The sequence below is a fragment of the Medicago sativa genome, chromosome 7, assembly GCF_051527215.1.
Source record: "Medicago sativa cultivar Bolivia chromosome 7, Bolivia_mono, whole genome shotgun sequence".
In the NCBI taxonomy this organism is placed as follows: Eukaryota; Viridiplantae; Streptophyta; class Magnoliopsida; order Fabales; family Fabaceae; genus Medicago; species Medicago sativa.
The window spans coordinates 69,076,362-69,130,932 of record NC_140755.1 but is presented as its reverse complement, the minus strand read 5'-3'; the positions used below and the strand labels follow the sequence as shown (position 1 = coordinate 69,130,932).

Here is a 54,571-nt window from a genome sequence, read left to right as displayed (position 1 = left end):
AGCAAAAAAAATCAACTTTATATTCATTCAATAAATGATGTAATTGATATTGAATAAATACATCATTTATTTAATGAACCTAGAACTTTAAATTAAGATCTAACGGTTCATGGTAAATCATGTCTAAACTATAAAATTGGAATGATTAATCTAGTCCTGGTATGATTTAGATTGGTAATTACATTGATTGCTTTAATACAAGAAATCCAAATCCTATACCATTTTGGATTGTGACAACTTTTCATGTGAAAGTTAAATAGCAAAAGTTATTGATTAAATTTGCACTTGCTCAAAATTAATCTTTTAATTTCAATCAAATAAACACCGTACCGTACTAAAACGAAAAGTAAAAAAAAAACACGTACAAAGACGGATTATAAAAAAATCTACAGACGTTGTCTTACATAAAAATATAAAAGGAGGAGAACAACCGCCTATGCCAATACTTAGCCTTGGAGAAAAGTAAAGAACCGACTTGTATTTTAGGGCTGTTAGAACTTAGAATTGGTAACATGCTTGAAGATTCATTTTTGTAAAACAATGTGCTTTAGAATCTTTTTTTTTTATATATAATACTACAAAGATTCATACTATGAATATGTCACCTGAGTTTGATTTCGTAAGCCTCGGACCAACAAAGTCCACTCATTATTTGAGTCAAAAAAAATAAAAAAAAAGGTCCTCACATTATTTTCATGTGTCACCGCCAATGAATAAGTAGAATCTAGAAACAATGAATAAAGAAAGTAAATAAAATGTTAACAATAATAATAAAAAGAGTGTTACTTTTCCCACCCTATGGCCTTCTCGCGCGCCCTGCAAAAATTCCAAAAATACCCCTTGTCCGGATTATGTTTTCCGGACCATATTGTTAGTGTTTCCGGATTATAAAATCCGAACAAAGACGATATGAATATTTTGTGTCTTTCTTTGATGTCAAGGGTCTCTGTTGACCGTTATATGAACCCCACACAAGCTGAAATGCTATTGTAGGGTTCATAGTAACGGTCAACAATGACCATGACACCTCAAACACTCCTACAAAACTTAAAAAATTTGAAGAGAATGGCAGAAAAGAGGTGAAGAGAGTTCCGGAAATTATAATCCGAACAAAGACGAAATTAATATTTTGTGTCTTTCTTTGATGTCAAGGGTCTCTGTTGACCGTTATATGAACCCCACACAAGCTGAAATGCTATTGCAGGGTTCGTAGGAACGGTCAACAATGACCATGACACCACCGACACTCCTACAATACTTAAAAAATTTGAAGAAAATGGAAGGAAAGAGGTGAAGTGAAGAATGAATGTATTTGTTGAAGATGGAAGCCTATTTATAGCCTTAAACAAGTCCTAGGTCATTAATACAGTCAATGAAAACGTGTTAGTAGTTGTAACCGTCCAACCACTAATTGATGACACTCTTTCAAAAGAAGTCAAGCAATTTTTCAAAAGAAGTCAATGCTGAAGCATTCCAGATTATACATTCCGGAATGTCCTTAGCCCTACAAAGAAGTGCAAACGTTCCCCTCGTTCACCATAAGAGCATCATAATCGCACTAATCCAGAAAATATATTCTGAAATTCAAAGGTGCATTCCGGATTGTATATTCCGGAACGCCTCAGTGCCATGGCCGGTGGTCTGCACCACACGCATTTGTCGGTGGTCAAGTCAAAAAAACGTGTTTTACCATGTTTTTTGACTGCGTTAATGGTTTCCCAACCATTTTTCACCCACCCCTCCCTATAAATACCCTTCCAAACCCCACCATTTCTCACACCATCCCTCTCCTCCTCTTCTTCCTTCTACAACCATGGTTTTCCATCGTTGGCCTTTCATAGATAAGGGCCTCGTTGAAAACTTTCAGGGCTTGTATGAACGGTCAATGAGGATGGAACCGCGCTGCAACGAAGGGCGGTTCATCTGAGGGTCATGTGGGTCAGTGTGGTTATATTGCAACACGCCTGTATATATATTATTTTTAAGGAAAACACAACTAGAATATTCATTTATTGCAATTTTGAAATCTGAAGTTTAATTAAATGTAACCTTTTTTTCCTATACGTGGTTAAATATTGGAGTAAAAATGAATTTTGATTAAAATAGTAAGGATAAAAGTGGAAGAAAAAACAATAAGCTATAAGCTCAAACGCTACTTGAAATAGCGTCTGAAAAATAAGTTATAAGCTCGTGAGATTCACTATAAGCTCCTGACAAGATGACGTTTACCAAACGGAGTTTTTTTGGATATACGAACTTATAAACTATCTGCTATAAGCTATAAGTTAATTTGTTAGCCTTACCGATAAGACCCATAATAGATGCACTGCACTTTCTACCAGAAGTTATAGTTGACATAATCCCTTGGATTCTTTAATGTTCAATTTTTATGTTATGCTGCAATGCATCACCTTCCAATTCTTTGTAGTCACACAATCATATATTCGATCATTATTATAAGCAAAAAAAATCAACTTTATATTCATTCAATAAATGATGTAATTGATATTGAATAAATACATCATTTATTTAATGAACCTAGAACTTTAAATTAAGATCTAACGGTTCATGGTAAATCATGTCTAAACTATAAAATTGGAATGATTAATCTAGTCCTGGTATGATTTAGATTGGTAATTACATTGATTGCTTTAATACAAGAAATCCAAATCCTATACCATTTTGGATTGTGACAACTTTTCATGTGAAAGTTAAATAGCAAAAGTTATTGATTAAATTTGCACTTGCTCAAAATTAATCTTTTAATTTCAATCAAATAAACACCGTACCGTACTAAAACGAAAAGTAAAAAAAAAACACGTACAAAGACGGATTATAAAAAAATCTACAGACGTTGTCTTACATAAAAATATAAAAGGAGGAGAACAACCGCCTATGCCAATACTTAGCCTTGGAGAAAAGTAAAGAACCGACTTGTATTTTAGGGCTGTTAGAACTTAGAATTGGTAACATGCTTGAAGATTCATTTTTGTAAAACAATGTGCTTTAGAATCTTTTTTTTTTATATATAATACTACAAAGATTCATACTATGAATATGTCACCTGAGTTTGATTTCGTAAGCCTCGGACCAACAAAGTCCACTCATTATTTGAGTCAAAAAAAATAAAAAAAAGGTCCTCACATTATTTTCATGTGTCACCGCCAATGAATAAGTAGAATCTAGAAACAATGAATAAAGAAAGTAAATAAAATGTTAACAATAATAATAAAAAGAGTGTTACTTTTCCCACCCTATGGCCTTCTCGCGCGCCCTGCAAAAATTCCAAAAATACCCCTTGTCCGGATTATGTTTTCCGGACCATATTGTTAGTGTTTCCGGATTATAAAATCCGAACAAAGACGATATGAATATTTTGTGTCTTTCTTTGATGTCAAGGGTCTCTGTTGACCGTTATATGAACCCCACACAAGCTGAAATGCTATTGCAGGGTTCATAGTAACGGTCAACAATGACCATGACACCTCAAACACTCCTACAAAACTTAAAAAATTTGAAGAGAATGGCAGAAAAGAGGTGAAGAGAGTTCCGGAAATTATAATCCGAACAAAGACGAAATTAATATTTTGTGTCTTTCTTTGATGTCAAGGGTCTCTGTTGACCGTTATATGAACCCCACACAAGCTGAAATGCTATTGCAGGGTTCGTAGGAACGGTCAACAATGACCATGACACCACCGACACTCCTACAATACTTAAAAAATTTGAAGAAAATGGAAGGAAAGAGGTGAAGTGAAGAATGAATGTATTTGTTGAAGATGGAAGCCTATTTATAGCCTTAAACAAGTCCTAGGTCATTAATACAGTCAATGAAAACGTGTTAGTAGTTGTAACCGTCCAACCACTAATTGATGGCACTCTTTCAAAAGAAGCCAAGCAATTTTTCAAAAGAAGTCAATGCTGAAGCATTCCAGATTATACATTCCGGAATGTCCTTAGCCCTACAAAGAAGTGCAAACGTTCCCCTCGTTCACCATAAGAGCATCATAATCGCACTAATCCAGAAAATATATTCTGAAATTCAAAGGTGCATTCCGGATTGTATATTCCGGAACGCCTCAGTGCCATGGCCGGTGGTCTGCACCACACGCATTTGTCGGTGGTCAAGTCAAAAAAACGTGTTTTACCACGTTTTTTGACTGCGTTAATGGTTTCCCAACCATTTTTCACCCACCCCTCCCTATAAATACCCTTCCAAACCCCACCATTTCTCACACCATCCCTCTCCTCCTCTTCTTCCTTCTACAACCATGGTTTTCCATCGTTGGCCTTTCATAGATAAGGGCCTCGTTGAAAACTTTCAGGGCTTGTATGAACGGTCAATGAGGATGGAACCGCGCTGCAACGAAGGGCGGTTCATCTGAGGGTCATGTGGGTCAGTGTGGTTATTAGCTTCGCCTGTCGGGGCGTAAGTCTGAGCACCCCCCACCTCCCTCAGGGGCATTGGTTTCTTCTTCCCGCCCTCATCTTCCCCCCTCCTCCGGTTTTCCTCCAATAGCCAAGCTACTGCTATGTCCTATCACATAGCAGTGGTTAGGCTCTTAGGAGATTAGAATTAGGCTCTCAGGAGATTAGAAATAGATTTAGGATGTTATGTAATAAGCTTAAAAAGCTTGAAGATTATTGTAATGTATTGTTCATATATTAATAAAATGAGTTGTTTTTATGTTTGTGAACTTTGACTAGGGTTTATCCACTTGTGAGATTGAGGATCAGGGCTTTTATTGTGGAACCAGCAACCCTCAAAGTCGATTCAAAAGTGGTCAAACATGAGAAAACATGTTCTAACAATCAATATATTTTTATACAATTTGTGTTTGAACTTTTGGGTTCTTAGCGTCAAAGATGTGGATCTTCTACCAAGAGTTCAAATGGGCATGGAGATCATGATTGTATTTCCTAGGTTTATGGATATAGTTTTTAACATGATTGCTTTCGTCATTCAAAAAATGTTAGCAGTGCAGCCGTTGCAATTTGTCTTTCATTTATGTGTAAGTTTTCTATTTATAATCCTAGTTCAATATATAAGATTTGATTAGAATTTTTTTTATTCTTTTGTCTTTTTATGTGATTTTATTTTGAAGAGAAAAACAAAGGTTTTAATTCAATCTCCTAAAATAAAGTTTTTAATTCTTTTTTTTTCTTTCAATTAAAAAATTGTAACATTGTTTTAGTATGTTTCCTGTTTTTATTTATTTCTAAAAAATAAATTTTTAGTTTCTGCAGTATCTGTATAAATATTTAAAAATTGAAGAAAAAACTGGGTATAAAATTAAATAATATCTTTATAGTTAAAAAAATTAAACAGGTTATTAAAAACATTAAAGAGCATTTAGATGAGATGACACGGGTCTCTTCTAAATTAACCAAAGTTCTGGGTTTAAATCTCATATTTAGCATACAACAGTGTTATCTATATGATATAAATTTACGATCTGTTTCATCGCCCTTTATGAAAATGATTTCCTTTTGCTTTGGTGTTGACATGTGTCGCTGTTTCTCATGGTTTAGAATTTCAAGCAAGTGTCGACATGTGGCACCCTTCTATTCTTTTATTCTCAAGCCTTTGAATTATTATAACTTTCCCTATTATTTTTTGTAATTAATTTTTGTTACCATGTATATCAATTTGATACCCTATCTAAGGATTTGTAATATAATTTTCCTCTGTTTAGTTTCGTCGTAGTAGTAGTAATAGTAATAATAATAATAATAATAATAATAATAATAATAATAATAATAATAATAATAATAATAATAATAATAATAATAATAATAATAATAATAATAATAATAATAATAATAATAGTTTTATTACAACAAATAATGGTATCAATAATGACAAAAATGTATTTTTTTAATAATATAATCATGCCCAAAAATAAAATTGGTTACAATGTCAATACTCATTGTTTATTGTTAAGAATGATAATCTATTTTTTTCTTTACAATATATGCACACAAAAAAAAAATTTTGGACGAACGAGTATTGCAAGGCTTTTAATTGCTGGTTTAATTTAGGAGTTTAAATTGCCATATATGTTGCACGTAATTGATGAAAGGAAACATGTATTGCATGGTACTAATAGGTTAGCGGCAGACTTATGATTGGTAAGCTTTAACAAAACAAATAAAAATTAATGTATTTTGTTTAATAGCTAAGATATGCGCTCAAATTTCTTTTAAAAAAAAGGATATCAGTTCAAATTAAATATTGTTATTTTACGAAATTGTCCTGAAAAATCAACTATAAATTAGACATGTTGGTCAACAGCTTATTCACATCACAACTCCAATTATGCAGTTGTCTTTCTTTCTATTTCGTTTCTTTTTCTTTGCGTCATCTTCGTATCTCTCTCTATAATCAAATGTCTCCAAAGATCGACTTTGTTTATGATATATCCCATTTGAAAGAAAGTTGGAATATCAGGGTACAAGTTGTCCGGTTTTGGTTTGCGAGAGATATGAACAAGGACAAACTTCCTTACTCCTTGGAGATGGTTCTAATGAGCAATAAGGTTGTTTGACCTCGATTTTTTTTATTTTTATATTTTTATATCTGCTTTTATATTAGATCGTTTTTTTGTTCGTCTGTTTGTTTGTTTTTATATATTTTTTTGATCAATATAAATGATACCCGATCCTAATATCTCTCATTCACATCAAGAAACTTGGAGTATCAATGGTCAAATCATGTGGTTGATTTATTTAGTTATTTTTTCCGTTTAAAATTATAGCATTAGTCTAATTTCTTTGTCCGATGTCTCCTCTCATTTTTTGTATTCTGAGACGCGTTCGTGAAGACAAAAAAAATCAATGTACGAATTCTTAATAAGATACAAAATCTTGATCATTTAATGAGATCTTTTTTTTAGGGAATTAACGAGTTCCCTTATTTAGTGTAATACCACATTAGGTAATTAATGTTTCATGCCATATATAGTTACGGTATATAATTTTTCATCTACATCATTGAATTTTTTTGAATCTATAATTCAATGTACGTATCCTCATTTCAATGTGATATAGGCAATTAGCTATAATTTTACATGTACGAATCCTATAATTTTTCGTTTACATGCCCTATATAACTATATAATTATATATCATAATGTGTAGCCTTTCAAAAAAAAAATCATAATGTGTAGTATTTATTTATAATATTGTTTATTATTTGTTTGTATTAATTTGTCTCTCTAATTGCTAATTAAGTAGATATCAAATTGAATGACTTCCTCTAAATGAAATAAGACCGGAATATCTTTAACGTAAAAACTCGACTTCGGCCATTACCTCTTTAAACATATAATTTTAAACCGTTGAACCGTTTAGTTACAACAAAAATCTCTTCATTTGGAGTTTATATTTCAAAAAGCATGAATTTGAAATAAAATACCTCAAGTCTAAAATATATAATCATTTATTTGTCCACATGCTATTTATAAAAAATATAAAATACCTCAAGTCTAAAATTTCAATTTTGTTGATAACTGGTTATATTAATTTTATACATTTTTTAGTTACGAAATCTATTATAGAATATTCGTTTTATACTGAAATGCATAAAAAAAATATAAAACACATGTAGTAGTAAATGTGACAAATAAGTATGATAAAGTTTGTGTTAATATCAATTAATTCACAATTTCTCAAAATAGTCGAATATCTCATATGATTATGATAGAGTAAAACGTTTTAAATGTCATAAACTAAGAAGATTCTAAATCCCCTTTTGATTAGTCTTATTAAGTACCCCATCCATCTCAAGTTATGAGTCTTTTTGGAGAAGATGTGAATTCTTCGTATCACATTCATTTTGGGGTGTCTCTAATATGAACCAAAAAAATAATTTGAACATTAACCTTTAAAATTTTAGTAAAAAAATAAATTTTATAATAATCAAAATTGAAGAATAAAAAATAATAATATATCAAACTTAACTAATAATAAAAGGATATACTCCCTCTGTTCCTTTTTAATTGTCACATTTTGACTTTTTACACAAACCAAGACAACAAATACTTTTACTACTTTTGATACAACAATTTATTTTTTTCCTATAATAACCTTAATCATTTAATACTTCATTTCATATATTTCTCTCTCTACAATAAATATATAAGGGTAATATAGGTAAAGCCACATTTAATGATACATTGAACTTTGAAAACGACAGTTAATTAGAAACAAATTTTTTATGCAAAAGTGACAATTATAAAGGAACGGAGGTAGTACCATTAGATTGGGTCTAAAACAGACAACCCCACTAATGCCTATAAGCAACACTTGATGTCTAGAAGCAACACATTTTGTTAGCTCAAGTACATTGTCAAATGAGCAAAGTTCTCTACATTGTCGTCTAGATGCAGTGAAAAATAAGTAAGGGTTTCCTTTTCTTTATGAACAGGTAGAAGTTATATCTGATAGTAGAATCCATTTTCGAATATAGAATATAGTCACTCTTACTTGAAACTAATAATAAAAGGATCCACCATTAGACTGGGTCTAAAACAGACAACCCTGTTATACCCTAATTTTGGACCTAAAAATACTTGATTTCTTGCATTTCAAGCCATTTGATCTGTCTCTGATCAATTACATCTTTCTCTGCATTTTATTTCAATTTTGTTTGCAAAATTTACATGCAAGGGTATTTTAGTCATTTCCTATGTCAAATGCCTCTCAATCTTTAAAAATTTGTTTAAGTCCTTTCAAATAGTTTGAATAAGTCTTCATTTCAATTCTATGTCAAAACCCATTTCAAAAATTGCATTTGAAGTCATTTTGAGTCAGTTTTGCCCCTAGGGGCATTTTAGTCTTTTCAAGTGTCAAAGCTCTGTTTAAACCCTTAAAATTGTCTCTAAGTCTTTCAATTTTGCTTGTATAAGTCTTTGCTTTAAACCCTTGTTAAAAATCCATTTTAAAATTCGCATCTGAGTCATTTTCAGTCGTTTTAGCCCCAGGGGCATTTTGGTCATTTCACACGAAATTTTGGCAGAGAGAGGTTACTTTAAAGTACCTCATTTAGGCCATTGGTTCGTTTTAGTCCGTTTTGTCAAATTTTAACCGTTTCACTTTACGTTTAGTCAAATTACCATTTTTATTCCAATTTTATTTTTTTAGTTCTTTTTTTTAAGTCCAAAGTGTCCAAAATTACATCCAAGTCCTTTTTAATTTTTCTTTTTTAGGCCTTTTAATTTCGTATTTTTGCATATTAGTCCTTTTTTGTTTCAATTTTTTCTTAAGTCTTAAAAATTGCATATCAGTCCAGTCCCCTTTATTGCAGATTGGTCCTTTTAGTTCTTAATTTTGCAGAAAGGCCCTTGGGTCCAAAATTGGTCCAGTTTCGAATCAGAGCAAGTCCAGGGACACATGTCAACAAGCCATTGGCCACCAAGGCCACATGGCAGCCTATAAAAGGAGCCAGTTCATCAATGCAGGGTCAGAATGAATGATTCGACGCCAACTCATCAAAAGGTCATAGAAACAGAATCACGTTTTCTCTCTCTAAACGGTTACGATCAAAACACAAACAATTCTCCAGAAAGTTCATCCCCAATCTCAAACCCTAGAATACCAGCATCACAAATTAAGCACAATTACAACAAATTTATTGCAATTCTCAGAGATTCGAGTTCGAATCTTCATCATCGAATTGAAAGAGCTGCAATTCAAGCACAATCCGAAGAAATTGTGCGATCACAGCTCGAAAAAGTGAGAAGAAGATGGATCGAAGCAGAATCAGACCGGTGAAGAAGAAGAAGAGAATAACTGATTTATTTTCAGTTCAAGACTTACCAGAAGCTTGCGTGGATCTTTTTGTTCGAATCTCCAAATCAAATTCAGGTAAACGCGTAAAAAACCTCCTCGTTTTCGTTCACAATCATCATCGAAGGTTTGTATTGAAAAGTAAACGGTGAATCGAAGTGAAAACCTTGAAAAGATTTGAACAAATTGAAAACCGAAACCCTAACTCTTAAAATCCTGAAGATTCACCGTTTATCTTTCAAATCAGAGTTCGAATTCAACATCAGAGTAGAAAATAGAGTGGATTAGGGTTTCGTCTCAAGGAATTCCGAAAAAGTTTGAAACCCTAGAAACCGAAGGTTCAAGTTCCGATCTACGTTGTTTCAGCCACAATTTCTTAAAAATAACCTTGGATCTGCAAACTGGAGAGGAAGACGAACGTTTCTGGACGTTTAATTTGAAAAGTTAGCATCAGTTCGTCGGAGAAGATGAAGATTCATCGGAATCTTCATCTTCCACCGCCGTCTTCCGCCGTCCTCTCCAGTTTCAGGTGAAGTTAGGGTTTAGAGAGAGAAGAGAGAAGAACGAGTGAAGAGAGAGAATGAGAAGTGAGAAATGAATTAGACCGGTCGCTTGGCATTTATATAAGGCCTTGGACCGGTCTGGTTCATTTGGTTCGCTTCCTTTCGTTTCCTGGCCGTTGGATCTAGGGTTGATCCATCTGGATCAATCCAACGGCCCCTGAGTTCCCTGGGAATCCAAGATCCATGCAGGTTTGGGTTGGGCTTAGTTCTTTCGTTTGTTCTGGATTTTTCTGCTATGTACACCACTAGACCTTGCTTTTCACACCTCCTGCATGTCAAAATTTTGTGCAAAAATTCCAAATAAATTTCTATGAGTTCTTGATATTTTTCTTGGTGTTTTTACAACATTGTTGCATAATAAAACTTGATAAAAAAATATGTATGACCTTTTTACCATTCTTGATAAAACTAGTTTTTTTCTTTTCTTGTGCTTTAGTCCAAAAACCTTTAAAAATTCCTAAAAATTCACATAGATTTCTCGATAATTTTGTAGCATTTTGTGATAATTTTTCATATTAAAATTGGTTAAAAAAAATAAGGTGTTGATTTTCCTACTATTTTGTGATATTTTGTGCTAAAAATAAATGAAATTTGTTTGATTTTAATCCCAATTGCTTGGTGAATATTTGTGACCTATACCACTTGATTCCGTAGAGTTTAGCCACTGTTTGTGTTTGATATTAATGCATGAATATGGATCTTGATTAGTTACTTAGCTTACAAGTTAGTTGTATAGTTAAATAATGCAAATATGCTTAAAGTTTGTTTTAAAATGCCAAGTAAATCATGTTGCCTTAATTCCCATTCCAAGACTTGATTCTAAGCCTTTAAAAATATATTGAAATGTGAGAATTATAGGTCATATGGTTCTTGCATTATATGAACAAATTTTAGCCATGTTTGCACTCATTTCCTATCCTTTATGTTCTAGTGTTTCTCTTGCTTTATTTCCTTTGATATTGTCATGTGCTACTAACTCCTTTCATTTCATGTTTCATCATTTCATAAGCATCTCCATTTCATCCCATATTCATCTCTATTTTTTCTTGCAATTTAATTTGTACCAAAGTTAGAATGTAAACACTTAGGAGTTTTGTAATATTTTCCTTTATGCACTTTCAATTTCTTGGCAAAGGGGCCATAGAATGTATCTAGGGTATGATGTAAAGGACAATGGACTCTAATAATGTACACCGACACATGCACACACACCACTTTAGGTATATAGCTAGAATATGCATGTTTAGATGTATGGTTAGGATTGTATGTTTAGATGAATGTTTAGGTTTTATACTTAGAAAAATCAATTTTCCAAAAAATATGAACAAACTTCACTCAAATCATTTTTTGAAATAAACCTTGGGATCAAAATCCCATTGTATTTTCCTTTTTCATTTTCTTAATCATATTTCAATGAAAATAATCATGTTTAGACCACATTTTGCAAATGACTAATTCAACCTCACAATTTCATAATCTCATGCCCTTGAGGCCTCTTTCTCTCATTCTTCAAAATTCCAATTTTCAAACTTAAAATCAACCAACAAAAACAAAAACCCTTTTTGGAAGAGAACTACGGTGGATTTGATCCCTTAAACGGGTACGTAGGCAAGGAACAAAATTCCTTCAATTCAAATAAAATAAAAATCCAAAAACATTCTTCTCCCTCCAATTCTTCATTTAGCAAACTTTAGGTGTAAATAACATTTCAAAATAGCATTTAAAAATAAAGCGCTCGCGTAGAAATTAAAGACGGTTCCTATAGGTTACTATAGTCGTTATGGGTGCCTAACACCTTCCCGTAGCGAAAACAACTCCCGGACCTCGATTCTCAAGGGTTTTGCTTACTTTTTCCCTTCCCAAGAAAAAATAAGATATCACCGGTTTAAAAGGTTCAAACTTAATCAATGTTTGACACCCGAAAACCAAGATAAAACAAACCCCACTAATGCCTATAAGCAACACATTTTGTTAGCTCAAGTACATTGTCAAATGAGCAAAGTTCTCTACATTGTCGTCTAGATGCAGTGAAAAATAAGTAAGGGTTTCCTTTTCTTTATGAACAGGTAGAAGTTGTATCTGAGAGTAGAATCCATTTTCGAATATAGAATATAGTCACTCTTACTTGAGAAAATATGGAAATAGTTGACATTATGACTATGCAAAGATTAATTTTGTGTGCCTACAAAAAACCAAGTGGGGTGAGTGAAAAAGCGAAAGAATTAGATGTTAGCATTGGTACACTGACAAATTATAAAGTTAGATCGAGAAATGAGATAGGAATTATCGTGGATAATGAGTGGAAGAATGAAATTATGAATGTAAAATAGATATGAGACCTTATCGTAACCCTAAAATTTGTAAGGAAACAATACATCTTTAATGTTATTAGTCATCACACATCATTTGTAGTGTTGGAAGAATATCTTAAAGTTAGTTTTTTGAAGTATTTAGAATACTTCATTTAGGATATTCCAGTAGGAGAAAATTTTACCTAGGAGGGGATCTAAATGGACATGTAGGGCCGATAGTGTTTCAAGAAGTTTTTAAGGTGTGCATGGGTGGTATGACATTGGGGAGTTAAATGCAAACGGTAAATTCATCACAAATTGTATGTTGACTTTTGATCAAACATTGAGATGTCATGTTCTCAGATAAATTTATTTCTTACTATGAAATATAACAAAAAGATTTGTTTGGAATATAAAGTCTTACCTGGAGTGAGTTTGACTATCTAACATAGATTATTGGTTACATATGTAAAGGTTAAAAGGAGAGAGAATATAAGAAGACGCAGTTAGACTCCCATGATAAGCTAAGTGATGACATTTATAGGGTGAAAATGAAAGTATTTTCCAACACATTATTTTAATGGGAAGTTTCACGAAGCTACATGGAAACACAAGTGATATGTGGGGTAAGATGGAATATGAGATTAGAAAAGTAGAAGAATAGACACTAGGATAATCAAAATGTTTTGGACCTAGGAGCAAATAATATTGGTGGTTGAGAAAAGTGTTCAAAGTAAAAAGAGAATCAAAGTGGAATGTTTTAAAGAGTATATCTATGTGTAAAAGGGCCAAATTTTGGGAAAATTATAATAGAGCTAAGAAAGGGACAAAAAAGGGATTGAATGAAGCAATTGCACAAGATTTGGATGGGTTACACCAATACTATTACTTAGGCACCAAGGAGTGAGAACAATCTATATATAGCCTTGCTAAGGGATGAGAAATAGAGATACGAGATTTGGATCAAGTGAAGTGTATTAGAGATGAAGGAAAGAGATATAAAGAATATATGGAAGAATCACTTCCGCAACTTATTTAATGAAAGGAATGAGATCTTACCGGACTCTAACTGGCTAAACACTGGAGAGGAGGATTTAAAACTATAACTATTTTTGTCAGATCCAAGAACATGAGGGGAAAAAAACTTTGAAAAGGATGAGTAATGACAAGGAAGTCTGACATGACAACATACCAATTGAAGTGTATAAAATACTAGGAGAAAGAGGGATGGGGTAGCTCACCAAATTTTTTAACAAAATCACGAGGTCAAAGGAAATGTCGAATGAGTGGATCTGGTCTATAAGAACGAGAGAGATATACAAAAATGGGAAAATTACAAGGGAATTAAACTTATGACGCATACTAGAGGTTGAAATGGGCTAGGCCGGGCCGAGCTTTGTAAGGCATAAGCCTTCCCTACTTCAAAAATTATAGGCATGAGCCTGACCTATTACCCCTCATAGGCTCATTTTCAAGGTATAGTCTGACTTTTTTTTTCATTGTGTGCGTAATTTTCATTACAGGGCATGCAACTTCTATATAAGCAATACCTCCTGCAATTAACTTCTAATTGATGCACTTTTCGGGTATAACAACCATGAGATTTTTTTTGCTTTGTTTTGACCTCCTTTGTACTGTCTGGTATGTAACGATAGTGTGTTCTTTAATTATCAAAGTAATAGACATTAGACCACTGATTTTGTAAAAAAATGGAAACAAAACCAAACAATATTTGTGTAGCACAAGCTATATTCATACACACCCATTAAAAATCTAACATTTGTTGTCGTTTGCTGGGTATCTACGTCAAACACTGACTATTTATAAAAAGATACAAATATTTTAGTTTTTATGATTAATATAATACGTTTCTGTTGCAAATAGTAATACACAGTAGGTCAACGTAATTTTGAAAATATATTAAACATGCTAAGTTCAACAATGAATACATTTTATACACTATACTTTATAATTTTAAATCCAAATTCTTTGATCCTTATATACAATATTTAGATATTTCAAAATATATATCACATTAAGATGATTTTTTATAATGTCGAATTTGGTTTATAATCATACTTACAACTTTAAGATACATGATATATAATCAAGACATTTGATCAAGAAAGTATATTATTTTCCCGTGCAGTGCACGGCTAAAAAGGCATGGTTTAAAAAAAAATGGTTAACATACTCATGCTCAAAGTATTGTGTGTCAGACTCCATAAATATATTTATCTATTTAAGTAGTAATAATAAACAAACACAGTAGTCTTTCAGAAAAAATTAACAAATACACTATTGAATATTTTTAATTTGATGAGAATAAGTTTATACAACAATATATAGAATAGAAAGAGAGAATTTAAATATGAGTGTATGCACGTAAGAAAATATAAGCTTAAGTAAAACAGTGATAAATTCCAGGCTACCTAACAAAGTAGGTATATAGATTTCAACAATGTATATCATGATTAATTTGTTCACATTATATGTTCTTTAATTGGTTAACTTTTCACATTATCTAGATTAGTTTCCATTCATGACATCATTTTGTATCAGTTCCTAATGACTTAAATCAATCCTTTACAAATAAGCTTTTTTTTTTTTTTTAGTTTGAGTTAAGGTGAAAGAAGCTTTTATCTATTAAGAGTTTGAGTTGTAACTTTAATATCATTATTTTCATTGCATTGCATATAATTCGAAGAATTTACGCTGTCTACCCACAAGAGGCTACAATTTTCCCTATCATTTTAGTTTTTATGTCAAAGACATAAGTGAAAATAGGCATGTCTCAACACGTAATGATACGTTTAAATATAAAGGCTTCTCATATAAAGCTAATTTTTTTCTTTCTCTTCAACATGGACACATATGCATGCAAATGTGTTAATATTAATTTTGTGACTTTATATTTAATATGAAGATCTGCGTACCGGTGACAATGACTTGAAGAACCTGTGTTTGATTCAAATTGAAATGTTGCTTCAAGAAAATGAACGGTCGCTAACTGATTTCAAATCTATGCCCAGGCCAAACGCAGCAGACATGCCAACCTTCACAAACAAGCTTATCGTTGATGAGCTAAATTACAACAAGGATGAAATGGCAAAGACACACGTTGATATGTTACTGATGCTGACTGATGAACAATGATGTGTGCATGACAAGATCATGGAATCCGTTGGTTCCGACGACGGTGGTTTCTTTTTCTTATATGGTTACGGTGGTACTAGAAAAATCTTTATATAACATTGTCAGATGTTGTTAGATCGAAGGGGTTAATTGTTTTGAATGCTGCATCCAGCGGTATAACGGCTCTTCTATTACCAGCTGGAAGAACCGCACACTCGACGCTCAAAGTCTCTGTTGAGATTAATGAGGCATCATCGCTGACCATGAATAATAATAGTCATATAACAAACCTGGTGCGTGCTGCAAAGATGATAATTTGGGACGAGGCTCCAATGATGCACCAATGGTGTTTTGAGGCAGTCGATCGATCGATGCGTGATATCATGTCCAAGAATGATCCCCTCAACGAGTTTAGACCTTTTGGTGGAACGATGGTAGTTTTAGGTAGTGATTTCAGGCAGATATTGCATGTTGTCTGAAAAGGATCGAGACAGGATATTGTTGATGCATCAATCAATTCATCAAAGATATGGGCTTATTGTAATGTGTTGAGGCTCAATGTTAATATGAGATTGGGTGCATCTTCGGTACCTACAGAGCAGGAAGAAATTGCTAATTTTGGCAAGTGGATACTCTCAATTGGAGACGGCAACGATGATTCGGATGAGAATGGTGAAATGAAGGTAGAAATTCCCGAAGATTTGCTCATATCCGAGGCAACAAATCCGTTGATGTCACTAATAGACTTTGTATATCCCAATTTGAATGATAACCTTGGTAACCCGCTCTTTTTCAAAGAAAGGGGGATACTCGCACCAACGCTTGATTCAGTTGAGCATGTTAACGAATTTATGATGTCACTGATTCCAGGTGAAGAGAAAGAGTATTTAAGCTCTGATTCTGTTTGTCGATCAGACAAAAATTCTGATGTCAAGAGCGAGTGGTTCACACCGGAATTTCTTAACAGTATTAAGAGCTTTGAAATTCCAAATCATCGGTTAAAACTACGGGTAGAATGGCCAGTTATGCTTATGAGAAACATCGATCAGGCCAATGGACTGTGTAATAGTACGAGGCTGACAGTTACTCATTTTGGGAAGAGCACGATAGCTGCTTCAGTCATTACAGGAAAAAGGACAGGTACCAGGATATTTGATAGGCGTTCGGCAAGTGCACCAAATACTATCGAAGTAGTAAAAATATCGATCCCACGATGACTGTTTTTAACTTCAATAATTCAATTGCGTTATAAAAATAGGATGTATAAAAGTTTATTTTGTTTTGCCACTAGGCAGTAGATTTGGTTTGATTTTAATTAAATCAAATAACAGAAAAATAAAGATTTGATTAAGAAAATATGAGAGAAAGATGAGATCAGATCCGTCGAATCCTTTAAGTTCCCCTAATTGGTCTACTGCACCTATTTGTTATGAATCCTCTTCTAATTTACGATGATTAACAAAATAGCCCTAATCAATCCCTTGAGTTAGGACCCTCTTCTTAAACTACAGCCCCAAATTCCTTAGGTGGTCTAATAATTCTTGAAGGTTTTACCGAACGTTAACCTATTATCACTAACAAACGATTATCTATTCCTAGACTAACCCTGTTCATTAGAACAATTCAATTAGGACTAAGCTGAAAGCCATGGTCAGTGGTCATTCATTCTCACAAAATCAAGTTATATGTGATCAAGATATAAAAAGCATTAAGAACAATTGAATTGAATAAACTAGAATTGAATTCATAAACAAAATAGAGTTTCACAGCAACATGTGTCAATTAGGGTTACAAAGATTCATCTCGGATCTAATCTCTAAGAGATTTAGCTACTCATAATCGAGTTTACAAATAGCATAATCAATGAAATAATTAAAACATACATGAATTGGTAAAAGGTTGAAGAAATCGCCCTTCTAGCCGTCTCCGATGTCTCAAAATCGCACTTTGCTCTCCAAAATCGTAACCCTTGTTCTTCAGGATTAGTGCAGTATTTATAGAGTTTTGGGCCTGAAAGCATAAAATCGCGCCGCGGCTGTATAATGGCGCGCCGCGATTCCTCTAAAACAGGGAGATGTGAAATTTCTCTTCAAAAATCGCGGCAAGGCTTGAATTTGGCGTGGCGCGATTTGCTTCAAACAGACTTCAATATTTCAGCTTTTTGCACTCCAGAACAGTATAAATTGCATGAGAACTCTATCAAAATGTCACAATTAAGTCCTAAAAATTACGTAATGACAGCATGTCATCAATATTCATTCCCAGGATGAATCTTATTCCGAGTGATCCAGGACTACCCTTCAAATTCAGGCGCAGGCAATTTCCATTGACGCTTTGTTTTGCAATGACGATTAATAAAAGTCAAGGTCAATATTTATCTCGAGTGGGAGTTTATCTTCCTAGGCCCGTGTTCACGCATGGACAACTCTATGTCGATGTCTCTCGATTTACTTCTAGAAAAGGTTTGAAGCTGCTCATATTGGATGAAGATAATAATGTTTGCAAGGAGGCCACAAATGTTGTGTATCGTGAAGTTTTTCAAAAAGTATGATCATTGGTTATGTTTTAGAATTGTTGTTGCTATAACTGAGAAAACGAAAGTTGTGTACTGTTTGTAAGTCGTATTTTCTTTTGATTTTGTTGTAAGTTGTGCTGGTCATTACAGGACATGCAATTTCTATATAAGCAGATCCTCCTGCAATTGACTTTTAATTGATGCACTTTCAGGTGTAACAACCATGAGACTTTTTTTTTTACATAGTTGTTACCCTAAAATACAATATTTACATTAGAACATTGATATTGTAAAAAAATAAAAGAAAATAACAATCAGCGTTTGTGTAGCACGAACTATATTTATACACACCCGTAAAAATTCTAACGCTTGCATTCACGTACTGGGTGTCTACATCTGACGCTGACTATTTTATAAAAAAAATACAAATATTTTAGTTTTTATGATTAATATAATACGTTATGTCAACAAATAATATACAGTACGTCGGCGTATTTTTTGCAAAAATATTACATAAGCTAAGTTTAACAATGAGCAACCGTTATACTACAAATATATTTTATAATTATAAATACAAATACTTTAATCATTATGTGCGTCATTTAGATATTTCAAAATGGCTGCGGTTATGGTGCATAAGGAAAATCCTTATGCACCCTGCATAAATCCAAAAATGGTTTTTGTGAGTTGTACTCCAAAACCATTAGATGTACTTAATGGTTTCCAGCACCCTGCATAAAATTATATTATGTTGTACTCTAAAACCATTTTACTGTGGAAATGGTTTCTGTGAGTTGTACTCCAAAACCATTTCTGGATTTATGCAGGGTGCATAAGGATTTCCTTATGCACCATAACCGCACCCTTTCAAAATATATACAAAATTAAGATGATATTTTTTTCTATGACAAATTTAAATTATAACCACACTTATAACTTTAAGATAACATAATATAAAATCTCTACATTTGATCAAAAAAGTTTTTTATTTCCCCGTGCTTGGCACGGGTCATTATACTAGTAACTCTTAAAGGAGAAAGGCATTTATGCTTGGAAGGACTGTAGGGTTGAATATTTTCATCAATCATTGGGTCGCTCTTGCATTATTCAAGTAAAAGATACACTATAAATACAAACTGTACAAATAAATAAATTAAGGAAACTTAAGACACAAATATCTCGCCATTAATAATCCAGTGAAACTAAAATTGTTCTCACTTGTTGCAATTTTTTAAGGTTCTGGGTTTGAATTCAGCATTTACCATGCAGCAGCGTTAAAACTTTTAGAGAGTTTATCATCCATTTGAGACCTATTATCCTATAAGACTTGAGGATTAACTCTACAGTTGCATGTCGAAGATACTTAGTTTACATAACAAATTGGTGTGTGTTTCAAATTTATTAGATTTATTCTTCGGAATAACTTTTCTAGGAATAGAAAGATGAAAGTTTTATTTCAAAGTATTTTAAAAACAGTTGTTTGGTTAAATATTATAATATTTTCGAGAACCTTATAATAGGGAGGTTAATAGACAGTTATGTCTAAATTTATTATTCTCATCTTCATAAAAACTTTATTCTCATCCTTTTCTTTGGAAATATTTTTCTATTTCAGGAATATTTTATACCCAAAAATAAAATTTACTAAATTTATAACATAAGAATATATATTTCTATCATTTTATTTCCATGAATCTATGAAAATAACTTGGAACAAACAAACCCTAAATAGCAAATAAACTTTTTAGTTTCTAATTTATGAAAAAAATAACATTTGCACACTCAATGGTATCAATTGTTTTATGATGTCATAAGTAATACTAGTAAGTTTTTATGATGTCCTAAGTAACACAGTTTTCAAAGGTATCAATCTATTTTGCAACATATCCTACCTGCCACATTTTGTCTTTTTTATTTCACTTATCTAATTTTCTTTTGGCCATTATTTTCCCACCCTATAAGTTTCTCACGCGTCCTATTTATATTCTAAACTCTGAAATATTTTAACGTGTTTTGGAGGTTTTTATAAGGTGTTTATGTCCTTCAGATTATATAATCCGAACTGCATAGGGCGCACGAGAAATCAATGGGGAGGGAAAAGAATGAGTCTTTTCTTTTAAGAAGTGTGGGTTTTTTCTGTTACAAAAGATATATAAATGCCCGAATGAAAAATTAAGAAACTATTTGGACATTCTTAGACATATAAGTCTGAAAAATATCATCAAAAAGCAATTTATGAAGCTCACTACATGGAGTCTCCACAATAGTACAAATTAAAGAATTCAGAGATAGACTAAAGTTAGTCATAACGAGATGTGGAATCGGCCTAATGTAGGAATTGCCCCACTAAACTTACAGTTATTTGTAACCATATTAATCATAATTTTAGATTCATTTTCCACGAGTTGTGGAATAAGTTCCCTCCAAGCCTAGGTACATTCCCCACAATTCAATATGAAGAGCATCCCACACACCAATCTTTCTAATGTAACCGTCTATCCATCGTTGTTGAGTTTTATCCCACCTTCAGATGGTCCATTCCAACCAATGTAGATTGTCTCATTTCTTTGAAGATTTTGATGAAGTGGTTGGGTTGAACACAAGGTCATCCCTCTTGTAAAATTTTGGATTACCAAAACACGGTTGTTTGGTTGTTGAAAACCATCTTCAAAAATAGTTTTGTTTATCCATGTCCAAAAAAACCAACAAGTGGTCATGAAAGTTGTCTTCAACCTTGCAAGAACAGATCCAATCCCAAGGTTGTTGATGTTATTAAAAATTCGGTAGTTGCAATCAAAATTAAAGAAAATAGTGATAAAATTAGATGGAACCAAGCAGAGTCATACCTGAGTAGCGTATACAGAACTGTGAAGCATGTGTATGGTTGTTTCATCACCTTTCCCAAAGTGTGGGTTATTTTAATTAAGATTTAATATTTTTCGAAAATATACAAACTTTCACTTTTAGTCTCTCTAAATATTTTCTTTGAATTTTCGTGTCTAAATTTTTATTATCATTTAGTCTCTATTTCTTTTACAAAATTTCACATCTCATATTTCAAATGACTTTTTCATAACATGTGATTGATAAGACCTTAAAATATATTGGTATAGTAATTTAACAACTTAATCTTTATTAATTTATTTATAACTTCAAATTAAAGTTTAAATTGTTAGATCAAAGATTAAATAGTTAAGTTATTAAGTTAATGATATTTTAATATCTTAACAATGACATGCCATCAAAATAAGTCGTTTAGAACATGAAACATAAACTTTTGTAAAAGAAAAAAACAAAATTGGTACAAAAAAATTTAGAGGATCAAAGTTTGAAAAAAAAAATTAAATAGATTTAAAATGAAAGTTGATAAAATTAAAAAGACAATAATTTATTTACCATTTTAGTTATATCGATAAACATGATATACACAAAACCTCTTAACTATTTTGTTTGAGATTTAATGTTTAGACGGACTTTAGGAAAAATTTATGTCGAAAGAATTCTGCTCTTTACCCAAACAGTATTGCTCAGTCCCAAAGTAAATTACCTTTATACCCTTACGCATGTTAACTCACGCCACGCAAGTTAACATGCGTTAGTTATAACGGTAACGCAACTTAAGTTGCGCAGCGTAACTTAAGTTGCGCAGCGTTACTTAAGTTGGTTTTCACCAACACAGCAACACAAAACCTCCATTTTCAACTTTTCAAAAAACGAAAATTTCACCACCAAATCCAAATTTCACCATTCTTGCGCCATTCAAACCGAATTTCTTCCAAAATATCAAGTAAGTGATTATTATACTACTTCTTTGCATTATTTTGGTTGAAATTTTCGAATTTTAGTAGAAAATTAACATTTTTAGGTTTTTAAAAAATTGTCTTGCATGTTAAAGATTATGGTTGTTAGTGATGATTAAACTTAGGAATTGTTGTTTAGATGTTGTTTAGGGTACAATGTGGTAGTTTAGGGTTTTGAAAATGCTAGATTACATAGTTGTTTGAAAAATGCACACTACGTGTTCGGTGAAATGTCTCAATGATAATTTTTTTGTTTTATTGGATTGTTAGTGATGTAATTAGTTAGAGTTATGTTTGTTAATGTTGATTATAGTTAATTTGATTGCAATGTGGTAGTTTATGGATTCAAATGTCACTGTCGACATTATAGTGTTGTTGTTGTATTGTTAAAGATTACATGTGAAAATGTGTTAAATTTTATTTGATATTTGTGCAGATATGTCTGAGCAGGAGAGGCCAGATAGGCTTAGGTTAGGGAGGATGGCCCCTACTAGTAGTGCACGTAGGGAGAAGCAAGCACTACATCCTCCGAAGGGTCGAGGTCGAGGGAGAGTGGGGGCCACGAGTCTTGCTACTGTTGATGCTGCGGGGGGATCGACGTCACAGACGGGTGCATCCTAGATTGTGGACCCACCACAGTATCAGCAACAGTTTCAGGAGCTGGCTTATCAGGACCAGCATTATCAGGAGCAGTCTGGATTTCAGCCGGGTTATCACTATCAGGAGGGGTATGAGTATCAGCCTCAGTTTCAAGAGGGGTACCAGCCTGAGCATCAGTTTGTCGACCCTCCTCAGCAGCAGCATCCTGAGCAGCCTCCTCAGCCGCATCATCCTGAGCAGGATCCTGAGCAGCAGCATGCAGAGGCAGTTATGGAGGACGAGGATGGGGGCTTTCCAGGGGGGCCTTACGAGTTGTCACTTTTACCGGACTTCGGTAAACACGTGGCATGCAAGCTTTGGAACGATAAAAGAGTAAGTATAATTTGCTTTATTTAATTTAATGATATTTTACTACTATGTGAAGTTTATTTTACGTATAATATGTTATGTAGAATATTTATAGTTTATTATTTCATGTTTGATTTACGTATAATATATATAGTTTATTCTACGTTTAATATTCTAAGTATAATATTTTACGTATAATATATATAGTTTATTCTACGTATAATATTCTACGTATTTTTATTTATGAAGTTTATTTCATGTTTAATGATATTCTACGTATAATATTCTACGTATAATATTTTACGTACAATATTATATGTATAATATATAGTTTATTCTACGTATAATATTCTACGTATAATATATTCTATGTATTTTTATTTATGAAGTTTATTTCATGTTTAATGATATTATACGTATAATATATATAGTTTATTATTTCATGTTTATTTTACGTAGAATATTTATAGTTTATTATTTCATGTTTATTTAACATATTTAATTATATTTTTGTTGTATTTCAGTTGCAAGCAGATCGTAAGATGAAAGGCATCTCTCACGGGAGGAAACTGAAGCTTTCTTCCCTGTCCCTTCCAATGCCGGCAGATGCTAATCCTTGGTTCTGGGAACCGGTTGATAGATCGGATCTAAGGCCCCTCCTTATGACTGGGTACGACAACATCTCCCAAGGTTTAGTGTGTGCCATGGCTGAGAGATGGCATCAGGAGACCAGCAGTTTCCATCTGCCTGTTGGGGAGATGACCATCACACTGGATGATGTCGCTTGTCTCCTAGGCATCCCCGTCGCTGGATGGCTCATTCATGAGGAGGATTTAGATCATGACGCAGCTATGGATATGCTGGTGACCCACCTGTTGTTTCCGGTGGAGGCTACGGTTGGGTATGTGACTGATTTTGGTGCATCTGTCTCTTACACGTCCCTGAAAGACCAGAATGACTACCCGTTGAATAGGTGCAACCATTTGCTGGGGGAGGATTTATCAGAGGAGGAGGAGCAGGAGCTGAGTCGTATTAGGTCGGCCTGTGTGAAGGCGTTTTTGTTGCTCTTGCTTGGCTACACCCTTTTTGCCGGCAAGAGCAGCAAAACTGTTAGTCTACTGTGGATGCTTGCCATTCGGGATTTAGATCACATAGGCACGTGGTCATGGGGCGCGATGGGACTTGCTTTCTTGTATGAGCAGCTGAATCTTACCTCAGACGCAAATGTTGGCTCAGTTGGTGGTTACATGAGCTTGCTTGTGGTAATATATTTTTTCCTCTTTTTTTAAGTTAAACATAAATGTTAGGTGCTTGTATGACATGTATATATTTTGTCTCTTTGTGTTTGCAGGGATGGGTTATAGCTCACTTCAGACATGTGGTTCCGAGGTCCAAATATTTAGATTACGATCGGGAGGACCCGTATGTGGGTAGATGGAAACCTCAAAGGGGGTTTGCTCATGCTGACCACTTCAGAGGCTTGTTGGACTCGATGGAGCATTGTCATGTCACCTGGAGGCCGTACGAGCACCGACGAGACGTGACGCCTTTTCATGACGTGTGCTGGTACTCCTGATGGATCATGGCAGGTAGTCAGAGGATGGTGCGTCACTTGCCGGAGCGGGTGCTGAGGCAGTACGGACATGTTCAGAGGGTTCCTCGACCTCCTACTGATGTTGTGCCTCTTGCCGCAGCAGATGTGGCTGCTGCCTTCTTGGAGTTTGCTCTGCATGTCGATCCCCACCAGCGGAGGGGTCACCAGGTCCCAGACGACGAGCCTTGGAAGCATTCAGATAAGTACGTAAGGTGGTTCTACCGTGTGTCCCATCCTCTCATCGTCAACCCTGCTCCAGAGCCTGATATTGTCATGTCGAGACCTGTATACCAGGATATTCTTGTTGACCAGGAGTGTACCAGACATCCTCCCGATCCATTGCAGGTCATCGGCAGCATGAGAGAGAGAGTGGAGCATGCGATGGGGATTCCAGAGGTGGTTTCTAATCCACTCTTCTTTAGCATTTTGGAGGGCCTCCGTACTGACTATAGCATGTTTGAACAGCAGCCGGTTCCGAGGAGGAGGTCTAGGAGTCCACAGGAGGACCAGTAGTGTCTTATGTTAGGACTACATTTTATGACTTTTTTGGATATTTGTAGTATTTTCTCGACTTTTTGGTATTCACATTTACCTGGTTGTATCATATTTACATTTGCGCGGTTGCGCCTCTTTATGACATTTGCGTTAATTTTCGTTAAAATTACATTTCTAAATTATTATTGAATGAATGCATGTTCTCTAAATTAAGAGTTTTGGTTGAATCAATGAATGCATGTACTGTAAACAGGGAATGAAGGAACAAGACAGTAGCTAGTGCCACTGCCATTCTGTTCTGGTGCCACTGTCATTCTGTTCTGCTGCCAGCATTGCACCAGCAGCAGCGTGAGTTAAGTCACGCTAGTGTTAATACTAGCGTGAGTTAAGTTGCGCTAGTGTTAATACTAGCGTGAGTTAAGTCACGCGACAGATCCTAGGCCATGGGCTTGTTCTGAACCATGGGCTTGCACTAGCGTGACTAAAGTCACGTAACGTAACTTAAGTCACGTCAAACTTTGTACTAGCGTAACTTAAGTCACGCTACGTGAGTTAAGTTACGTAAGGTTTGTACTTGCGCATGTTAAGCTGCGTAGGGTCATATAGGTAATTTACTTTGGGACTGAGCAATACTGTTTGGGTAAAGAGCAAAATTCATGTCGAAAGAGATCAATTGGGCCGTTTTTTGGAGAGTGCAAAGAGCTCAATCGAGCTGGGTCTTCCAAAGTGATGGGCCTCAAGAAAAAATTTATTGCTCAATATCTCCACCCCCCCACTCAAAAAAGAAAAATAAACATGTTTCATGTTTTAATTTCTAAGTAAAAAATCATGTTCATGTTTCTATTTCTAAGTTAAAAAACACGTCTTTAGTAAAAATAATTGCTAGTTTTGATTTCGGTGGCTAATAATCGTTATACGAGTGTTATTTTCAATTTAAATAGAAGATTGGCCTTTTAAAGAAAATTGTGCGTCTTTTATATTAGGGGCTTATTTTTGCTATGAGAATCGAGCCTCCAGTTTCATAGGAATGACCCTGAAGATCAACTTAGTATTTGTTGGCTCTAGTGGTGGGAAAGGAAAAATTATGCATTTATGATGAAGATAGAAATTTTAGCTTGATAAAGTTACGACGAACTTGAATTTCAAACATAAGAAAGGTTGATTCAACGTCAAACCAAACACATATCTATACTCTTAGATAAATTTGCTACCATAATTATTTAAAAATACCACTCATAAGAAGAACCAGATTTATTTATTTTTTATGTGAGAATAATTCTTAAAATGTGTCAATTTGAATATTGATTTTTTTTTTTTGAAGAAATCAATTTGAATATTGATGTTGATATTTATACTAATAAGGAAAAAATGCTGCCTTAGCCCTTAAGTACAAAAAGGATGCTGCCTTAAATGGCACTGTAGGATAAGATGCTTTATTTATATGCACCTCCCACAAGTCAGATAGAAAATCTTTTTCTCAAAGCACAGTCCTCCAATTTTTCTCTATCTTACTTGGCACCATATCTGAACTTCTCTGCCTTACTTGGCTTGAAACCATTAGTGTAAACAAAGACGGCACCATGTCATTTGCATGTGTCAGCTCATTAATCCAACGCCAAGTATAAAATATAGGTTTATCTTAGATACAATGTATGCGGTGGCGGAGCCAGGATTATTATAAAGTTTGGGTAAAATAAATTTTGCAACATAGTTATAGGAGTTTACATAAAAAATTACAAGCAAATAATTAAAAAATCTAAAGAAATTGTTCAATTTATAAAGGTTTATATAAGAAATTCATAAGGATTTATATAAGAAATTGCAAAATAATTGGGGCAGAGCCCGGGCAACTGCCCAGACTCGCCGGGCCATAGAACCGCCCCTGAATGTATGCTTATATTAGTGTATACAGCGCTAAAAGAGAAAGAGTAGTGTGATAAATATGATAACAGAGATATAAAGGTAAAATAAAATGTTGAATAGATGTAGGAAATATAAAGTATTAAAATGTTCAAATCTAAATCTAATGATTGTATCGACACTTCTAATTGAAGGTGTGTTTTATTGTTTGACACGACTAACATTGATGATTATATATTAAATTTTGTTATTTTCTTAAAATTTTATTGGTGTAGATGTCCATATTTGTGTCTATGCTTCATGTACACCTCTTATTTCTAACCACTAATTCAATACATTTTTTTTCTTTATCACTATCTTTCAATCACATCTAACGTAACTATAGTATTTCTTTCTTTTTCAAAGTGTATGCGCCTTTATAAATATCCACCAAAGACATTCTATAAAATAAATCCAAACTCAAAAAATAAATTGTCTAACATGCTCAAGTGAGTAAATCTTGCATTATTAAGTATTAAGTATTAAGATTAATAAGTAACATTGGATCTCATTTGATCAAATGCTAAAAACAAGTTTATACATAGTATACGACTTATATGGTGAGAATGTCTCCTCTTTATAAACTCTTCTCGATAATCTTATCTATTCGATGTGGGACTGAATCTTACCGAGTGTTGGCAGCTAAAAAAAATATCTCAAATACCAACACAACACACTATCATAATTGACTACCACCCTTCACTCACATGAATAAACCAACCCCACAACTCATCAAAATCCTCAACCAACCGTTCATCCCCTCTACCACTTTTTTTTTTTTTTATTTCATCATAACTTTTCAACAAATTTAAAATATATAGCACGTGCAGACAAATTTCACCGAAAACCACTCTCAAATAAGCACTATTATTTTTACTCTATATAAATTATCCTCTGTTTTTCTTAACTCAACACCGCTTATACTCTGTTTTTATCCAAATGACTCTGTTTTCTCCATTATCCTTTTTTCCCTTTCACCACACCACCATTACCAATGCTTCCCTTTTAAGAAAACCAACATTTTCTCACACCCTTTTGACCCTTTTTCACTATATATTTATTAAATCACGTGTTGCAAACACCACCAAAATACACCATCATCTTCTTCTCCATTTTCTTCCTCTGTTTCTCTCTGTTTTTCTCTGTTTTCCTTAGAATAATACATAGATGACTGATGTAAATGTTGCTGCATTTGATGAATTTCTCCAAGGATGGATGATTCGTCAAAGAAACTACTTTGATGAGCTTCTCTCAGCTCAACAACAGCAACAAGAGTTGGCTGATTCTGATAGGTTGAATTTGTTAAACAGAGTACTCTGCCACTATGGACAATACTATGAAGAGAAATCAAAGATAGCCCATCAAAATATTCTTCTTCTTTTCTCACCACCATGGTTCAGTTCATTGGAAAAATCTTTTCTCTGGGTTGCAGGGTTTAAACCAGGGTTAACACTTCATCTTGTAAACAAAACTTTAAAGGATTTGTCAGAGGATCAGAGGCAGAGGCTGAGTGAACTCAAACAAGAAACTAAGATGAAGGAGAGAGAACTCAATGATGAATTGGCTAAGGTACATGAGAATATGGCGGCGCCACCGGTTCTTGACAAAGTTAGAAGCCATGGAAGAGTGTGTTTGAGTAGTTCATTCATGGCTGAAGAGGGTACAGTTCCAAGTTCATTCAAGGAAACATTGGAGAATTTGGTGACAAATGCCGATGCTTTGAGGACTGAGACAGCTTTGAGAGTTGTGCAGATATTGAAACCAGCTCAGGTTCTCAACTTTTTTGTTGCTGTTGCTGAGCTTCAGCTCAAGGTTAGGTCTTTAGGTTTTGATTAAGATGCTCAAAGGGAAAACCAAGGGTGAATGATGAATCATGGGAAATTTTAAGGTGGTTTGGTTTTCCTTCTGTTTTCCTTTCCCTTTTTCTTTCCTTCATTTTTTTTTTTATATTTATTTATATTTTTTATAAGAGTTTGAGTTGTGTAATACATAGGGTTTAGCAGTGATGATGTGCATTGATTAGTGTTCATTCAGATTTTCTAGCCCTAATGATGTTTCCTTGATGAGCAAGATCAGGCCATGCAATGCATCCTTCATCAGGAAGCTACTATATGACAAAAGAGTGACAGCCAGACCAGGATCTGTACTCAGACAGCTGCCTCTGATTTAATTACTTATTATTGTTATTATTATATTATATATATTATATATTATATTTACCTTAGTAGATTTTTTTTTTCTTGTGATATTAAGACAAGACATGTTTGTGAGTGAAGAATAACTTAGATGCATAAGATGTGGAACCTTAAAAAAATCACATTTTCAATTTCCCATGCACTTGGACATTTGCAATTTTGCATCATAGCAGGTGTAATTTTATACTTTCTTCAACACAAGGTTCATTCTTCACACAGAGAGGGCAAGAGAATGCAGAAATGCCAAAGCAGAAATCTCAAACATTGAAAGTGAAGAGGTTATATAAAGTGGAAAACAGGTGATAAAGCAGCTTGTTATTCATAGCATTCACCAACAAAAGGAAAAGACAAGATGTAGACTTCAAGAATATGCAATATCATTTTTATTTCACTGCATTTTTTTTTTAACAAGTTTTATTTCACTGCATTGTAATCTACTCAACATTTTATTGAATGCTTCTGTTTTGGTACTTATTAGTTACAAAAATATGAACCAATAGAATACAATAATGTAATAGTGTCTCTAGAAGAACACTTTTACACTTTCACATTCTACTTCTTTGAGTAGCTGGCTTAAAGCTGGCAAAACCAGTAACTTCTCTTCCTGTGACCAAAGTATTGATTTCATACGTGCCTTCGTAGGTGTAGATAGGTTCTAAGTCACAGAATGCCTGCACAATTAGAGAAGGAAAACAGAAAAGATGTCAGAAAACAAAATGTCCATAGTTGGAACAATTAACCTTCCCAATGTGAACAAAAATGAAATACAAATTGTGGTTGATCACTTGTAAACTATATAAATTAGTGACACATTGATACTGGTAATAATTTGAGACATATTGATATTTGATATTGGTAATAAATTAGAGAAAATGAAATAACTGAATGCAACTACATGTTCTTAACTATGTGTTGGCGCCAGTGCTATATAGCTTGCAAATCCAACAAACATAATAAATTACAAAATTGTGGTTTGTCTAGTGGCAATCATATTCTGCAAGCTCGTACTTTTGTGGTCTCTTAACTTAATTTCAAGCAACCATTTGGTTCTTTATTTTAATTTTTGTGTCATTTTGGTCCATTTACATATGAAATTTCAAGCTACAAATCTATGAGTTTTCATAATCTGAGTTTTCGGTCTTCAAATCCATGGTTCTTTAGCCATATTTGGTTCTTTAGCCATATTTGCATATGAATCGAAGATTTGAATCTTGAAAATCGATATGCAGATTGACTAAAATGACATTAAAAAAGATACTAAAGGATTAAACCATTATTTGAAATTAAGTGAAAGGACCAGTGTAATTTTGCGATATAATTGTATTCTACAAAAGCCTTCACCAACAAATCAAGTCCAATTAGTTAGCATGAGGCAAGGTTCATAGGTCTTGGACAGTTTGAATGAATATGTAAAAATCATACGACACAATTGGGCCCACATTTCCATCCTTATCTAAAAACCTCATTTATTGTTATCATAACTTTCATGCAGGGTCTATATTTGTCTAGAACTAAGGGAAATCCATCACCATCACCATCCACTCATTTTAATAAATTCCATTCTTGGACCTTGGAGTTTTTTGTTGGTGAGGGCTTTGGAAACATAGCATCTCACTAAAAACAATTATAAATTATTCCAATTTAATCTATAGATCAGTTTTGAGCTGAACAAAATAAACATTAAATAAGGAATTAGGCATGATGACGACCTTAGCCACTAGAAAATCAGCCAAAATTCCATTGCCACCAAGCAATTCTCGCCCCAAAGCAGCTGTTTCTCTTGCCCTCAAGGTAATCCATGACTGAAAAAATATTGAAAATTTATTAATATTGAAAATTTATTATCAATTACCTACCATAGTTGAATTAAGTGAAATTAATAATAACAACAAAGTAGACAACCTAGAATTTTTAAAACTAGGTTGTCATATCTTATTTTGTAAGGACAGGGTGATTACAATGTTGTCAAATGGAAATTGCAGAGAATACCAGTACACTATAGGGCTACTATAGCCGTAGTTTAATAACACTTTGTACTAAATCGCGTATGCAAAACAATGGTAGTTTGTCCAAATTGTGCTACACTAAGGCACTATAGCCTCTATTTGACAACAATATTTACTACTAATTACCTTTCCCAAGCTAGCATGACCCGGGGTCATTTTACCACTTTCATACAACTTGCATAGACGCCAACCAACAAGAATCATCGCTTGAACGTTACTGAGCATTTGAACAAGTTTCTGTTGGTTGATTTGGAAAGCTGCTAATGGTGCTCCAAATTGTTTCCTCTCCTTTAGGTACCTTTAAATCACATACAGTTCAGAATTATATGCAATGAAAACTTTGATTTAAGTGTTGTATAAGCATGCCTTTTATTTAATGACAACTGTTTTAGAAACCAAATTGAACCAGACAGTTGAAACGTGAACAGACATTGTCTACAGCTCATTGATTTCGGTGGTTCGAACAGTTTAAAGCAGCTGAACCACGATCAAAAGTCTCATTGGTTCGATATCCAGTTTGGTTTTTAAAACATTATTTGACAAAGAACATACCTGTGACACATATCATAGATGCCCATTGATATACCAATAGGTTGCCAAGCAACCATCACACGCGAAACAGCAAGTACCTATTTAGAGATACCAAAAACAAATAAGCAACATATAAATTACAAAAAAAAAAAAAAATAATAATAATAATAATAATAATAATAATAATAATAATTACAACAACTGTGTTAATTCAAAGCTCACTAGTCAGCGGTACAAATCAAAAACTAAACAATGTATCTAATCTCCAATGCTTCAGAGAGAAGGAAAAAATATTAGGATGTTCTTGTTTTCAAAAAAGACGTGACAATATTAACAAATAAAATGTTCCCATAAAGGAAAAATAGGTAAACACAAATGTAACATGAATTAGAGTGGTATATTCAACAGGTTGGACCAGCATTAGCCTTCTAGTGCACTGGCAATAAAAGAATGGCCATAGATGATAGAACCAGACAAATGCTGATCTTATTCATAACCTAAGACATGCAGAATACTACAACGGCACAGCAACTGGTTCTAAAAGAGGATACGTGTACTAAAAGAGGATACGTGTACTAGGATTGGCAAATGTTTTACTACTTCATCAAGTAATAGAAATTATATGAATCAGACTATTAATTGTAATAGTCATTTATTGTTGTATTGATGAAACCACACGGTGATTATTTGAATAACAGCAGAAAAACATCACAATTCCACATAAACGTTACCTTGTTTGTATCCTGAAAAGAATTGACTCCTTCAATTCTGTCCTCATCAGGGACAAAAACTTTCCTCATAACAATGTCTCCATTTTGTACGATTCTAAGCCCAATTTTATTCTCTATTTTTGTGACAGTTAAACCAGGTGCATCCTTTTTTACGATATATCTGAAATAATATGCATATAAGAAAAATGTAAATAAATTAGTAATTGTGATGTGAAGCAGGACATAAAGGCATCAACAAAATAAAAAGCTTAGTTGAAATGCATAAGCAAGGAAATATAGTATTCTAAGGGCATATTCAGTTAGAGAAAATATTTTATAAATTCATTTTGTATTTTCTTATCTAATAATTACCAAAATGTCGCTTTATTTCCACCTTCTTTCGTAGGTTGGACCATTCTAACATGAAATGATGAAAACAAAGTAAAAACATAGTTCCATTTTATTCATTATTAGTACAAACAGAAAGAAGAAGAAAATCTCGAGCCAAACATGTCCTAAAATGTTTCGTGATTTGTTTTCCCAAGCTATATTCTTTAATATGATAAGTACAAAGAGAGAAACTTATCCTCTTGTTAATGTGTGAAGTTCTAGCCGAGTAGTGGCCATAAATTTGGTAAAAAACCCACTATATCAAAGACCAAACGTTCACATTCATTCACTCATTCTATATTTTTTTCTGGGTGCGAGGAAATAGTACAGGAAAGTCCGTGAAATTCTACGGATGTTCAGATCTCTGTGGCCTTTAGACGGGCTAGAATGCCAATTACCGGCATGTTTATATATAAGGATTTAACAATGACAGGACTAATACACATATCACATACCCATTTATTTGATTTGTTGAGGTATTCCTTGCGAAGATAACCAATAAATCAGCAAATGTACTGTTTCCTATCCACCGCTTTTGGCCCTCAAGGATCCAACCACCTTCCACCTGATTTACAAAGCAAAGAAAAACTATACTGTTGAACATTCAAACAATTGAGTACAGTGAAATATGTCTCATTAGAAAGACAAATAAGTCAAAAAGAATTGAATGGCAAATAAAAGACACTGAACCTTAGTTGCTGTGGTCTTCAAAGCACTTGCATCACTTCCATAGTCAGGTTCAGTCAAGGCCTAATAAAGAAACAACAACCTCTTTGAGAAGTAGTAACTTCAGAAAAATTACACAAATCTTCAAAATCCAAGGAAGACAACTAACCCAACATGCTATAGTTTTTAGCTGTGCCAACGACGGTAGATACTTTTGCTTCTGAGCTTCAGACCCACACAATGCTATACTTGGTGGTCAATCAAAGATATAAAATATCAGGAACATGAAAATTATTGGCAAAACGATTACCATTTTAACAAATATAAATATTACCTATAGTGAGCATTGCCAAGGATGAATGGACCAAAATGAAAGTTGAACAACTTGCATCAACTCTAGCAACTTCTGCTGTAGCGATAGCACTTCCAGTAACGGAAAGACCAGGACAACCATAACCCTGAGAATCAATCACAACTAGCTAAAAACTCTGAACTTTCATAGACCTAATTAGGACAAAATATAAGGGAAATATGTGAACCTTGATTGTACCACCAGCAATACCCAGTTCACCAAGCTTTGGAATAGCATGAAATGGGAATTCGGCTTTCTCCCAATACTGTTAAAAAGCATGAGATCAAGTTTAGGAGATGTAACATCATTACAGAATCTTCAATATATTAATTATATATACTAATAACCTTCACTCTTCCTCCAAAAAGATGCAAACATCAAAAAACATATAATTAACTTCAGTTTTGTCCTCCAATAATGAATAGATTAGAAACCCCCCATCATTTCAATTTGATTACATCAAATTGGTCTTTCAAATTGTCAACACAGACATGTATAGATATACAATCAGGACCCTCAAAGATGCTTCCTGTGTTGCTTTAAATCCCAAAAACTTATGTCTATACAATCTGGTTCGTGAAGGGATGAACATGCTAGCACATTGACAAATTTGAGGACCAAATAAATATGTCCAAACAGATATTTTTTGAAACCAAATCAATACAAGTAGCATCTTAACCAAATTTTATATTTACTCATGGAGGACCAACAAAGATATTTACATTGAATACTTTCAAAAAGCAAAAAGAAAAGGAGCTTGCCTGGGTCATTATGGGAGCAATATTTTTTTCCATACACTCTCTCACTTTCATCCTAATAGCCTGCTCCTCTGGTTTCAACAAGTCATCGAATTGAAAATAATCTGAAGCTGCACTTTCCAACAATCATCACAAATACAAAATGTAAGTCAATCCTCCAAACCCAAGCATATCTTGCTCATATTTTATACTCCAAAATCATGTAAACTTAAGCACATAATAAGATTAACAGTATAAGATCAAAGTGTATATTTGTCGAAAATTCAGAGTTAAATACATACACACATATATCAGAAATTGACTTCTCTAAATGAAGCTTTGATTTTCTGATTTTAGAATATCAACCAACTATTGGGTCTGTGGATTGGCTAATCTAAGCACATGTGAGACTATTTAAGAGAGGTGATGATATGTTCATAAGTGTACTCAGCTTATTAAGCTCTCCGCTTATTAAGCTCTACAGGGTAGTTTAGGAAAACAGCTTATAGTTTATATGAAAACAATTTGACTTAATTTATCTTTTGTTATAGAAATAAGTCAAATAACTTGTACATAAACCAAGCAATTGGGCTCAAGTGGTTAATGAGCTCCACCAAAGAACGAATTGTTCAGGAAAACCTGAGTTTGATTTGTCGGTTCTTGGCCAGATTTTACTTACCTCTTGACCAAACTTCGTATCACCAGGGGGGCCCCTTCCCAGGAAACCGAAGGGATAACAACCAAAAATAAAACTTATACATAAGCACGTATATATATAAACATTTTTGCTATAAATGCTTAGTTAGGCTCTGTTTGGTAAAAAATAGCAAGTAGTTTATAAGCGAACTTATAGCAGATAGATGATAAGCTAGCGGAATGAATTTGTAGTGTTTGGTAAAATTAGCTGTTGAATTAGCTTATAAATATGAAATGACATAAACAGGTCTTTTCTAGTCATATGATATGAGCTTATAAGCTATAAGCTCAAAAATGTGTCTTGTCAAACAAAGCCTAAATCTTTTTGCTGTAAATACTTGATTAAGTTGTTTATCCAAACTGGACATAAATGCATGTCCTTGACGTACGGAATATTAATAGGCTGGAAATTAAATTGTTGAAATGAATCAAATTTAACCTCAATTCTCAATCTATATATCTATGTATGCATGAAAATAACGAAGATAAATATGTAAGTATGTGATTAGGTTGTTACCACAAGGAGGAAAAGTAGATGCTGGAGTTGCTTGTGGAAATGCAAGAGAAACATCAAGTGGTGGCAAATCAAAATATGAAGGCATTTTTCCATTCTTATTATCTGTGACAATATACAATCAAACAAAACTATGGTTAAAATTATTATAGCTACAGTAAGCAATAAAAGAATATTGAAACAAAAAACATAATCATAGGATCATATTGCACGGATCAGAGAATCAAACCATGACAGAAAATGAAAATTAGAGAGAGAAAGATACCTTGTGGATTGGAACGAGTCATGGTGGTGGAAGAAGAAGAAGAAGAAGGAAGGTAAATTGAAGCGATTGGGTTGGTTTGTGTTGGGAAGTGTGAAAATGTTGATGATGGGAAGAAGAAGAAAATGGCTACGCAACACTACATGTCGTATATATCCTCCACATCATAAATCATAAATTAATACATTTATGACAAGGACAAATGATTAACAAACATATCTTCTTGTAATTTGGCTTTATTACTGGGTACGGGTCGACCCGAGTATACCCGACCAACCCGATATAAATTCACACGTTCGAATTGGATAAAAATGGATCACAAGTAGTTTGGGTGAATATTGCAAGTTGTTATGAGTATACTCGGGTCAATCCGATGCAAATTTATCGTCGATATTTGAATATACTCGACCAAACTGTTGTTATTATTTATTATTCTTATTATTATTAGTTTCTCAAACTAATTTGTTTCTTACAGGCCCAAAACTAAATAGAGGTTAATTTTTACCCAGCTGAAACTCGTCTTTTATCACTCCTTCAGATTTGCCTTAACCCTAATTTTTCTCATCTCATTCATCCACTCATGGGATGCGTTGTTTCTCTCTTCCTTACATGAAATCACTAAAATTGTCATAAATCGATCTGAACTGATGTCCACCCCTACTTATTACTAATTGTATCTTTAGCATTCAATCATGTTCTTAAAGAAATGGTTAGTTGAATTGATTTTAATTATCAAATTATATGTCATTCTAGCAATTTCACGTATACTAAGAATTGCAATTAATGTTATATAGAAAAGAGTAATCATGAGTTATTTTACAAAAGTGTCCTTCATTAATCGTATGAGAAATATAAATTAAAATAACTGAAAAAAGATAAAGAAATTAAATAGTAAAGGGTATAATGAAAAAATAAGCATTAATGATTCATTGATATTGTAAAATGATATATAATTTGGGGCAAACAAATTTTGTTAGAATGACATTTAAAGCGGATGGAGTATCATTTACTATAGTCAAAGGATAACTTCTTTGGTGTTTGATGAAGGAATTAGAGTTTTGCTGCAACTTTAAAGAATATTTTCCATAAGTATGTTTGGACCAAATTTATGTTCAAATTATTAGAAGTTCATCTTATTATTGTTGATGCTTAATTATGACTTATAACATTGTTGAACGATATTACATTTAGTTGGACCAGACAATTGTTTGAAAGTGTATTTTTGTTTCTTTTTTTGGCTATGACATATTGCAATCTTGGAGAGCTAGTCTGTATGATTTTGATATGTTTGATCGAGATTAAAGTTGTTCATGAGGAACTAACGGTTGGAGCATGTATTACAAGTGAGGGTTGATTAACTATTAAGGGGTATTTTTTGAAATCGAATTGTTTTGTGTGAATGTATATGTCTTAAGTGAATTATATGAAATGTATGAATTGTCTTGATTGATTGTTATGTGCCTTTATCTGTTATTTGTTATGAGTTGTTTAAGATGCATTGTTTGGTTGTTTAATTGCTTTGTTTTGTAAATTGTTATGATTGTGTGATGGATTGAATGCATCCGTGTTGATTTTCATGGTTATGGTTCGATCACAACGACCTTAACCATTTTGTATTGGGTTTTCATAAATTAGGTTTTTCCACAAAAAGCTTGTTTAAGCTATGTAGTTAGACTCTATGTATAGTTTATAAACTTGGGTCGTCTAAGTCAATTAGGACTTTGTTATGTGCATTTGTATTTTAACTTTGGTCTGAAAGGATTGTAACGAGTTAAAAGTTAGTATCAATTATCCTCTCGCGTTGAATAGAGATCGAGATATTTTGAAAAAAGGATTATTCCTTTTATTATTCGAAATTGATTGGGTGTTGGATAAGAGACAAAAACAAGCCCTTTTAATTAAAAATTAAGTTGATAAATAAAATATTGGATTATTACTTGTTGTAAAATTCAATTCTCTTGAAAAGTCGTAAAATGTTTAGGCCTATGTCGTTTATCCAAACCCAGGAGAACGAACTATTATAATCTTTTAAAATTGGTATCGTACTATTCGATTTTATTTCCTTGTTTGTATGTCGCACAATAATTTCAACCAAACCATTTGTCGTTGTCGTGTGACTATATGGATCACCTTTTTATGAGATAGCAAAGTGGGGTCATGGGGGTAGATATGTGTGAAGCATGTGCCAATGACTCAATGATTAGCTACATTGATCACATGTAATCCCTCTGGACAACATATCTATTATTGACACTCCACTAAACTAATTCGAGATCAATACAGAGCACTCTAAGGAAAACTCTAAGGAGTAACAAGATGGTATCTACCGTTTGAGGTTTTATTAACTATTAGCTGTGCAACTTGATTTCCATATTTGACAACAATAGTTTCCATGGAGCAGTGTTAGGATTAAAGGTCATCCTGCATAGAGTCGACTAATTTATAAAATTTATTATTACTTTATAAATATTTTTGAGTGCATTCCCAGATCTACCGTATAACTTGATGCGTAAATATTGCGTAATTTGACCCCTTTATCCTTTTTTGTTTGTTGATCCTCTTTATTATGTTATGCTAGTAGCTTTCTACGAGGAATGGGTAAGCGTTGTTGAGATCATGTCGACTAGGTTGTTTAGCCTGATTGAGTTGATATGTCTTTGTAGTTGTTTGTTGATTCACATTTCTTTATTTATATGTATATATGGGAAACATTCATTTTCATTTGGATTTAGAAACTATGACATACTATCGTGTAATATCTCCATTTTATTTTCCGCTAGTTTTAATGAACATTGTAATTGAGATTATTGTACTTGATAAATTATAAATTTTGAAAGTATAACAGTTTCTTTTACTCTCTGTTTATTGGAAGTTTTTATAAGACCGATGATAACCTGTTATTTATCCTTTGTTTTATTGAATATATGAAACTGTCATCAGATATAATGTTTTCGACATACATATCATAGATTTTTAAAAGAGTCTATGTAAAAAAAAATCTAAAAATCACATTTTATTTATTATTAAATAAAAGGAGGTGTTACAAGTTGTATCAAATGTAACAGTATCATTTCGTTCATCTACTTATACACTTTGCTTTGGTTGTTTCACAGAAAAACAACGATGGAAATATCACCTTTCTCAAATTTCCTTTCGGAATGGAGACAATATATTGTTCACCATCGCGAAAATGACTTCAGGGTCCTTTCTCAAGTTTCCTTTCTCTTTTGCCAATGCAATTTCAATTGGTTTATATCAAAGGAGGATGAGATACAATCCAAATATCAAATATGAGTTTTGCACGGTTTCTGATGCAGGAGGATTTTATTAGTAATTTAGTAGTATTTATTATTTCAGCCTAATTTTCTAGAACATTCTATTTTGTTTTTAGTTTGTTATTTTTGGCCCATAAGGGTTTTTTATTTCCCTATTTAAAATCTCATACAATCTTTTCAAATGTTGAAATCTCATAATGTCCGTTGAAATCTATATTATAAATCCGTTAAAATCATATGTTCAAAATCCTGATTGTAAAATGTCATTAAAAAAGTCTTTCAAAATCCAAAAAAATCAATAAGATCTCACAAAATCTTTTAAAATCTTCATAATTTTGTTTGCCAAAACAGTCTTTTAAAATCTCAATCTAATACACCCTCTAAACCTCTTTGATTTTCTTCAAAAAAAAAAAAAACTAAACCTCTTTGGTGTTCAACTAAACCGTGTACACTACCAAACCTTTTATATTTGATTCCATACATAATAGCTTTGTGCTAGAAAACACAAACAAACATACACAAACACAATCAAACAAACACAAACACAAACACAATCGCACAATCTTAGGGTTCCTTGCACCTGAAGCTTTCCAACCATGTCCGAAAAGCGTTCGATTTCTTTGATCGAGAGTTCATCATACTCTACTCACCGCCTTGCTTCGTCGACCCTGCACCGTCACGATTCATCGAATCGCCACTCTTTCACACAGCGTCGCTACAATTCAACCCCTCAGCACTAGAATCAATAAGATTGGAATCATTGATTGTTGGTTGGCAGAAATCAATCGCTCAGGTTAACAATGCATAAAATCCTTAATCAATCGTATAGATACAAAACTATATGTTAGTAATGATATTAACTGATTATTTACGAGATAAAACAGGTTGGTTATATCATTATAGCTGACTAGGGTTTGATTTATGGAAACTAATTTTTAGGGCATTAGAAATCGTATGGAGTTGAAAGTCACAAATTTGTGTGGGTGTTGTAGAAATCGATTTTTGGATCGGAACCTAATAAGTCTCAGCAATTAATGAATGATGAATACTCAAGTATAATATTTAATTATATGTATTTATTGCAATTCGTTAATAACCAGATAATAAAAAATGGTGTTGTTTGATGCTTAGTTGCGACTTTGAGCGTGGTCAGAGTGGATGACCGCTTAAGGCCTCATACTTAAAGCCGCACCTTTTTTTTAGGAATATATAGTATGTAACATAAAAAACATATATGTAAATAGTGGGAAGAGTAATAATCTTTTGTATTTGTACTTCATGCATTTCCATAAACATCTTTTATTTTTAGGCATGTGAGCAAAAAGAAGAAAGAGAGGAAGTAGGACAATATAAACATATAGATGAAAACAAATGAGTGACAATAAAAATTAATGTTTCGGATGTTACTCATCTAAGTTCAAAATGATAATTGATGTAATTTTTTTATCAAGGATAGTTGATGTAATTTAAAATTTGTCTTTGAAATAATTGAATACTAAATATTTTATGCGAGTAATTAAAAATTAATTATTTGACCGATAATACATGCATAATACATAAATATAATATGAGTTAAAATTTACCATCACTTTGTATTTCTTACATATAAAATATTAACTCTCACATGACATACACAACTCTAAGAGTCATATTTAATAGCTCGAGAATGAAGGAAATGCGTAGTTGGTGGTGTTATTTGTGATTGAAATGCATGACTTCAGAATCATGTTTAATTCACGAGAATGAGTGTAAATCAATTGTATGTGATTTATGTAATATGCAAAATTTGTTTGTTTTTTTTTAATTTAAAACTAATGATATATGGATCACATTTTTATCCTTTCCTTAATTAATACACCTAACCCTAAAACTTCTAAATTAAAATTAAAAATACCAATTTTAGATTAAGTTCAAAATTTCATTATTATTTATGAGTATCGAGTTGGATCCCTAATTAAAATTAAACTCCTTAGATTTATTTGTTTGTTATGTAATGATGTGTCTATTTTTAGTTTAACGGGTTATTTATGTAGCCCTAGCGGTGCTCCTACCACTCTGGTCTCAAAAAAGCAAAAAATTAAACAAGATTGATATATTTGGTTAAAAAGTTGAATCGGATAAATGTACTTTGTTTGTCTTTTTTGTTTATATTCGAGATTGGAGAAAATATGTATTAATGATTTTTTTAATAAATATTTTTATTTAAAATTTGTAGATTTTCTACTTAAATTTTATGAATATCCAAGTTTGATCTCTAATTTAAATAACATATGTGATTTATTTGTCTATTATGCAATGATGTGTCTATTTTTAGTTTAACTGATCATTTATGTAGCCTTACTGATGCGACTATATATTAATATATTTTTTTGTGTGTGTTAACTCTCCCGTTCCTCGGGGAAATAACCACTGGTAATATGGAGTAAGGGCAAAAGTAATAAGTCTGGCTAAAGATTGTTCTCATCTTGAATCAAACTTGGATTCTCTTAAATGGTTGTTTATATTAAAGAATTTGACTTTTGATTATTATTTTTATTTTTTGTCAAAAATTATTATTTTTATTTATATTTTGTAAATTTGCTACTTAATTTTTTTTTTCTCTTTTTATTCTGGCAGTTGTAAGGTTTTTATTCGAACTGACACAAGGCATCACAAATCTCATGACTTATTTTCGATGCTATATATATAATACTAGTATGGACACCCGTGCCAAGCACGGGCTAGAATTTCGTCGTAATTAAAACATTGGATGAAGATGTATTTATTCTCATTTATGTGGTTTCTCTATGTCTAATGAGTAGATTAACACCAGTGCTGCCTCTTTCCATAAGGTCCAATGATGATATTATAACTCGGTTCGACTTTGCGAATGAAGCATGGGTGAATCCCAGTGACAAATGTCGGCTACGGAGAGTCTTATACTTAAGTGAGATATGTTGATGTGTTGACTGTGAGCTAAAGTTTCACATTGGATGTGAGAGTAGATGTTGAGCAACATATAAGTGATATGATCCATATACATAATTTCTTAAGGTTCAGGTTAAGATGTGGTGTCAAACTCACGTGTGTGGATTATCTTTGTATGTTGAGGTGATAAAACTCAATGTAGGATTATGCGAAAATCACAATATTGTTATCAACCGGTTTTTTAGTTTTTGGATGTCATTTGTTTATTTTCATCTTAAAGTTTAGTTTTTATATGGCATTCTCTTCCATATGTTTTTTTTTTCATTCAACGTCTATTATTTCAATTTATTCACTTTTGGACTTTTGTGACAGGTGAAAATGGTAAATTGTCGATGTGTTATGTTGAGTTGACAAAAATATATATTTATTAGACTATTTAAAATCATGTAACATTTTCCTTAAAAAAAATCATGTGACGTTTGTTTAATTGAATCTAATTTTTTGGTAAAATAATTATCCAAAAATCTCGGACTCCTTCGACCAACCCATAAAATAACCAGCAACTCACACTATTCTCTATACTCTTACAAAAAAATGCACAATACTTATTTTTTTCGCCTATCTTCCCTTGTGTTTTAATTCCTTTTTTGATTTTTTTTTTGCTTTTAATTTTCTTTATTTCTTCTCATGGAAGAAAGAAACATAAACCCCTCTCCATGAAACCACCACCAACCAAATTTTTTGAACATTTTGTGATTTCAATTGACCATATTTAAATACATCATGTAATTACGGAGGTGGGTAGTTGAATGATAATTTATCAAGTGTGTATTAAAGTTCTGTATTGGATGGAATAATAGATTTTGAACATCATATAAGTGAGATGACTCCTGATGCCTAAAGGTTTTGGACGAAGATATGATATCAATCTCACTTGTGAAGTTTCTCTTAATCTAAGATGGTGATCAAACTCTATGCATAATCCCCTAAAAGTCCCAAAATCATGATGAACTATTTTGTTAGTTTTTATATGTCATTTGTTTAACTTTTTTATCTTAAATTTTAGTTATTGAATTTCATTCATGTTCATTGTTTTTTTTATTCAGCATTCCTTATTTCAAATTCTTTGACTTTGGTCTTTTGTGAATTCTGATAATGAAAAAATATAAATGTATTATTTTGAGTTTACAAAAATATATACCTATTAGAAATTTTAAAATGATGTGACGTTTTTTAATTGAGTCTATTTTTTTCGTAAAGTAATTACCCCAAAATCTCCTAATCCTTCAACATACCTACAAAATTGCAAGCAATTCAATCCATTTGCTATACTTTAAAGGTTAAAGCACACACCCCTTACTTGTTTTCCTTACCATCTATCTCATGTAAAAAATTCCTTTTTCATGTTAGGTCTCAGTTTGTCCTTATAATTTGGATATGTCACCATATTACACATGCAAAAAGTCTCACATTTAAGAGAGATGTTAATGTGTCATATGTGAGTTAAAGTTTCACATTGAATTCAATGGTAGATGGTGAGGAAAATATAAGTGAGATAACTTATGTACATAATGTCTTAAGATTTTAGATAAAGATGTGGTGTGAATCTTACTTTTGTGGTTGATTTTAGCCTAAACTGATTATATAAAAAAAAAATAGGCTCCCTCAGAAGACACAATATTATGATGAACTATTTAGTTAGTTTTGGATATCATTTATTAATTTTTTTTCATCTTAAAATTTATAGTTTAGGGATGTCATTTGCTTTGATGCTGTTTTTTTATTCAATATCTATTATTTCAAACCATTTTACTTTTAGTCTTTGGTGGGATCTAAGAATTGAAAAATGTAGAAGTGTTATGCTGAGTTGAAAAAAATACATACTCATAAGCTCATTAGATATTTTAAGTCGATATGTGGTGTCAATCTCCATTATGTGATTGTTCTTTGCATAATATGAGGATCAAACACAATATAGGCTCCCTGTGTCGTCCCAACATTAAGATGAACTATTTTGCTGGTGTTTAGATGTCATTTGTTTATTTATTTTTTAACTTAAATATAGTTTTTGGATGTCATTCGCTCTCATGCCATTTTTTATTCAACCTTTATCATTTAAAATTACTTTACATTTGGTCTTTAGTGGGATGTTACAATGGAAAAATGCAGATGTGTTATGTTAGTTGACAAAGCACATGCTTATTAGACATTTGAAAATGACGTGACGCTTTGTTAATTAAGTCTAATTTTTTGGTAAAATAATTACCCAAAAATCTTCAACACCCCTTCAACAAACCCATATAATTACCGGCAACTCAGTTTATTCCCAATAATTTTTCGGATAAAGCATGCTACATATATTTTTTTCCCTAATCATTTTTATCATGTTCAAATTCTTTTTTCGTATTCTATTTTTTCTTTTTAATTTCCTTTCTCTATTATCATGAAATAAATAAACATAAATTTGCCTCCATGAAATCACTATCAAACTACCTTTTTGAACATGATGTGCCTACGATTGACCTTATTTGACTATGTGACATATTTACGGATGTGGATAGTCACACACTTGATTGACATATGTTAATGTATCAAGTGTGAGTTGACGTTCTACATTGGATAAAATAGTAGATTTTGAACAATATATAAGTGAGATGACACATATACTTAATGACTTAAGATTTTTTGTGAAGATGTGGTGTGGCAATCTCACTTATATGGTTGCTTTTGACCTAATATGGTGATCTAACTCAATGTAGGCTCATCTGAAAGTCTAAACATTATCCCAAAATTATGATAAACTACTTTGTTAGGTATTGGATGACATTTGTTAATTTTTTATCTTAAATTTTAGTTATTGGTTGTTATTCACTTTCATGCTATATCTTTTATTTAACCTCTATTATTTCAAATTCATTCACTTTTGATATTTGGTTGGATTTGACAATGAAAAATTGCATGTGTTTTGCTAATTTGACAAAATAAAGGGTTGTTGTATTTATTATTAAAACAATGTGACATTTTTTATTTAGTTTAATTTTTTGGTAAAATATATACTAAAAAATTTCGAACTCCGTCAACAAACTCGTAAATCACCAGGAATTCACTCTATTCTATATACTCTCATAGACAAAGCACAAACATTTCTTTTTTTTTTCTTATCATCTCTCTCATGTTTGAATTGCTTTTTTGTCTTCTATCTTTTTCTAATTTACTTTCTCTCTTCTCATGAATGAAAAGAATAAAAACATTCATCCATTAAATCACCACCAACCCACTTTTATAGCATGTTATGTTTTCTCTAATCTTATTTGGTTATGTTACCAGATTACAAATGTACAAAGTCTCACACGTAAAGGAGATATGTTAATAACTTAATATGTCATATATGAGTTAAAACTTCATATTGGATGCAAGAGTATGTGGTGAGAAACATATAAATGAGATGACTTATATACCTAGTGCGTTAAAGATTAGGACGGAGATGTGGTGTCAATTTCATCTTTGTGGTTACTCTTAGTCTAATGTGATTATCCAGTATTTGCTGGAAAGTAACCATGGAAAAATATTGATGTGTTACTTGAGCTGATAAATTACATATTTATTTAACATTTTAAATGATGTGATATTTTTTTAATTAAGTAAAAAAGAAATGGTAAAAAGAAACGTCATATTAAACATTCCCTTAATTAAGGGGTGTGATCGTAAAAAGAAGTGGTATACTTATTCAGTCATTTAAATTGAAAATAAATCATATTTACATCAAACTGAAGAAAATATCTATATTTACGATGATGTGTATTTTTTTTTTTTTCATGAACGATGATGTATATATACTTGTTAGTAAGCATTCCATTAAAATTCACCAAAAGAAAAATAAGCTTGTTGGTGGACATATTCAAAACTATCAAATACATTTGAAAAAAAATAAAAGAATATATTTTGCATTGCGGATGTTTTTCTCACAAAGAAAACTTGTTATTTTTAATTTATTTATTTTTTATAAGTGAAAGTTTAGTGAGTCAGACTCCAAGGGCTCATCTGAATTAGGATAGATTTTGAGATTTATCGAGCTCTAATTGAGATACTTACGTACCACCCATCAAGAAGTTTTCACATTAGCAGTAAAAGCTAAACTCACGACAATTGAACCAAATCTTCATTGAGCAAGAATATATGTTTTTGATACTAAATGGGAGAAATCCATAAATTGAAAGTTGAATTAGGAAAACATGTTAGTACCACTTGAAAGACATTTATTTAACAAATTAGTAAACACCCACAATTAACATATATCGGCATAACTTGACCCAAAAAAAAAAACAAATATAGACATAATTGATTTTTTGTGTAAATGCTGATATAAAAACATTTAATTTAGAATGGCACCATAATCATCATGGACAATTTTAAATATTTATTTGAATATTTTGTTTTATAAAAATGAAATATCATAGCATGAAATGAGGTAGGAAATGAGAGACCGTCATGTGTATTTTATATGTAATGTAAGACAAATGTTTATTATAAAGATAAAGATAAAAATATAAAGATTTGTAGTGTGATTGAGAATGTGCTTATATTGTCGATATATGTTGATTTAGTTGATAATAAATTGACTCCAGCCCCCATTAAAGTGTGAGTACAATTCTCAATACCAGCGTTAGGACATCCTCGATGGATAATACATTGTAATCTCTTTTTGATTCCTGAGGTTTTCTCTTTGGACTCAACTCACCTAAATAAAGAGAGATATTGACCAAAAAAAAATCTCACCTAAATAAAATTATTAAAAAAAAAACGAATATGATTTTTTAGGGGAAAAGATAGTATGTTTATATGAGTAAAAAAAGGAACATACTTGTATGGTGCGCTTTTTTCTTGTGCTATTTTTTATTGTTATAAAAACATTAAAATATATTAATTTCCAACTTTTATTCTGATGATATAATTCAATGCAAGGTTTTTCCTAAATAATTCATTTCCATTTGGAAAATACGTACACTTGATTTTATCAATGTCTATGATTGGCAAAAAAACTGTGAAGACCAAATGTTGATTGCAATTAAATTGAAGAAATCAAATAAGAAAAAGGGGACAATAACTTTTACCGGTTTTCATGGAAAATAATTTCATTTCTTTTGCATAATGAGGAATGCTAGTAACACACATTTTAATATACATTTTTTAACACACTCTTTTGATTGGTTAAAACTCACTTGAGTTCCACCAAATTTATATGGGTCTCACATGATTTGGTGGAACCCGTGCGAATTGCAACCAATAAAAAAGGTATGTTGAAATGTGTGTGTTGCTATCATTTCTCTTTTTATAATACTACCTTTATAGAGGTTTTGAAACCTCATTTCATTCATTTTTATAGATAGTATACGATTTTTTTCTTAAATGTCTAGGCCTTTCATATTCTATACTACTTTTTTGGGTTCAAACATGCATATTCATTCGTTAGCAGTAACAAAAAACAAAATAAAAATTTCGTTAGCAAAAAAAAACATGCATATTCATTCAATAATAATAAATGGTTTTAGCAAAGAGCATATACATTAATATACACGGTTTTGATTATATATATAATTTTTTTTGCATTTACTATTATTTTGTTGCATACATTGATATACCATAAAAAAACTTGTAATATTCGGAAAAAAAAAGAAAAAGAATACTGTAGATAAATGCTAATTTTTTTTTTTTTACATCTTGTTCCTTTTTAAAGTATTTGAATCTATTTGGCTTGGAAATTATCATTGACATATGTTAACATTTGAATGACTTATAATATAAGTGATGACACATATAAAGTACACCCTCCGGTCACTAATATAAGCAAAGGTTTAATTTTTAGATTCATTCATTAAATGACGTATGTAGTCTATAATAAAGACTACATACGTCATTTAATGAATGAATTTAAAAATCAAACTTTTGCTTATATTAGTGACCGGAGGGTGTACAAATGTCTTTTTCAATTATTCATAACACATTCATAATAATATCCTTCATTTATTTGGTCAAACAAATAACTTCCATATTTATCTTGCATGATTGATGCATTTATGTGTATCATTAATCATTTAGTAACAAAAAACATTTATCTTGCATGATTGATACATTTATGTGTATCATTTATCTTGTTATTCATAGACTTGTTTAAAAATATAGTGGAAAAAATCTAATATGTTTTTTTTGTTGTTGGGGTTAACCCTCCGGTCCCAGAGGAAAAGGACCCGGGTAATTCGAGCAAAGAGGAAATTAAAGTCTTAACAAAAATTATTTTTCTTGAATAATTCATCTTTTAGTAGAACTCATTAACCACTTTGAGTCCAATTAATTGTTTCAAATTTACAATTGTTTAATACAATATTGGAGTTTTCTAAAAATGGTTGTTTTTTTGTACTTGTGTAAATAACAAATGATCAAGTTTATCAAAGCCTCATTCTTTAAAAAAAAAAGTTTATCAAAGCCTCCAAATAGATTGGACTACCTCTTTAAGATCGAAAATAATGTTGTGATGAAAAAACTAATCCGAACAAAATAAAAGTATTATACATATAAATGACATAATAAGAAACACCAAATCAATATCTGAACTGAAATATCTGAAGGTACACTATTCACTCCGCATAATTTTATTTTTGTGTTAAACTAAAAATTTTGTTTGTAGTCATGTTTCGTTGTTTGATAAGATCCAAGATTTGTAGCGCAACACCAAAGTAGACCTTTCCTTCCTTCAAATCCATCTCAAATTTATAGATCATATTTCTTCATACAATAGCATGAATTTTGTTACCCTAAAAATGCAAATAGTTAATTAGAAGAAGAAAAAAAAAAGAAACTGGATAAAAAAAAATGAAAGAAAACTAAATACAGAATTTTCACACCTACATGCTATAACAAAAAGCACATAAATACAACCACAATGAAAAACAATCATAAAAAGTATACTTTAAACCTAAATTATGGACACAAAATGTCTTTTATTTTATGAGAGGAAGATGAAGATAATGAAAAACAAATTGTCTATATATAGGAAAAAAATCATGTCAAGATCAATTTTGATTGGCTCATAAAATATAAATGAGTCATGATCTATTCTGATTGGTTAAGGAAAAAAATTATGAGTCATGATATGAAGATAATGAAAAACAAATTGTCTATATATAGGAAAAAAATCATGTCAAGATCAATTTTGATTGGCTCATAAAATATAAATGAGTCATGATCTATTTTGATTGGTTAAGAAAAAAAAATTGAGTCATGATCCATTTTAATTGGTTGATAAAAATATTAAATGCAATGGATACATAATACATAATTAAGTCAACTTTCTTGATCAAAGGTCTAATGCATTGCAAAAAATTTGTTTGAGGAGCATTAAATGGTAGAAGCAAAATGAGGCGCCACGTGTACTTATGCTCATAGAAGTATCCTTTTGTATTATATAAAGATGTCAACTTAAGATATGTCAAGATGATTAAGTTAACTTAATGATAGAAGGAGGAAACAGACTTTTGCAGTTACTTTACGCGAGCGAGCCTCATACGTATAACAACACTTTGCAAAAAAAAAAAAAAACAGAGAATTAAAATAAAAAGTAATTCGAAGAAAAAGTGGAGATGCGGGGTATCGATCCCCGTACCTCTCGCATGCTAAGCGAGCGCTCTACCATCTGAGCTACATCCCCATGTTAAAATTTCATTGTTAATATTAAATATATACTAAAGTAATGAAGTTAGATTGAAATAAGAAAACGTCAACTAACTACTCCGTTGACTCACCGATGAGCTAGAAAATACAAAGTTTTGTTTGTTCTCATTAGTCAATTAATTAATTCAAAACATTTCAATAATAATTGATTAAGTTGATAAGAAATTGATCCAAATATAAAAAAAGTGTTGTCAACAAAATTGTAAATATATCTGTTAAAAGTTTAGATGAACGTTGTTTTTATCTTTCGTGTTTTGAAAACTCCACTTATCTAATTTTTTTTAATAATATACTCCCTCTGTTTCAAAATGAGTGTCGCTTTAGCTAAAAAAATTGTTTCAAAATGAGTGTCGTTTTCAGTTTCCAATGCAATAATAACTTTTTCTTTTCAATTGTATCCTCCAATTAATACTCTGCACACTACTTCCAAAGTATTACTTTTAAAACTAACCAATAGAATTTGGTAAAATAACCATTCTCTTTCTTTTAATCATTGCATTTCTTAATATGTGTGTAAACATCTAAAACGACACTCATTTTGAAACGGAGGGAGTAGTGATTAAAAACTCATCATCTTAAAGTGAAAATTAGAGAATTTAGTGTTCGAAACTCGACTCTACCATCTGCATACAATCCCTCATAAAAAAAAAATTTAAAAGTTTATGGTTACAAAAAAAAAAAAAATTTAAAAGTTGAAATGAATTAAATTATTAATTATTTGCATCATCGAATAATCAGTCCAACAAAACAAAGCAAAACCAAATTATTATTCTTAAAACACATCAACCTACGCCAACATCATCATCATCAATTCATCAAACCATGTTTGCGAAGAGATTATTACACAAAGCTGTGCAACACCATCACAACGTAAGAAAAATCATCTCTTTCTTTCTGGGTTTTGTTTTTCTCAATTTTGATTTTCAAATTCTGATTCTTTTTTCATTTTCAGCACAAGTTTCAGCAGCAAGGTAGTTTACAATCAACTGAATTGGATCCAAGAATTGTGATTCACTATGGCATTCCATCTTCTTCTTCAGTTCTCGCTTTTGATCCCATTCAACGACTTTTAGCTATTGGGACTTTGTGAGTACTTCATTCTCTCTCTATTGATTCTGTTTTTATTGATTATTGATGATTTTTGTGTATTAATATTACAATGCATGTGATTTGAGCTACAATAGTTTTTTACTCATTTTTGTGTATTAAAGTTGTTATTTTTTAATTTTGTATACTATAGTTTTTTGGTGGTTGAAGTCTGAGCTGCTTCCATTGCATGAAACAATTGTTAGTTAGTTAAAATGGACTAAAAAATTTAGGGAAAAAAAATGTTATCTTGGGTTATTATAATTATCTGTGATGGGTAATTTAGTTCCTTTTAATTTCTGAAAAATGAGTTTTTTTTTTTGTTGGTGAGTAAAGTAGGATTTTTTAGTTGTTGGGGTGATGTTCCTGATTTAATGTTATAAGGCGCGTGCGTTCTGTTAGGAGAATGCATAACGACATAATCATTGTCCGTTATTAGGCAGATGGTTTTTAATGACAGAATCCTTTTATTACCATAATGTCTGATTGTTCTAATCTGGTGATGTTTGAAAGATGGCATATATTGTGAGATATATTTAGCTGGAAAATGCATGTCGTAATAGGTTGATGGTGCTTTAGTCGCTCATACTGCATAGTTTAATGGCAGGGATGGAAGACTTAAGGTGATTGGCAGTGATAACATTGAAGGACTTTTGATTTCTTTTAAACAACTTCCTTACAAATACTTGGAGGTACATGGCATTTTTACTTCTCCGATTGATATAGAGTTAGATGTTCTTGGATTTCTATTATGCAAATTATCAAAATAACTAGCTAGATAAGCTTGCGAAGTTGTGATAAATGTAATTACTTCTATATGAATGTGATATTGATGTGTTGGATTCTTTTGCTACTTGCAGTTCCTACAAAACCAGGGATATTTAGTTGGAGTCTTAAATGATAATGATATCCAGGTAAATTTCCTTTTCTGTCTCATTTCCCCTTCCATCATACATTGTTGAAAGAATTGGTACATATATAATTGGTTATGAACTAGATGAACAGTTTAGCACATCAAGTTATGTTGATATCGTTAAATTGATTGATTTTGACTTCCTAGCTCATTATAGGTTGTGATTTATATGACTAAATGCAAACCATTCAATTAGTCCTTTTTTCTTTGGCAGGTTTGGAATCTTGAAAGTCGTAGCCTTATTTGTTCTTTACAATGGGAATCCAATATTACCGCTTTTTCTGTCATCAGCGGCTCACATTTCATGTAAGAGAAATACTTTTAATTTAGTACATCTGTATGTTTTACCTCTTATTGCTACTAGTTATTTGAAAATGGTTGTGATTACATAATTATTAACATTATACTCTACTATAATATTCAGTTATGTCGGTGATGAGCATGGCCTGTTTTCTGTGATAAAGTTTGATGCCGAGGAAGGACAACTTTTGAAGTCATCAAATCATTTGTCAGCTAAATTTCTAAGGGGTAATTTCTTGTTTTATGTTTTGGTGATGATTGATAATTAATACATATCTTGCTTTCTCTAATGTCATACATGTGATCTCGTCAATCTTTTGCGTTGGTCATAAGTTTTCAAACATACATTCGATAGTACTGAAGTTCACCGAGTATTGTTATACAACGAAACCAATATTTACCATGATCTGCAATTGACAACACTAATATATGTAATGCCGAGACCCAATGCAATACACATGCTATGTAATCGGCATGTCCAAATGTCATCTTCATATCATTCATCTATGCTTTTGTGTGTAAAATTGTTTTTCTTTGTTTTAAGAATTACTCATTGCCATTTTGTTCCTTTTGATAGAAACTGCCGGGTTTCCGGAGTCCAGCGACCAACCAATTGTTGGAATTCTTTCACAACCTTATTCTTCTGGGAACAGGCAAGATATATGTCATTCAGATAGCTTTTTAAGTCTACTTCTTTGCCCTTGAATTTTGAATTATGATTTGATAGCTACATATTGATATTTACCAAAGCAATGCCAATAGAAGAATCCAATTTCCTAAAATCAGATTTCCAGATATAACTTTCAGTTTAACATTCATATTTTTAATTTTCTTGCCATCTTTATTATTTCAAGTGATTTCTTAGATTTGATTAAATGAAATTGCCGAGCCAACTTCGGAACTCAACGAGTGTGTGTAATTTGTCTGCATGGCTGAATATTGTTCTAAGAAATACTGATCTGTAGTACATTATTTGAAGGGGAACATATCGCCTCCTGCCTTTATTGCGGGAAAGTCATGGTGCGGTAACTTTCCTAGTTTTTTTTTGTTCCATTGGATGATTTAAACTGTGCCACGTGGCATTATTGAAATTCAAAACAAAAAAAATTCTACAAATGAAGGAAAAGGCAACCCTCTGTAATACTGATTCGAGCCTTCTGATATTTGGAATGGGCGATTGGACTGCAGAATTAAAAACCCTAATTAGAGAAATCAAATTTCCCACCCAAAAGAGATAACAACGAAAATCTGAACTTTTCAAAGATTAGGTCATGTAACCAAAGAACCCCCAAATTGAAAAAGAGGAACTCGGTCAGAACGGCGGTGGTGTGACAACATGCCCATAGAACGTCGGCAGTAAAGCATGGCAGCCCCAGCAAATAGATTATGCTAGGTCTGGTTTATTTTTATTTTTTGTTGATGAAATCTGGTTTAAGTTTTTTTTTTTTTTTTTTTATGAAAAGAAGACAAACATTGAGTTGCACGTACTTGATTGTTTAATCGATCCGATGGTCCAAAAAGAGGGAAAGTTACCCCGACTTTCTCACGATAAAGTGACAATCCGTTTCCATTTGACGAGAAGCATGTATGTTCTGTCATATTCATACCAAAATCTTTGAAAGCTGACTGAATGATAAGTGAATATATTTCACGCCACCGAATATTTGAAATCTTTGCTTGAAGCCGTGTAAAGAAATCTTGGGACTTATGATTTATATATGTGTAAAGAAATCTTTGCTTGAAGCATGTATGACTTATGATTTATATTCCGTAGGGAAGCATGTATGTTCTGTCATGGAATAATACTTTCATATTTTACTACTATTGTCTTGGACTGTTTATATAAGAAAAGAAATTACACTACTAGTTGTCCTATTAATTGTGATTAATAATGACATAAAAAAAATTAAAAATTAGAGAAAAAATTAAATTAAAGGAGAAAAAAATAAAATCATGGAGAATCGATCGGATTTTTCCTGATTCTCCTACAAAAAAGTATATTCATCACTCAATTTGATGAAGAATGAATTTGATATTTTTGCAGATTGTTGATTGCATTTCAGGATGGACTGCTAATTCTTTGGGATGTTTCTGAAGCTAAAATTGTGTTCCTTGGTGGTGGAAAGGATCTCCAATTGAAAGATGAAGATGAGAACTCTACTGAAACAAACGCCAATCTTCCGGCTGATATTTTAGAACAAAACCTGGGAGATAAAGAAATAAGTGCTCTTTGTTGGGCATCTTCTGATGGCTCCATTCTCGCTGTTGGATACTTAG

At 32.3% G+C, this 54,571-nt stretch overlaps 3 protein-coding genes, 1 long non-coding RNA gene, 1 other non-coding gene and 1 pseudogene across 5 annotated transcripts in view; 3 read left to right on the top strand and 3 right to left on the bottom strand.

Moving 5' to 3' along the window:
* The first annotated feature begins 13,223 nt into the window (after window positions 1-13,223).
* Window positions 13,224-18,329, top strand: LOC146908032 (uncharacterized; annotated as a pseudogene).
* Window positions 18,330-28,054: 9,725 nt separating this feature from the next.
* LOC146908031 (protein RESPONSE TO ABA AND SALT 1-like) lies at window positions 28,055-29,256 on the top strand. Its single transcript, XM_085726747.1, has 2 exons — window positions 28,055-28,917; window positions 29,064-29,256. Exon 1 carries the CDS (start codon window positions 28,197-28,199, stop codon window positions 28,863-28,865), a length of 669 nt encoding a protein of 222 aa, XP_085582873.1. The 5' UTR covers window positions 28,055-28,196; the 3' UTR covers window positions 28,866-28,917; window positions 29,064-29,256.
* A 328-nt stretch (window positions 29,257-29,584) lies between these two features.
* Window positions 29,585-36,198, bottom strand: ACX4 (acyl-CoA oxidase 4). Its single transcript, XM_085726746.1, has 13 exons — window positions 36,092-36,198; window positions 35,830-35,931; window positions 34,641-34,747; window positions 34,067-34,144; window positions 33,862-33,985; window positions 33,697-33,770; window positions 33,552-33,611; window positions 33,317-33,426; window positions 32,493-32,652; window positions 31,783-31,859; window positions 31,357-31,528; window positions 30,934-31,026; window positions 29,585-29,895 (listed from the first exon to the last, which is right to left on the bottom strand). The coding sequence occupies exons 1-13, from the start codon at window positions 36,111-36,113 to the stop codon at window positions 29,770-29,772; spliced, it is 1,305 nt and encodes a 434-aa protein (XP_085582872.1). The 5' UTR covers window positions 36,114-36,198; the 3' UTR covers window positions 29,585-29,769.
* Window positions 36,199-48,844: 12,646 nt separating this feature from the next.
* LOC146908029 (uncharacterized) lies at window positions 48,845-49,272 on the bottom strand. Its single transcript, XR_015019357.1, has 2 exons — window positions 49,174-49,272; window positions 48,845-49,079 (listed from the first exon to the last, which is right to left on the bottom strand). It is a non-coding gene; the product is annotated as an uncharacterized LOC146908029 (long non-coding RNA).
* Window positions 49,273-49,899: 627 nt separating this feature from the next.
* Window positions 49,900-49,972, bottom strand: TRNAA-AGC (transfer RNA alanine (anticodon AGC)). The gene has a single exon. It is a non-coding gene; the product is annotated as a tRNA-Ala (tRNA).
* Window positions 49,973-50,736: 764 nt separating this feature from the next.
* Window positions 50,737-54,571, top strand: part of LOC146908027 (uncharacterized) — a 9,730-nt gene continuing 5,895 nt past the window's right edge. Inside the window, exons 1-8 of the mRNA XM_085726744.1 lie at window positions 50,737-50,865; window positions 50,948-51,081; window positions 51,689-51,773; window positions 51,942-51,995; window positions 52,209-52,300; window positions 52,419-52,522; window positions 52,872-52,947; window positions 54,339-54,571. The exon at window positions 54,339-54,571 is cut by the window's right edge and continues 221 nt beyond it. Of these exons, the coding sequence (XP_085582870.1) occupies window positions 50,818-50,865; window positions 50,948-51,081; window positions 51,689-51,773; window positions 51,942-51,995; window positions 52,209-52,300; window positions 52,419-52,522; window positions 52,872-52,947; window positions 54,339-54,571 (826 nt within the window). The 5' untranslated portion in view covers window positions 50,737-50,817. The remainder of the gene's footprint in view (window positions 50,866-50,947; window positions 51,082-51,688; window positions 51,774-51,941; window positions 51,996-52,208; window positions 52,301-52,418; window positions 52,523-52,871; window positions 52,948-54,338) is intronic.

What these genes read in the sequence shown, in the direction of transcription:
- LOC146908031 (XM_085726747.1), top strand. Translation starts at nt 28,197, where the DNA reads ATGACTGATGTAAATGTTGCTGCATTTGATGAATTTCTCCAAGGATGG.
- ACX4 (XM_085726746.1), bottom strand. Translation starts at nt 36,113, where the DNA reads ATGACTCGTTCCAATCCACAAG. An exon ending in ATCTACTTTTCCTCCTTGTG is followed by an intron (nt 34,748 to 35,829) that starts GTAACAACCTAA and finishes TGGAAAGTGCAG; the next exon opens with CTTCAGATTATTTTCAATTC. An exon ending in TAAAAACTATAGCATGTTGG is followed by an intron (nt 33,612 to 33,696) that starts GTTAGTTGTCTT and finishes TTTCTTTATTAG; the next exon opens with GCCTTGACTGAACCTGACTA.